The 71,775-nt window shown below is 45.2% G+C and overlaps 1 protein-coding gene across 1 annotated transcript; it reads left to right on the forward strand.

Annotated features, from left to right (window-relative positions):
• Positions 1-8,454: 8,454 nt before the first annotated feature.
• Positions 8,455-39,953, forward strand: IP6K2 (inositol hexakisphosphate kinase 2). Its single transcript, XM_065407466.1, has 6 exons — positions 8,455-8,531; positions 30,476-30,772; positions 32,967-33,186; positions 34,089-34,264; positions 36,432-36,607; positions 39,172-39,953. Exons 2-6 carry the CDS (start codon positions 30,571-30,573, stop codon positions 39,667-39,669), a joined length of 1,272 nt encoding a protein of 423 aa, XP_065263538.1. The 5' UTR covers positions 8,455-8,531; positions 30,476-30,570; the 3' UTR covers positions 39,670-39,953.
• The last annotated feature ends 31,822 nt before the right edge of the window (positions 39,954-71,775 follow it).

A 71,775-nucleotide genomic window follows, 5' to 3' on the forward strand; every position in this document is an offset into this window, starting at 1 on the left:
TGAAAGGTGCTGAACTGACAGCCCTGAAAAATGAAGTCTTCTAGGCCATGGAGCAGACACAGTACAGGCAAGAGAAGGGGAAGGTAAGTTTTCCCCATTCTGCCACCTGCAGATCTCCACGAGTGGGAGCCCCTCCAGGGCAAGAGGGGAGTATAGTCGGCCTGGTTCATTCCAAACTTGACTTCTTGTAAGGAACCTTCACTATGAAAAGTGGGAGAAACTGAAAACCCAAAAATCAGAATCAGGAAACAGACCTAGTGAGCCAGGAAGCACGCTCAGGGGTGTGCTGCAGGGGAGGTGTGGGGAGCGACAACAGGAAGCTCAGTCTGGTTGCTCTTTCCTGCTTCAACAGAGATGGGGACAGCACCACTGTACTGTTAACTCTTTCTCATATTCACTATGTAAGAGCAGCAAGCCCAGAGGAATGAACAAAGCTGTTCCCAAGAGGCAACAGTAAATTTGTAGATTTTCTAGTCTTTTTTTACTATTATGTATTCATTTATTACACTGTGGAGGAGAGTTGTGACTTCCCAGCTCTGTTCAGGCTGCAACAATGGTACCAGCTGGGATGGGAGCATCTGCCCACTAGTAGCTGGACTGACCCCCACATTAACAGGGTGCCAGCCTAACACTCTGTATAGGAAGGTTGAGCTCTTCTGTTCAGTCATCCTAGGCTGGGATGCTAAAACACTGTTAACATTTGGGGTAATTACTGCTGAGCCTTGCCAACAAGTGAGTAGAGTTAGCTACAGCCAGGATACAAGGGGAGCAGGGCCTGTCTCTTTGGATCAGAGGAGGAAGCTTAGGTTTAGATTTTGTTAGTAGTTTTGATTTACCAATAAAGCCAAATCCCAGGAAGAGGGTGAGTTTGAACACTCGACTCAAGGTCTGTTGAAGCTGGGGTAGGGATTCAGACAAAACAGCTAATAGATGGTAACTATTATAGAGGAAGTCGGTAGCCACCCCTCTGTTTAGGTTTAGGAGGTGATTGGTCCTTCAAATCCCACAAAGGGGTCTCTTCTCTGATCACAAGTTCATAACAGCCTCAGCTCAAAACTAGCACACTCAGGAAAAGTTTAGTCAATCCTTTGTACAGGTCAGGAGTCTCTGATCTGAAGTCTTCAGGAGCCAGGTGAGTAGACAAGGGTTTTTTCTCTCTCCAGCGTGTAGTTTCAAGAGGCTTCCCAACTACTTTACTTGTATTGTCCCAAACAGTTCTTTGAAGTTTCTAACATTTCCCCAAGGTTTACATTAGTCACTCTCCTGGAAAAATTACATACAATCCTACAACAGCACACAAACAATAGCATTTTTAATACAGTGGACCCCAATGATATTAAACTTAATTCAATAATGTTTAACTTAATTCAGTAAGTTTTATCCAAGATATTGCAGGAAATTGCCTTCTGTCAACACCTCCATTGTTTGCCATGGGCAAATGGAGAGCCCTGGGCCAGATAAGTGCTTTTTTAAATTTTCTCCTACCAAATTCTCTTTCAATCAAATCTGAATGGAAACTTCTGAAAATCACGATTTCCCTTCTGTTGCTTGTGTTGGCATAACAATATTGGCAGCATGCATTCTAATCTCAGGGCTTGTGTACCTGCGGAACATAAATGGCAGAACTCTGGCAGCATAATTACACCACTAGCTATGCAGTATAACTGCCCGTATGAATATTGTATTTTGGAATAAAAGTGACTTTATTTCACTCTAATTATTTTGCTTTGGAAGTCAGTTTCCCCATGTGGACAAGTCCTAAGACTGAGGCCATGCACTGGCCCAAGCAGCAGCGCACATGGTACTGGGACCCTTAGGAGCAGATAGCTTCCTTTGAGTAGAGAGAACCAGACCAGGCTCTCCTTGCCTACCAGCACGTGGCCCAGCCTCCCCTGTCTCCGGGACACCACATGGGGAAGGAGCTCCCCTCACAATCAGGGGTGGGGAGAGGGAGAGCAAGCACCAGGCTGGGCTCCCCTGACCACCCTTTCCCCCCTGTATAATAGTCTTCTGCTGCTGCCAGCTAATGTAGCTAGTCCTGTTCAAGTTGTGCTGAAGGTTGAGGGTTCACGCCCTACTAGTCGATGCAGGCTGGCGAGTTGCTACAGTTGCACATAACGGAATTTGTTTTCATCTTTTTAGTTTAAGAAAAACGCCCTAGGAAATTCCATAAAACAAACAAAAATCCTATGTTAAAAGAATGTTATTTAATGAGGCAAGGATCCTGGGGCAAAAATAGTATGTGATCATGGAGCCGAAGACTACCCTTCTGTAGAGGGGGGTTGAATTAAGATTGCATGAGACACTTAATTCTGACATTTCCTAACTTTGGTGTGTGCTTGACTTTGCAATCTAAATAATGTTCTTTTAACACTTTTTTTATATGTAATTATGCTTTATATTATAGTAGCACCTTGGGCCTGCACTGTGGTAGGCATTGTATAAACACTTGGTAAGAGACAATCCCTCCCTTAAAAAGCTTACATCATAAATAGACAAAATTGGGAGAAAGGAAGTCGTATTCTCCCCATTTTACAGATGGGGAATTGAGGCACACAAAGACTTTCATGCATCAGCAGGCTGGGTTGGTATCATGGGGTGGCTGGTCCTTCAGGCAAGTTGGGCTCAGCCTTCCCATGCCTTAGCACAGGGGTTCTCAAACTGGGGGTTGGGCCCCCTCAGGGGGTCGCAAGGTTATTACATGGGGGTTCGCAAGCTGTCAACCTCCACCCCAAATCTTGCTTTGCCTCCAGCATTTATAATGGTGTTAAATGTATAAAAAAGTGTTTTTAATTCATAAGGGGGGTCGCACTCAGAGGCTTGCTATGTGAAAGGGATCACGAGTAAAAAAAAAGTTTGAGAGCCACTGCCTGAGCAGCTATCCAATGGAAGCTGGTCCAGTAAAAGATATCACCTCATCCACCTTGTCTCTTTAGAAGCTATCCCTCAGCCTCACTCTTGAGCTGGCAACATAAGGGTTAATTATACCCCATTTTGGCATAAGGGGGCTTAATTAGAAATAGTGATCCCCAGTCTGGTGGTGAAGCAGGGAGTGTGCTACTTAAATCAAGCTGGGAACTCAGCAGATAAAGGAAAACTCTGGCCGGAGGAATAAGGGTCTCTCCCCTCTGGGAAGAGCTTGAGGAGGTCAGGCTGTCATCCACTGAAGCAGGGTAGGCTCCAGTGGAAGGGAAGCCCTGAGATAGGGCCTAAAAGGAACAGGGAGATCCTCCCGCAGAGTCCCTGGTGAAGGGAAGTAGTAGGGGAATCCTGCTGGGGAAGAAGCAAGATAAGAGAAACTCTGCAGGTCCAGGAGAAGAGGCCACGGAGCAAAGAACTTTAGTGGAGTCTGAGAGGAGCAGAAGATCTATTAGTTTGGGCATTTGATTTAGACTTTAAGCTGGATCTTTTGTTACCCTGGAAGGAGAGTGAACTGTTAACCTGATTTGGCTGGAAGGCTGAGCCACAGAAAACCCAGGAAGGGAGTCAGGAGAAGACACCAGCAGGGACTGGCTATCACAGGCAAGGAAGTGGCCAACAGGACAGGGAGGGGTACAAAAGGTGAAGTTCCCTGCAATGCTGCATCCAGGAATGAGGGGGCACCCTAAAAGTAAAGACATTCCCTCTTACAGCTTGATTTTAATTAGTGAGCAAGAGAACCAAGGCTCCATAGTTCAATACTCTGCTCAGTCAGCCAGTCTTTCTATAATTGACTTCAGAAGCAGTGTAGACTTGAGGTCTCCAAGCTTTTCTGGAACATAGCTGACAAAATAAAGTCTTAAATTGCACATTATGGATTTATTAGTGATTCCCTGGATCTGATCGCCACAATTAAAATGAGCTTAGAGTGGAGTACACAGGAGCGCCGCCAGCTTTTCTGCCGCCCTAGGCGGCGGACGGTCCTGCCCTGAAAAGCCGCCCCCCACAGAGGCAGCAGAAGATCCCGCCGCCGAAATACTGCCACGGTCGCCGACCCCCAAATTGTAGCGCCCTAGGCGACCGCTTAAGTTGCCTAATGGGTTGTGCCAGCCCTGGGAGTACATATTATCTATTAATTACAGCTCCTGGCAGAATGATTCACCTGTGATTCCTCCATGCCCTACCTCATTAAAATGGCAGCTGTCTGCCTACCCACTCCTGCAGCTTTAGAGAAATCCCAGAGCAGAACTCGGAGCCCAGATTCTCAGTAAACAAAGGCCTGACATGTGCACCATCCACGACTCATTCATCAGGTTGTCATTGCCCAGGCAGCTGTCTTTGCTTCTGATCTGAAGAGAAATTAGTCTTTCAGTCATTATTCTTTTTCCAGTGGTTTTGTTATAATTATTATTTCATGACTCTGCCAGGGTTGAGAATAGAATTGAGTGCATTTCTACCACACTCTGTTTTAAAGTGCCTCTTTACAGCATATTAGAGAGACAAGGTAGGTGAGGTAATATCTTTTTAGTGACCCAACATCTGTTGGTGAAAGAGACAAGCTTTCGAGCTACACAGAACTCTTCTTGACAGCATGGCACTGTCAATCTGTCCTGGTGACCAAAACATGTGCTGTGTTCCTTTTGTGTATTGAATCAAACACAGCCCAATTAACCCTCTTATCATCTAAGAAGAATTTGTTTGGAAAACAACACAATGTGCAACAATCCAAGCCCCAGAGAGCAAATCACCATGAATGTTGTGCTAGCCACATCCTGTAGCTAGAATAAGGGTTTTTGGGAGATAGGGAGGATCACAGGATTAGGAAAGTGCTATAACGGGTTTGAACAGGGTTGATTTGGTGAGCAGGTCCGTGGATTTATTTATTCTGCCATCTTGTGTTGCAGAATCTCAGATATAATTTTTAAAAAGGCTTTAAAACTAAGGTCTGGTCTACACTTAAAGGTTAGGTTGGCATGGCCAGTACTTAATTTGTAATGAAAGAGCAATTAGGTGCTAGAGATCAAGCAATTTTTTTATTTTCATAACTGATGCGGCAAGCCTAGAGGTGCCGGGACAATGAACTGCCAAGCCCAGAGGTGCCAGGACAATGAACTGCCAAGCCTAGACGTCCTGGCACAAATTAAGCACTGGGCATAGCTACAGTGTTTCAGGGTGAATTCACAGCCCTGAGCACCATAACTATGCCAACCTAATCCCTGCTGTCCATCAACCTAACGACTCTTGCTTGGGGAGGGGGAGCTCCTACAATGATGGAAGAGGTTTTACAACAGCCTAGCTATAGCATTGTAGCTGTGCTGCTGTAACTCCTGTAGTGTAGACATGCCCTGACTATGGCAAAAATAACCTTCAGATAGTGAACTGAAGCTATCCTCATCTGATAGCTCTTCACTGCTGTATATAAAAGGAGTGGGTCCTAGTGCCTCGGTTATATGTGCTCTAAGAGCCCCATTAGCATGATGCTGCCTTTTGTTGACAGTCTCAGCAGAGAAGCCAAACACTGAATGTGCATGAACTTCCTGTTAGAGGGTTTTCCCTTTGGATTATAGATAAGGCCCAGTGGGGGAAGGAGAAGCTTGCTCTGCTGCTCCCCATGCTGTATCAGTTCTGTGGGTGAACCGAAGAGTCTTTAGCTTCCACAACTGTCAACTTGGTACTTTTCACCAGCTCTCAAAGAAAAGGTAGGTGTTTGCAGAAGCAAAATATGGTTTGTTTTGTGAGTGTGCCACTCCGAGAAGCAGACACTTTTGAGATTGTCTGGATCAATAAAATGCCTCAGTGCTAATGCTTTGTACAAGGTGCATCTCCCTTGTTTGGGCGAGAAAATCATTTTCCTGGAGCTCTCGCCTCCGTTCAGAGCTAATTGTCTTTTATACAATGACAAGACAGAGCCCAGGGTGAGGGTTCAAAATAAGAATTATAGGGTCACCTGGAGTGCCAGGCTACCAAAGGCTTGATCCAGTGGGGTCACCTGCAGGGCCAAGCAACTAAGGCATTGATACTGTATCCATGTCTCAAAATGTAACCAAGTCATTAGCTAATGACAGAGCTCAGAGATGCAAGAGGACTTGGAGAAGGATGGCAGCTGTTTAGAAAAGGAACATGAGAGCAATGGAGCAATGAAGGGAAGTGTGGGGACTGAGAGGTGAGACACAATATTGCACCTGCCAAATGAGGCCTGGTGTTAACATCTTATTACAGTCATGAACTGTATCAGGGAAACTGATTATAGGAAAACTAGATGGGTTATAGTATCTGGGGGACCTCCATAACCTGGACTGTGCTCACATGTATCTACATAAGAAGGTCAGAGGGAGGTGCAATCAGGAACAAGGTGTGAGGAAACCTAATACTGCCATTAATAATAATATAATATACTCACCCCTCTGGAAGTATAATAGTCACACATAGGCAATGGGCTCAAAGGGCTGCACTTCTGCATCCACCACCCAGTGACAAGTAAACACAAATCAGACATGCACTTTGGGGCAATTCCATGATTTCTAGCGCATCCATGCCCATGTAAACAGTAACTGCCAATCTAACAAGCTATGGTCATACTCCACAGCCACCCATCCCAGGCAAAGGTCTGAGAGAACAGAATTTAGAATAGAATCTTAAAACATCCAACAAAAGTCACCAGTCTTGGGAAAGCAAATTCCAGAGCCAAAGGCTTCTACTGAGAATAATCTGCAAGGTTCCAAACAGACAAATCTGGAGACTCTTAACAGAAGCCCTTGAGCTAATCTCACTATTGCTGCAACATAAAAAATGGGGAGGGGGGAAGATTTGAGGTTAAAAAACCCAAGGCCTTTAATTATTATTTATATTGTGGTGCATGTGTGTGTGGTGCTTTTAAAACAGATACAGCTGAAAGATCCCTCCCCTGTAAACCTCATTTGTGAAGTGACACTGCATATTTCCAAATAGATAGCCACTAAGGAACATTTGCTCTTTGTTGTATGCTTGAGATAGGAATTCACAGGTCAAATGTGGGAGATGAGATGTGAGATGCATGCCATTCCATAGCATGCTCTGGCTGTTCACAGTAGTGCCACAGCATCTGATATCTAGGGATGCTATGAAACGTCTAAGCATCGCTTTTGGTACAGAGTTCTTTACTGGGTGCTTTGTGTGACAAAATTGCAATGTTTTTTACCACTTTTAGTTTCCTGACCTTTTATGTATTTAAAATTAGCACAAAATGCTAGTAATTTATACCTATGTGGACATGTCTGATCTCATGACTAAATTAGGGCTAACAAAAAAAATCCCAATTAATTATGAGAGTAAAAAAATAGTTGTGATTAATCACAGTTTTAATCACACTATTCAACAATAATAAAATACCCCTTTAAATTTATTAAAACTATTTTTGGATGTTTTCTGCATTTTCAAATATATTGATTTCAATTACAACACAGAATGCAAAACTGGTTTTCTATTATTGTTTAACAGTTTGATTAAAACTGATTGTGACTATTTTTTAAATCTAGTTAATTTGTTTTGCATTAACTGCATGCATTAACTGCGATTAATTGGCAGCTCTAGACTAAATAGATGGCAGAGAGAGTCTGTTGCTTAGTAAACTGAACTGCAATAATCTTATTATTTTTATTTGGTTTTTATATTCTTTCCAGGATGGCAGCTCTATTGTCATAGGTCCATTAATAGGGTTGCAGTTGGGCCCCCATCATTGTGACTTCACAAAGCATTAGGCCTAGTGCATTTTTTACAATAGGGTGATCACTCAGGTTGAGTCACAGTAAGGATCTGGGGAGCGAGAACAGGAATGAATGTTCCCTAAAGGTTTAGGAGGAATGAGATGGGATTTTACCAACATAACAGGAGCAAAAGTAGGACTAAAAAGTAAGATCATCTTTACGTGTTCTGTATGACTCTGTTACAGCTTTTGCTTCAACTGGCTGCAGATGGGCTTTCAGAGGGATGGTGGAGACAGGAACACTTGCACCTGGTGGACCACTAAGGGGATTGTAGCACAAAGGCCCATGGCCCTGTCAGCGTTGTGACATCAGTGTATGCTGGAGTGCTGGGTACTGCACCTCACCCTTGTGTACAACCTGCGAGCTAGAAGTGGAGCAAGCGAGTGGGCAAACCAAAGGAGGGCTGGCTGGCTGGCCACATCCATTGCTAGGCCAAAGCCTAGGAGAACCAGGGCTTACGGGGTCCAAGGAAGAGGAGTTGCTAGGACCCCAACACTATGTGGGCACCGTGGCCCTGCTCTTGCAAGTGGAGGGCAGGGAAGGGGCCCCTATCGAGGGAGGGCAGCCCCCCACGGGGCACGCTCAGGCGGCATCTCTCTGCCAGCCCCGCTCAAAGCCCAGCTTCCACCAGCCCTCCCCTTGGCCTCAGTCAGGTGGCACGCGCTGCCTAGCCGCCAGCTCCGGCGGCCCTAGCAACAATGCCTCTCGCGGGCACCCAATCAGCGGGCAGCTGCCTCCGCAGAGCCAATTGGAAGGGGGGGGGGCAGAGGCGGGGCCAGGCCGCAGGGAGCTGCCCTGCTCGGCGCCGCCATTTTGGCTTCAGAGAAACAAAAGAGCCGAAGCGGCTGGCCGCGGGGATCTGAGACCCAGGTAACTTGTCCCTCCCGCCCCTGTTCGGGCCCCACCGATCCTCTCCACCCCCCTTCCGGCAGCTCCCCTCGGCTCCTGCAGTCCCGAGCCCCCCGGCTCCTGGGCCCGGCCCCTCCCAGTCCCCACAGCGGTTCGGGCGGCCGCGCCCGGACCCGGAGGCGCTGACAGACCGCTCGGTAGCCTGGGTAAGCGGAGCCGGCCTGTGGAGGTTACGCTCCTCTCACGGGGACCCTGCGCCGGGCCAGCTGAGCTAACTGGATCCCTGTCCCCCCGGTCGGGCTGTGCTGGGGTGCGGGTCCGCAGAGCTCTGCGTGTCACTGCTGGGGCAGTCCAGGTCCTGCCTCCCCGTGGGACGCGGAAATCCCCAGCATCCCCCCCATGGGCGTTGTAACCCGCCGCCCTTGCTGCCTAGTTCCCCCGCACCCGCCGATCCGCTCCTGATTTCCCCTCGTGCGGCTGGCGTTGGTGACGTGCCAGGCATACCCAGAAGCATGGGGCGGCCTCGTCCTTGTGTTTGGCTGATGCACACACAGGGGTCCCACTTCCACGCCCCTCAAGGAGATGCTCGTGAGTCCCAGTTTCTTTGCGTGTGGACTGGCTTCATGTTGCACCGGGTTCCATTCAGTGAATGCATTTTCCTTTGTAGGGGTTCGGGAGGAATTCATAACTGTGGGGTGGGAGCACTTTTAGCACCCGAGCATCGTGCTTATGAAGGGGAGCATTCCTCTTCTCTCCCTTTCCTTCGCCCCCAAACAAGTTTCTGGATGTCATTAAATTGTGAGGTAGGCAGAACTTCTGAGGCAACAAAGCTAGGGTTTTACAAAGCGTGGTTTTATAGTAAGAGTAAAGGTGGATAGTTTTTCATTTCTTATTTAGTGTTACTTACCAATATGGAAACAATATTGCTTACCTGCTAAGATAGTCGGGGGAGAAGGGCTGTTTTTGTTGTTGTTGAGTATAGTGGATACAAATTAAATTTAGTATTTGCTCCAAAACCACTGAAAAATTACAGAAATGGAAATAAGGTAATTACATCTTTTGTATAAGGAAACACTTCTTGATTAAATAAATATTTGTTAATCATAATTCCAAAGTATTACACTGCATGCAGTAGAAACCCTGTTCTACAAATGTTTTGTAAAATCAAGGGCTCATAAAATTGAGGGCGCATGTAATAGTGTTCTCAGGCACAGGGACAAAAAGGCATTTTGGATTAAGTGAGGTTTTGTAATTCTGGGGTTTGTAAAATGTGGTTACTGTTGTATTAACATTGCTGCCAAAATAAACTCCTGTTGTAGTTATGTACCAAACCATCCTGTTTTGGGCCTTGCCTTCTCTAGAAAGAAATAACCCATTAGCTAACACATGTTAAAGTACACCTTTCTTTTCTAGTGTAGTCATACACTGAATCGCCATATAGTGATGGGCTTTCTTCTTTTTCTTTGATACAGCAGGCAAATATATTCCACGGTTATTTCAAAACCAATATTTTAATAAATGAATCTTGTGTTCTTATCCTTTGAATATTCCAGAAAAGCTTTGAGGAGAACGGCTCTAAAGATGCAGAGTTGTTTTTGGTCCCTTTTTCTTATGACAAACATTGAACATAAGAGATTGGCTCTGGAAATTAAAACTAATGTGGGCGTAAGATATTTTTTTAAAATAACAGGAGTACTTGTGGCACCTTAGAGACTAACAAATTTATTAGAGCATAAGCTTTCGTGGGCTACAACCCACTTCTTCGGATGCATATATTTTTTAGTTTCAAAAGCTTCAGACACCCTTTGATTTTGAAACTTGATTGATCTTATTCAGCAATTATGTAGCTATAAACCCATTGGAGAGCTGCTGCTAGGAATATGTGGGAGTTGTGCATGGTGAATTTGAAGCTTAAAAAGAGAAACTAAAAAGAGGATCTTTGAACTGAGTCCATTTTGTTTCGTATCATTTAGTTCTCACTCCATTTACAAAGTTATTTAAATTGAATATGTTGCCATTTTAAAGTCAAACTTGTATATATATGTTACTTTTGTGTATCTTGCTTTGTTATATTTTGGAAGTATTAAAGCTTGGAAACTGGTTAGGAATACATATTACGGGTAACACAATTTCTTCCTCCTCTCTTACCCCCCCACCCCCGCAGTGGAGAGGAGAATTTAAAATTTATCAGACACCCATTTGCTAGAGGTTTTGAAAGCCCATTCTGTCTCATGTGTGTGATTCGTAAAGTCAAAAAGTTTGTGAACTTAAAAATTGGATGTAACAGTCCATGAATTTCAGTGATGATTAAACCTGGTGAAAATCTAAACAAAAGGAGTTCTCAACCATGCCTGTAGCTGTTTCCATCACTTCACACTGACTCAACAGATATTCTGAGTTTCAGAGTGACAGCCCTAGAAGTTTATTAGGTAGATGGAGACCCTTGAGCAGGGTTGAGGAGCACCATTCTAGAAAGAATTCCAGCAGCTGGGGTGAGGCCTGAGCTTCCCGCTAGGGCCCTATGCCTAGATCTTGCTGTTGTACCTCCTTATTTTTGTATCTTCCTCTGCCTAGTAAATGTAACTTAGACAAATGTTTTTGCTTCCTTTTTTTGAGATTGTCTTGGTATGTTGGCTGGAGGGGCATGGGCAGCAAATGTCAGAAATGTTACTGTTCTGTGAATACACTGAAGGAAAATATGTAGTCAGTTTAGACCAAAAAAAAAAAAAAAAACTAATTTAACTAGGACATAGGAGCCCCAAAGGGATTTTGTATCTATAAGGGCAAGTTAAGTAATAGTATTGGTTGGTTTTTACTTTTTTTTTTTTAAATATTTTTTACACCATTATATTTGAGAAACAAAGTATGTGTAGAGAATATTAGTGACTAGGATAAGTAAGACAAGGCTTGTACAGAAAGGAGTGAGTTGCAGGAATTTATTGGAAACTAATATTAAACACCCAAATTTAAGTTATGATGGTGATTTCGTATAGGCTAGTAGACCATTCATTTATTTAAATGGGCCAATTTTCTCTAAGGCCACATCTATGTTAGGATTTGTATTACAATAGCATCTAGAGGGTCCAGCCAAGATTGGGGTCCAAATTATGATAGATATTACATGTAACATAGGACGGTCCCCCTGTCTTGAAGAATTACACTTGAAGAATACAAGTGGTGGGAGGGGAAGTGGAGGCACAGAAAGGTGAAATGTTTTGCCCAATGTCACAGACAGGTGGTGGCAGAGCTCGGAATAGTATCCTGAATCACCATCTTGTGGCCTGTCCACTAGACCACACTACCTCCCTTTTGTTACCACTGGTTCATCTACAGCAACAGTGGGAGTATTAATATAGAGGGCTCCAGGTGCTTTCCCGCAAGCATTTTAACCACTGTTTCATCTAACTCTGGTAAGAACAGGTCTAGAATACACAGTGTCCAAAATCAGGGCATCTTAGTTTAGCTTATACCAGTGAAACTGACTTGGTAGCTATAGTGGGAAATTTTAGGAAAAAAATCTTGGTGTAGACAAGGTCTGAAGATACAGTTTTTGTTTAATTGTAGTCCATTGTAATTTGTTGCAATCTTTAACATTAAGCCACGATATAAATTAAATATTTTCAGGAGATTGTGAGATTTGATAGTGAAGTGCATCATCTGCATTTGATTTTTATTGCTTTCTCTAATGTATAACTTGTTCTGTACCTAAGAATATGCTCACAAAATTCAACTATCTGATCAAAAGGCTAAACTATAGCAATATTTAAATGGTAATTCTTATTAATATATTTCTTTCTGGCAGTGCTGTTAAAAGTGCTGCCTTGGTAATTCTACTTTTTTCTTTAACTCTGAGTCAGGAATACAATTTAGGAAATTGGCATTATACTACCTGTCATTCTGTTCATCATGTTAGGGTAGGAGCAAAACACTGTTTCAGAGCCAAGGTCATTTGAGACTAATGAATATTGTGTTCTTGTTGATTATTGTGGCTAGAGCTTATCAGTATTTTTCCATTACATTTGATGAGTTAGCGCTAAATCAATCTTAAACAAACTGGCCCTTTCTACATTAGAATGTGTGATTTGTTGTTGATGTGCAGAGGAACAATGGAATAAAAATCCCACTAGTTTAGTTCATTCACTTGTCCATTGTTTCATTTGATGATGGTTAGTTTGTCTCTATTGGCAAGAAGGTGTGATTGGTATCTAGGCAACGCAAGTCCTGCTAAGCATCTCTGCAACCTGCTTGAAGAGATTAAAATTTTCCATTGCAGGGGAAGAGGATTTTTCCTTTGTACCTAAATTCCTTCCTCTCGTTTTCTGTTTTCTGTTCAAGGTTAATGTATTTTTGTAACTATGCAGGAACCATCTGTAAAATACACTATATAACTGTTTAATTACAATAATTTTTCTGTTAATCGTTTTAAGGTATGTTGAGATGTTATATTACAGATTTTGGTTAGAAACATCTCATCAGAATTTTTTGTCGGGATTTTTGTTAATAGAGGAAAAACACTTCATTTTTGTTTGTTTAAAAATTGGTCCCTCTGTCCTATTCTGTTACAAAAATACAATTACCAAGAGACAGCATGATATGTTTCACACAAGTGGAAATGCATTGTAATATGCTGTAGGAGCTAGATACCACTTTTGTTTGCCAGGCAGTGGTTTAAAATTCACTACACATCTTGAAAGCGGAAGAAAACAAGGTTTGCTAAAATTAAAACCCTATTAAATGCCTGTAGACAGGTGCTGGCTACGTGTCTCTGGAGGCATTGAGTTGATGGCTTACCCACCAAAGTTGTTTTTTAAACTTCCTGCTTCATGCAGCAATGGGTTTTTATGTCATGAATATGTCTAGTTGTGTTAGAAAGATTGGGGTGGATCTAATGTGATAACACTAATCCTTAGAATGGATGTGAGCAGTACTCTTGCTTTGTAAATAGATGTAGATGGATTATTATCCTAGATGTTTACTACATTTATCTTTATTTAATAAGTTAAAAGACCGTAAGGACTGTAGCTTAAGAAGCATCAAAACTGCAAAACCCAGTAAAGCATGTTTGTTCATATTGTTTAATTTTTAATTTAAAAAAGTGCTATTCAAATCAGTAATGGCCTCCAGAGCCAGGGTTGTTTGAATAGAGGAAAGTTTGTCCTTTCACAGAAATTAAACAGTTGTCATTCAAGCTGGAAACGTCAGGTCTGTTCAGTAGACTGACACTGACTTTTCTTCCAGTCTCAATTTCTTCATGTTCAGGATATAACACACATAAGAGTAATTTTGGTTAAAGAGAAAAGACCAGGCAGTTTTAATTTTTTGTAAGACAGCGACACAAGATTTGCTGCTTGTAGTCTGGTAGATGGAAGTAGATACATTGTAATAGTGGTTACATAGATTTTAGGTAGCTTTTTAGCTAATGTGGAGCCTCTCAGTCTCTCCTCTGGCCTCCTTGCCTCTCATCCAGTCTGTCCAAAATTCTGCTTCTTTTCATGCTGCTTATTGGCTTCCTGATTTGCCACTTCAAATACAAGTTCCTTGGCCTCGTCTTCGGGGCATTACATCATCTTCCCTCTCTGCTCTAACTTCCCACTTCCTGCCCTCATCCCAATTCTTTTACATTAGGCCTGGTCTATACTTAACATTTAGCTCAACATACCTGTGGGTGTAAAAATCCACCCCCGAGTGCTGTAGCTATGCTGACCTAACCCCTTGTGTAAATACAATTAAATCAAAGGAAGAATGCTTCTATTGACCTCGCTACCATAACTTGGGGAGGTGGAGTTCCTACAGCAATGGAAAAACTGCTTCCATGACGGTAGGGGCATATCTACACTGTGGGTTATGGCCTGTAGTGTAGATATAGACTATATGATAGTCTTACTTGTCTTCATCTCCTTTGTATGCTCCCTGCTTTGAGCATTGCTGTTGTGATGACCCCTGTAATGAATGGTCTCTCTTGCCAGATACCTTCTCTCTTTTAAATCCTTCCTCTTTAAACAGCCCATTCTCCTCGTTAATAATCCTAGTATACCCTCTCCCCTGATCTTTTTTGTTTAGACTTTAAATTTATCAGAGAACACTTTTTGTCAAGTGCTGTGTACGCTGATTAAATGGATTTTAAGAACTTTTTAAAAATGAGCTATTAGGACTTTCCTTCTTCTTCCTTAGAGCAGTGTCTCCTATTGCAATCTCTTTTATACAGCCCTCAGTCTCATTCTGTGGCCTACATGACTGAGATCCAGCCCAATTTCTTGACTAGTGTATATAATGATTAAAAGCAGACTTTTAAAAAATAAGCTCCCCCCCCCCCCACCACATTTACATTGCTAAAATATCCCAGGATGTTTAACTTTTTAGCTTTATTAAGCCTTCTACCAACTAGAATTTGTCATTTTTCCTATGCTCAATTTTAGTCTGTTTTCATTATACATAGAGGGTCTTGACCAGAATACTCAAGTAGCTATGCAGTAGTATGATGCACAAAGCTTTTACAGCATCTGAGGCTTGTCAGGAAGTGTGGGTGAATCTCTGTTTCATGCTCATTGAAAAAGAGGACTTTCTTTTAGCAATTGCTCCTGTTTTGTGTTTGGATCAGTTCCAAATGTACAGTAAATCATCTGTGCTGTATATGAGATATTTAGACAGTATTGTGGTCGTAGACGTTCATTATGATATCAATCAGATTAACACAGCTCCTGGGTACAAAGGTGAGAAATGCTATTGCTGACAAACTGCTTGCCTACTTGTTGTTTTATGTTTTCTGAGGCCTTATCTATGTGAGAATGTTGCATCAGTTTAACATAAGGTGTGATTTTAAACTGATTTAGTTGAATTGGTGCCAAAGGCTATATTTCTATTTTGGTTTAAACCAGGCTTAGGTCAGTTTAGTTTAAGTTGATTAGGAATCTGTTTAAGCTAAATTGAAATAAAGTACTCTTAAACCTAAACAAGAGTGTCTGTGCAGAGCTTTACACTGGTTTAACATCACATCTTGAAAAGCGCTGCCGTGGCAGCGCTTTAACGTGGCTGTGTAGTCTTGGCACCAGTGCTGGGAGAGAGCTCTCCCAGTGCTGTAAAAAAACCCATCCCCATGAGGGGAGTAGCTCCCAGCGCTGGTGCACTGTCTACACTGCCACTTTACAGCGCTGAAACTTGCATGGTCTAGGACTCAAACCTGTGAAGAAAGCAAAGTAATCAAACCAAGGGTAACCTATATTGTCTGATGCTACTAGCATTAGTAGATACAGGAACTCCTCACTTAAAGTCGTCCTGGTTAACATTGTTTCGATGTTAAGTTGCTGATCAATTAGGGAACATGCTCGTTTAAAGTTGTGAAATGCTCCCTTCTAACTTCGTTTGGCAGCCACCTGTTTTGTCCACTGCTTGCAGGAAGAGCAGCCCATTGCAGCTAGCTGGTGGGTGGTTGGAACCAGGGTGGACCGGCAGCCCCCCATCAGCTCCTCACTCCCCTAAGTTCCCTGTGCAGTAGCTGTCCCTCCCCCCCACTGCCATGTGCTGCTCATGGCCTCTGCCTTGGAGCTGCTCCCAGAGACTCCTGCTTGCTGCACGGGGGGAGGGGGGAAAGGGGGGGCTAATGTCAGGGTGCCTCCCCCTGCTCCCCGCTTACCCCATCTTCCATAGAGCGGGGGAGGGGGAGGAGGGAGCTTCTAGGCAGTAGCTGCTATCTCAGGTCTCAGCAAGCTGATTTAATTAACAAGGCAGTGTACTTAAGCCTGGGGTCAGCTACTTAAAGGGGAAATGCGCATTTTTCCCTCACACACACAGGGTGTGTGTCTCTGTCTCCCCTCCCTCCTTTCCTGCTGCCTTGTAGAGTCTTGTGAGAGTTAACCCTTGAGGGCTCAGTCATTTGCTAGTTAATTTAGCAGTAAGGCATTCCCTGGGAAATATCCCACCCTCTGACTCCTCCACCTCAACCAAGCTTCACAATCATCATCACTGTGTACCAGTATTAAATTGTTTGTTTAAAACTTATACTGTGTGTGTATGTATATGTATATATACATAGTCTTTTGTCTGGTGAAAAAAATGTCCCTGGAACCTAACCCCCTCATTTACATTCGTTCTTATGGGGAAATTGGATTAGCTTAATATCGTTTCGCTTAAAGTCGCATTTTTCAGGAACACAACTACAACGTTAAGTGAGGAGTTCCTGTACTATTGTTGCTTTATTTAAGAAGTGGGGAGCTTTTTAAACAAGTAGTTCCTGTTGTCTGATTCCCTGTTAAAAGTAACTTTCACTACTACTTTGAGAAATCTGCTGACTGGTATGGTTTTGGATTGATATATGTTTATGTATTTAGAGTATCAGTTCAGAGTAAATATGACTTTATACACAGTTGGAATGACTTAGTCTATTCTCAAAGTAAACATCTTCTACTTAGATGTCATTAATATGTACACTGGATTCCAGAGAGCAGATATTAGACCTGTCATCCTCCCCTTGCTGTGAATGTGATCCTGTAGACTTTTACAGACAGATAGGCTGTGCCTGCTGGTTTCAACTTGCACTTGCTAGATTGCTTACCTTGTTTTTGTTTCAATGCATGTAAAACTCATCTTAACAGAATATAGAGGGAATTAAAGCCAGACAGAGTAATTAAGATATAGTCATAGGTCTTCTGAAAATAACCTGTAATCTTGAACATGGAAAATATTTGATCTCTTCTAGCCAACATCATTTCAATAATTTGTTTGTCTGCATGCATGTGAGAATGTAATCCTGCAAATTAAAACAAAAATCGATGATGAAATCCTAATCCCAATTAAATCATTGCCTTCAGTAGAGACAAATTTTTACCCCAGTGCATCAGCATGTACAGGAATAAGAAATATGCAAACCACATTAGTGCTGGACTCTTTCCAAGTTTCAAGCCGTGGGGAATTTAATTTTCATTGATATTCTTGCTCCTATTCCAGGCCATGAATGTCTTACTGGATATGGCTGCCCCCTGGCTGTGGAGAAGGAAGTAGGCTGTCAGCAACCTCCTAGGAATTTTCAGTTCTTGTTTGGGTGGGTGATGGGTCCTGCCAATGGCTTTTTGCCTGTGAAGTCCTATTGGACCCTCAGTTTGAATAAAGTAACCTTCACCACCTTTGCTTGTAGTGCAGAAACACTGACTGCTATTGTGATACACTTCTGGTAAAAAGTAACACATCATACAGGCATAATATTGATGTGGTCATCCCACATCAGATGGGCTAATTATAACAAAATAATTATTTTAAAGTGCATTTTGGAGTTCAGATGATGGGACCTGCCACTGTGGACCATCAGGTTGCTACTCAGGTGGTTTCACATTGCTGTTTGAATCTCATGACCTAGTTTATAGATTGGAATAGGTGAACTTCTTGGCAATGGTGGTTCTGGTGAGTGTTATTAACCGTTTATGGTGCCCGGGAAAGCCAACCTCTCAACACAAAAGGATGAAAAGTGTGGAGTAAGTCAAATATAAATTTTTGTGTGAAATGCATCTGAATAATGCTGTAAAGAAGAAAAAACAAGACCACCTTGATATAATTTGATGGGAAAAGTTCATTGTTGAACAGTATTTAATTAGAGGAAATTTTGTGGTTGTGACAGGGAAAGAATTAGACCCTCACCTGCTTTAATATTTTACTTGAATCACAGCAGAGACAAGTACTGCAGAGAAGTGTTTTTTCCAGTCAGATTGCACAGTATCACTAATTAAGAAATTTTGCTTATGAGACGCCCTTTTCTATTCTGCCTCTGTTTATCCTGATCTGGTGTGGCTGGGAAAGATTTCATAAGAGATTGGTCTCCCTCCCCACTTCAGTGCACTGGCGGCTATGCATAATAAATGCAACTCCTGTTGACTCTGGGCAACTATTTTCCTATGCATTCAACTATATTTTGAAAGGTCTTAAGAGGATCCTTGTTTTTTGAAATACTGATGGCTCACTGTATTGCTTTTGTAACCCTAGAAAGAGGTTCCTAACATAGAGGTCCCAACTAACTGTTGAACTACTGTTGAATTTTCCGATTAAAGTGTAGATGGAGATCTTACTTTTTAAAAATAAGACCTTTGTTTAACTATAGTTGCTAGTGAGCTCTTACTTGGGGCTTGTTTACACTTATCGGAGGTGTGGCGATCGATGCATCGGCGGTTGATTTAGTGGGTCTAGTGAAGGGGGAAAGGAGAAAGGTGAGGGGGAAAACTGAAAAATCAAACCAGAACCTTTTTTCTTCATTTGAAAAAAATGAAATGTCAACAAACAAAAAAAGCTGGCTGAATATTTTTCAAAAATTATAACAAAATCCTATGAGTGCATTATCATAATTGCAGAATCTCACAAAAACGTACACAGTAACAGTTTAAAATGTGTATAGTATATGCTCAAAGGAGAGGATGTTGGTCACAGCCTTGGCAGAAATTTCTGACTTTAGTCAAATAAAGTTGTACCTTTGTGGACAACAATGGTGTGCTGCTGCCAAAAGAGCCTTTGATATGTTGTTGACTTGAAATTGAACTTAGGGCAGGAACAGATACCTGATGTACCCTCTAAATAATTTGCTATTCCCATTAAAAATGTAGGAGTAGGTAGCAGTATTACACTAAGGTGACATGCTTAGCACTGGTTGTTGCCTTAAATGCATTTAATATAGTTTCTAAGGTGCACCCTTGGTACATAGCCATTCATGAACCTTATGGATATATCTTCAGAGTGCAGGCTCACTCTGCCATGATACATCAGAAGTAGGTGTTAGAAGACTAGGAATCTGCTATTGGAAACCTTTATTTTAAATTGTAATTAGTCATTACAAGCCACACATTATTAGGTTATGTGATGATGGCTTTCAGTCACTCGTCTTTCTACAATAAAAGAACACTTGTGGTTTACATGCATTTATAAAAATTTAAACTGGGATTTTCAAAAGAGCCTAAGGAGTTATGCTTCCAAATCACATTGGAAGTGAGTAGGATTTGGGCACCTAATTCCCTTAGTGTCCTTTGAAAACCCTCTCCTAAATTTAAAGTATTTATCTCCTTAAAATATGTGCTGAGACCCAGATGTGGAAGAGCAAGAAAAACATTAGGATTAGGAGGTTGTGAACCGAATATGAGTAAGAAAAAATTCTTAGTCAAAACAATGTAGCTGTTGGACAGAACTTCATAAAAAAATCTTCCTTTGGGGAAATGACTAATTAGTGTAATGAAGCTCTTGATACCAAAACATGTTTTACAGCCCTTAAGTTTGAATTCATGAATTTACAGCACAGCAGGGACAGATGAGTGGGTTTTTTTAGTCCAAAAGTGAAAATTGCAGAGATCGGTGTGGCTTATCATGAGTATTAGATCTAATAGAATTTTATTTATTTTGACTTGGTGGACATGTTTCTATAGCAGCATTTATTTACAAAGTTTAGCAATTTGTATAATGTTAGCCAGGAGTGGTTTATGATAGAATAAAAGATTCACTCAATGCTGCATATTCAGAAATGGTAGCAACCATGCTGTAACTTTTGTTGGGAATAAAAAAAATGAAAAACAAATTAAAAGCTAATTTCAGAGAGAGGCTCCTTGTTTGAGATCCCTGCTGATTGTCCTGGAGACTTCAACACCATGAACTCACATTAACCTCTCAGTCTGTTTTAACCACTGGAAAGTAGCCCACTCCCAAACTTTTCAGAGCTTGAATGTTTTCTTAAGCAATGGATCTGAGTTCTAACTGTTATCTTATATTCTATACTATACTGAAACTGTCTCTAATTAGCCATTCATGTACACCATTAGTTTCAATTCATGAGTCTCCTGCAGAAGTCAGACATTTAAATCATCCTTCTAAAAATAGTTTTCTTGTAGAGATATTTCTATATTTAAATTATGTAACTGTTCAGTATTTTAACCAAACACTTAATTTCTTTGTCAAAGAACACTATTGAAATTTGTCATAGCTTTTGGATGGTATTTTTAGGAACTACTGCCCAAAACAGATTTTTTTTGGTCCATTTCCAAGAAGTTCAAGTAGCTTAGAATAGGTGATTTAGGGTCATTAGTTACTATGGCAGTTATGTCCTTGGAAAAGAAATTTGTTTTTCCAGGTATTATGTAACTTGAGAGCTGCATGGATCAGATGCATGTGTTCTTGTCTGAGCAGGAAAAGCTCTGTAACCTCTCTAACTTGGTTTTGTTTCACTAAAGAGGAAAAATAGATCTAGTAAAAAATAGAACTGTCATTTCTCTTTGGTATTTTATATGTGTAGGAAACAAGGTGTAAAATGATTTAGACCAAGTTGGATGCTTGTATTCTCAATATCTGAAAAGACTACTTGGTGAGGCGATGGGTAAGCTCCAGGCAGCAGCAGCTTACTGTTACACATTGGTGAAATTTGATTTTTTTTGTAGGTTTGTGTTTCATAATCTTCTCACAAACTGAATTAATATACTAGAGTTATTCAGGTTACCTTAGGGAATTTTTTAAAAGTATTTTGGGCATATCTGCAGAAGAAGGCCAGGGAAATTACACTCCTGTTAAATGGAAATAGAACTGGGTTAGAGAAGACTGGAATTGTGGTGTTTCATGGAGGTAGGTAATAAAGCAAATGTTACAACATCAGATTTATCTTATAAGCGGTTTTATATAATTGTGTCCAGCATTATGTACTATGATACCTATATCCGGTAATTCCTAGGAAGCGGTAGCATTTACAGTTGCATTCTTGCCAGTCATTCGAGTGAGGATGGATAAATGCAGCTGTTCTATTACCCATACAGACTTCTGTTTTATCAAAACTGTTGTTAGTGGCAACTGCTTTGGATGGTATATGATTTTTGGTTTTACGTGTTTAAAATGTCTTGATTCTGACACAGAAAGCTACTGATAATCTATTGCTGGATCAGGTTGTATGTAAAGGGGTAATAAAAACTGGAATTTAGGGGTAGGGAAAGGTATTTGTAGAAAAGAGTGACATTCTAATGGGTAATTTTGCTGACTCAGGTAGAAAAAAGATATCCTTTTAGCTGTCACTTGTCTTTAAAATACCTTTCTATCTACCTAATGTACTTACCTGGCCCCAATTACCATAGTATCGGAGTGCCTCATGATCTTTGATGTATTTATCACCACAGCATCCCTGTGAGGTAGAGAAGTGCAGTTATCCACTTTTTACAGATACAGAAAGGCTGAGATTTGCCCAAGGCCACAAAGGAAGTCTATGGCAGAATAGGGACTGAGGGACTGTACATACTACAGACTTAGGAGAGTAAATTTTACCTACCAAGGTATCTTGGATTTGTAGGAGTTTCTCAAGGAAGATCCTTTAGAAGACTTCATGTTAGGTATGCAGGTGCCTTAAGTTGTCAAGACAGTTTTAAAAAAATCAATATGCTGACTGATGTGATGCAGAAATGCATAAACTAAAAATTATGGAGAAGGCTCTACTCTGGCTTACCCTTGTCTTCCTCTTCTTACTTGCTTTACAAGCAACCAAAGGGCACTGTTCAGCACAGCTGTCTGTATTTAGAGTTGCACCTGGCAAACCAGGCAACATTGGGTATAAACTTAGTTTTGATATTTTCTTTTAAATTGAGCTGCATCGGACAGATTTACTGAGTCTGTTTCCAAACTGCTGAAGTGATCAGTATATTTCTTGACACTAAACAAGGTTGTAAAGGGAATGCAGCAAGCAATGCACTACAGTAGATTTTTTTCCCCACTGCAGCATTCTGTCATTTTGCTCTTGCATTACTTGTTCAGTTTCATTTTTCTCAAGCAACAGCATACTTGCAGCAGTGTCAGGGGAAAAACAAGCAAATCATTAATCCTACTGTATTAAACTTGCATTATCAGCTAATTTTGAAAAACCCAAACTTTGTTGCTTACAAGAAGGAACCCAAAATTAGTAAAATAATTGTGTTCTAGTGATCAACGTTAGTACATTTTGATAGTCCTACATCACTAATAAACACTGTTCTTTGCCAAACTGAAATGTCTGTCTGTCTTTCCTATATTAACACAAAAAAGCATTGTTAGCAGATGTTTTAAAGTTTATCTTTTAGGGTACAGTGGTGAGTATATGATTATGTAGTCTCAGCATGTATATCTCAAAAGGGATAACATTTTAGAAACACACAGAAATACCATTTAAATTGTTTTTGATTATTTAAAGGCAAGTCAAAGTTGTATAGGAGGTACAGAAAATGAGTGGTAGAAGGGAGCTTTCCACCCTTTAAAGAGAATAGGTCACTTTTACTTAAGAGCTATAATGGAGAACATGGTTCTCCATTTTAGTTTAGTACAACCATTTTTAATGAATGGATTTTCCATGAGGACTGAGAAATAAAATAGTGGGTAGTTCATCTCTAAAGTTTAAATGATTAGTCGCTTTTGTTACTGCTATTATGTTAGGACAGCTGGACAGATTGTGAGGCTAAATTGAATTAATGATCCAAATTGAATAAATAAAAACTAACATGAAAGATTAAGTAGTTTCTTGTGGGAAGGGATTTATATGTAGCATTAAAATACTGCCAGAAACAAAAAATTTCTTGTAGGTTCTTGTCAAAATGTAAACCTATAATTTATTATGCAAGATCTTGATCACTTAACTCCTGAATACTGCTCAGGTACATCCTATCTATTTCTAGTACTGGGTAAACATTTACCAACTTGGTATATTGACTGAAGTCTCTTTGGAAGAGAAATTACATTGGAAAGTTTAGGCCAGTTTTATAATGCAATTAAAAATGTGGAATCAAAACCTTTTTCCTGCAAACTCCTCCACCTTATTGTCATACATAACTGTTTTCCATGATAGAATTGATTTGAGGGAATTTGATCTTAATATGCTGAATAAATCCTGATGCCTTGAATTACAAGGAAGGGTAAGTTTCATTTTCTACTGCCAAACATCTTGTTTTTATCTTGATGGCTCTATATTTCAGCTGGCGCTATTCCAGTCAACTTTATTTTTTATTACATTATTTTTATTATTATTTCAGCAAGATGATTTCAGACAGAGGACATCTGCAGGTTTAATCCCTTAAATAAATGTAAACATAGTTTTTGTTTTTGTAAGTTTCATACACAGTCCTGGTAGAGCATTCCCTGGCTGAACTCTTACCAGGCTTCTTTGTAGGGCTTGAGACACTGTGTCTTCTTCAGTTTCCCTTGGACTGAGAGAGGCTGCAGCACTTCCTTTCCTTGGTCTCTCTAGCACATTTCCTGGGCATATGCGCTCTGTCCTTTACCCCTCCATGGAAATGGGAGCGTACAACCTAGCTACCCTAGGCATCAGGACCAGTGTTGACAGGCTCCTCAGTAGCTTAAGCAAATTCTGTCCCAGACCTCCAACATTGTGAGTGCTCTGGGTTTACAGTTTATCCCTTCCGGGTTACCTAATAGGTGAAGCAGACAGAAACACAGGTAGGTTCCTTGCCTCAGTTTCCTCACCACTCACCAGTACTCTCTGGACTTAGGACAGAGGCTTGTGGTGTGTCCAGATCCTTCTCCTGAGCTCTTGGCATCTGCTCAGGGTGGACTGATTTAAATCAAAGTGACTTAAACTCCCTTCTTCGGTTCCTCCAATTTTCTCAAACAAAATTAACTTGAATGGAAACTGTCTATTTGTGATCTTAGCTCAAAGGTATCGCATATGTGTGCGTGCACAAAATCTGTTTAGCCAGTTTTGAGTGATGGAAAGGTAGGGGAGAAAAAATGTGTTTCCATATGCCACTAATTTTTACTAAATGCTTGAACATTTTCCCTCCATATATGGCTCATTTCCTAGATGTCACTGAGCTCTAAGAAACATCTTTCATTGAGAAATTTTTGCTCTGTAGGTTGTGTAAAAATGTTTAGTTTCCAACGTATGCAGTTGGTTTAGATTTTTTGTTTACCTTTCCCCATTCATCTTAAGGAGTTAGTACAAATTGCAGTTACTTGTGCTGTTCTCTTGAAAGCACCTAGAGAGAGCCAGCTCCTGCAGCAAAGCACAAGAACATGTAGCCTGTTCAGCTGAATGGCAGCAACAGCTTAAAATAAAAGCTTAAAAGGCTGCAGCTTTCTCAGAAGGCAGAGTCCAGGGAGAGCTTGTCCTCCCTCCCAGCCCCTAGCAACATGAAATATCTTTGGAATATGTTTGCAATGAACTTCTCTCATCTTGGACTCTGTTTCATGCCCATAGCAGCCTATTGACATAAGTAAAAATAATTGGTTCTGAATTAAATCTTTCTGTAATTCATGGGCCCCTGGACTATGAGGGAAAGGATGGAAAAATTGGCAAGTGAGAGGGAAGTGAAGATGTTGCTGTTACACTGAGTCAGAACAGGAAGGAGTAAATATGAAACTTGAAATAAGAGAGGCAAAGGTTAAGTCTTCATGTTGTATGTTTAGGTTGTAAGTTCTTTGGCTTGGGGGCCTTGTCTTACTGTCTATAAAGTACTGTGCACATTTGTGGGACTATAATAATGAAACAGTAAAGGGAGCTCTCACGAGGAGCTTGGTGGAAGTGGGGTATGTTTCTTGTCTTGTACAATACATTCATCACACTCTTAAAGAGTATTGCATTCCTGCTCTTAAGACATCTTGGGATCAGTAGGGCCTGTAGGCATTATCCTTCTGGGTGTATAAGGTGTTTAATGGAATGACTGGACAATAGGGTAGCTCTTCTTCAGCTTTTCTGCTGAACAGATTTTGTTCTAATGAATTTGTTCCATTGATGCTGTTAGTGTCAGTTAGACATAGGTGCAGTGCAAGCAAATCTGGTGAAATTCTCCATGGATTGCTTTGTGTTTAGCGCCTATGATTAATATAAATGATTAGTCACCTTATCAAAACTTAATCCATACTGATGTGCTTTGGATGGTCAGCTGGTCATGTGAATGCCTGTGAGAATAAAATCAATGCATTTAAATGTAGTCTCCACTTAGAGAAATAAGGTACTCTCTTGAGATATTCTTGAGTTTCTTCCGAACAGAGATTTCATGTGTGTACATGTTTTCCTTCTGGTCTTTACAGTTGACTATCCAGAAGTGTTAGTATCTTAATAATGACATTAAATCATTCGTTGGGTTAGTTTTTAATAAAAGCTATATAAAGCAGATCTTACTTCCAGTTTTTTAGAGTTAAATTTCTCTGACTTTCCCCTTTTGAAATGTATGGTATAAGTAAAGAAATATCCTTTAATGCAGTGGTCTCCAAACTTTTTTGATCGCGCACCCGTATCAGTAAAAAATGTTGAGCACGCACCCCCTGCTGCGCCGGCTCTACCATTTTTGCTGAAGTGCGCAAAAAAAAAAAGCGCGCTCCTTCTGCCGCACACCCCCAAGGATCCTCTTGCGCACCCCACTTTGGAGACCACTGCTTTAATGCATCCTCTGTTTATCTTTGTCTCTTTTGCTGACACATCTCTTTACCAAAAGATGTGCTAGAAAAGCAGTCCAAAACATGGCAGAGACAGAATGCTACTGGGAACCGGGAACTCTTCTGAGTCAATTCCATCCCATTAACTCAGTTTAGGGTGACCAGATAGCAAGCGTGAAAAATCAGGACATAGGGTGGGGGGTAATAGGTGCCTATATAAGAAAAAGCCCCCAAAATCGGGACTGTCCCTATAAAATCGGGACATCTGGTCACCCTAACTCAGTTGTGTCACTGACCTTGTGAAAGTCACTTAATCAAACTGTTCTTTCTGTTCTCCTTCTTACCTAAAGAGTACTGAGAATTAATTTATATTAGTACAGCACATCTGGGGGACAGAATCCCAGAATTATCTAACACACTCGCTGGGTGAATCCATTATAGTGTTAGGCAATCAGTCTAAATCTGAGCTTGGGTTGTGAGGAAGTAGAACCAGGATTTCTTACCTCAAAGTCTGTCTTGAGAATAAAGCCAAGTTCCAAACTGAGTTTTGTTATCTAAGTGCTTGTCTGCATAGTAATGTGTCCCAGCATGATTATACTGCTATAGCTATTCTGGCATAACTCTCTGCGTGGCGACTCTTATTCTCGGGGAATGGGTGGCTTTTTCTAGCTTAGTTTATACTGCTTCCGAAGTGAAATACGCTAAACCAGAAAAAGTTACTCTTATTCCAGGTAAGAGTGTTCACGTGGAGAATTAATTATAATTATAGCAGTAAATTTCCCTGTGTATCCCAGCCTCAAGATTTTAACAGCATTAGCTATGGGTACGTCTTCACTACCCGCCGTATCGGCGGGTAGCAATCGATTTATCCGGGATCGATATATCGCGTCTCGTTAAGACGCGATATATCGATCCCCGAACGCGCTCACCGTCGACTCCGGAACTCCACCAGAGCGAGCGGTGGTAGCGCAGTCGACGGGGGAGCCGCGGCCATTGATCCCGCGCCGTCTGGACCCCAGGTAATTCGATCCAAGATACTTCGACTTCAGCTACGCTATTCGCGTAGCTGAAGTTGCGTACCTTAGATCGATCTCCCCCTCCCCCCAGTGTAGACCAGCCCTTTGTTTGATAGTGTAAAATGAAATCTTAAACACACAATCTGGCATGTTCCTAAAGCACATTCCTACATCAATACTTTGAGAACACAGATGCAGAATATACACATTATTTCATTAAATCTGGTAATATGAAAATATAAGGAGAGTTTGCATAACACAACCACAGTGAAAGTCCCCTTCCGTGTTGTTTTTTTCACGTTACTCTGAAGGATTTGTATTTACCTCTCGCGCTTACTCAAAATAGGACCTTTTTGCAGGTATCTGCGTACTGATGACCCCAAATCCGCACACTGAAAACTTTGCCTAAATATGAAATAATGAATTTGATAAAATTTCACATAAAACACAGCAATTATGAGAACATATATATGGCTTAATTCTGATTTAGCGCTTGCATTAGATATGGCATAATATATATGGTGCCTTTATCAAATACAGATTTAATGATCAAAATAGTAGGATTTTTTTCCTGTTGAGCTACATACCGGGTAATGTCATACTCAAGTGACTTTTGTTTTCTAAATACACAGTGTGCAAATACCTTATGGACCATTTGGGTCTATATGAAAGAAAACAAGTTCTGAAGTTACACTGAAGAACTAATGAGCTCACTGGGGATATGAGGGAGGGGCATGGTGTGTTTTTCTCAGGTGAACCTTCCCCTTTTGGCAGATATTTATTTCCTTTCTGTAGTGCTAATAAGCATACTTTTCAATATAAATTCTGCTGTTCTGACACAAGTTTAGGCCTGGTCTCCACACCGATTTTGTATCGGTATAACTAAGTTAAGGAGTGTGATTTTTTTTTTTTAATTATTTTAACAACAAAATAAATTATCCTACTATAACCTCTAGTGTGGACTCAAATATGCTGGTATAAAAGTGCTTATACTGGTGTAGCTTATTCCCCTTTACATACTGAAATAAGCTGTTACTGGTATAATGACATCTGCATGAGGTGGCGACGTACTGCTTTTAAATGTACCTTATAATTAAAGCAGTACAGTTTTTGTTTGTAGACAAGGCTTTGTTATCTAGGATTGAACAAAATTCAGGAGGGCTGGAGTTGTTTGCTCCAGGAAGCCTGATTAAGTCTTTGGGGATTTTAAAATTTGATTGAAAAAATGTATATGAAACAGTTTGTGATGTGTGCAAGCAACCCTCAAAACAAAAATAGTTGTCCATTGAAATGTATCCCTCTCTTAGCACATTGGAATATCTGTTTTTAAATGGACTTGTATGTTATCTTGTATCTCAGAAACTGACAAGTATAGTGGTGCTTGACTGTTGCAATCTGGGTAGAAGGCAGCATAATAGTATATTTTCATAAGGTGGGTAGAAATGCAGTAGAATAAGTTCAGAGGACATACTCCATAATTTTCTGCAACTGAAAAATACTAAGACTGCCATCTTCTGGATAAAACAGTGTTGCTTACATTGGCTGGGTCAGTTAGTATTCATGAGGTCGGATGATGACAAATTTCAGTACCAGCAAGTTCCAGACAAAAAAAAATTATAACATGTTTGTATTTTAAACAAGCTAGTTCCAAATAAATATTGTAAGTCTTCAGTTTGTATTTGTATAGGTCCATTGTTAATGTCAGGCCTCATTCTAGATGAGCCTCCTTGATATGGCTCAGTGGTTTGAGCATTGGCCTGCTAAACCCAGGGTTGTGAGTTCAATCCTTAAGGGGGCCATTTAGGGGTCTGGGGCAAAAATCTATCTGGGGAGTGGTCCTGCTTTGAGCAGCAGGTTGGACTAGATGACCTCCTGAGGTCCCTTCCAACCCTGATATTCTATGAAAAAGTAAATGAATTCTTAGCATTTCTGTTAATGTAGATATAACGTTTTTCTCTTGCCAAGTAGATTTAGTGATTGTATTCTGAAAAATATTGGGAAATCCATTTAGATTGGGAAGGGGGCATGTCTCCCCCAATATAAAATGTAACTGTGCAATATTGTATTTGATATTCTAATTTGTTGAGTGCATTGTTCTAAGTTAGGTGTTAAATACCTTTGCTAGAGAATTGATTACATTGATAGATAAATTTGCTTTTGTTTCTCTAATTCAATCTTGGTATAAAAATCTAGTAGTTAGTTTTATTGCGTAGTGTGTTCTCCATACTTGGGAAATTTGGAATTTTTATACATTGTTAACTTGAGTGTGCCTGGGAATAATTCCACTGACAGGCGTCTTAGTTGAAGGTATATTTTCCAGCAGTCAGGATTTAATTGGTTGACCTGTTTCTGGTAAATTAGGCAGATAAACAGATTAATGTTCTTATGTATGAAAAAGCACTGTAGATATTTTGAGTTGTATTAACATTGTTGCCTGTCAGACCTATCGTCACTGCCATAAGCTTCTAGTTGTTTAGTTTTAAAGGTAAGCTAAAGCCGCTAAATATCTGAGAAGGACAAACAAAAATAGCCCAGTGACCTTGAACACTTTTAGTTTCTTTGAATTAAGTGCCTTATTGTTCATGTAACATTCTTTAAGATGGAATAAAGGTGTCAGTTCATTTTTTAGATACTAAAGTTAATCATTAAAGCTGAGTCTCAAATTATTATTACTCAACCTAAATTTGCTAGTAAGATTTAGTCTGATTTTTCATTCTGTACTGTTTTTAATCTGTAAAATGAAACAGTAAAATAACAGGTAACTGAAACTGTTGAATGGTGGTTGATCTGCAGCCTTCTGGGTGCTATTTGTTATCTGGTGGCTTTCTACTAAAGATCCTCTGCCTTTAGCTATACAGTATATAGTATATTTGAAAATTACTGAATGATACAAAAAGTTAAACTGGTTAAAAGTTTAATTACTGTGATCAATTTTTTTTTATAGGTTCTTTTTTTCAGTTCCTGGAAAAGATGATTTGTCAATTTAGTGGGAGTTTTTAACTAGTCTTTCATTCTTTATAGCTTGTGTTTGTGTTGAAAGTTAGTAAAAATGGAAACTTATGCATGGATTGACAATGATTTGTGTAGTTCTGTAAGTGTACATAATAGCTTATACGTGAACCCTAACTTGGATCTAAACTCTGCTTAGTATCTAATATGAGTATGGAATAAAGTGCTAAAACATGAAGTTTAATCTTCAAATTGCCCCATGGGCCTTTCTGTTGATAAGAAAATGCTGTGAGGGCTAGTAAGGAGAGCAGCTGAGAGAAGCAGTATGTTTATTACCCTTCCCTTCTTTTGTATCGCCTCGTCTCGTTCCCCTCCTTCATTGTGGGTCTGCGTAGCAGCTAAATATAATTCCCATTGGCTGAGGCTTTGGTGGGAGGGGTAAGTGGCTTTGTTTTTCTCTGTCTGTATGATCTCAGTCTTATTTGCCTCTGCACCTAAAGCTGTAAGTTCTTTTCAGTTTCACCTTGCATAGAGGATTGTTTACATTCAGTTTCCTTTGTTGTGCCTTACGAATGTAACTGTTGGCTTTGGTTGCTCAGACCTCAACATACAAAGTTACTAACACAAAGGATTCTATTCTACTTGTTTTAACAGACTTTTTGAACTGGAATAAACGCCTTTGGGGAGACAGATCTACTTCTGAACTGCCTTCACCATTGCCACATTGTTTTATCTAATGTGCTACAAGGATGAGCCCAGCATTTGGAGCTATGGAAGTGGAGCACTATGCCAAGGGAGTCCTGCTCGAGCCTTTTGTCCACCAGGTTGGGGGTCACTCCTGTGTCCTCCGGTTTAATGACAAGACCATCTGTAAACCCCTCATCCAGAGGGAACACCAATTCTATGAGACTCTCCCAACAGAAATGCGTAAATTCACTCCACAGTATGAAGGTATGTTACGAAACCTTAGAAAGGGGTTGGGCTTTTTTCTCTTTTCTAAATCCCAGTGTGCTCTGTTCCCTCTAAAATCTCTTCTGTGCCGAAGAGATTTTAGGGGTTTTCTTTTCATGTATTTTGATGTTGTCTGAGCCAGGCTGTGGAGATGCAGGGTGGAGATGCTTGCCAGTGGGTCTTTGGGCTGACTAACAGCATTAGAGTAGAGCAACTCTGCTCGTGACAGCCCATATATCTCCCTTAGGCACAGACAGGTAAGTAGCTAACAGCTTGTAAATGTTCTCAGTAATACGTTCATTTTTATTTCTGATTTTAATTTTAATTTTTTTATTTTGTTGCCTCTTGTTTAATGTGTGTCTTCAGGGGCTGGGTAAGATTGCCTGAATACATGTTTTGTGGAAGTTTAGCTGTATTGTTTTGTGTTTTGGGTTGTCCTCTAACTCTCATATTAATCACCATATATAACGTCAGTATAGCAAAGAAAGTTGAAAAGTATCTTGTTAAACATTTGCAGTTTGTTTCTGCCCTTAAGGAAACGAAAATTCGTGGCATTTAGGTAGGCAAGGATCAAGTAGCCGTGATGAGGCTGAGTCAGATGGTATGTAGGAGTGGAAATTCCAGTTCTTTTAAGCATTGCACTAGTTAAACGAAATGCTTCTCTCTTTGTGGGGTATTCCATTAACTGCTGTCCAGTGATTAATTGATAAAATAAGTCTGAAGCATTTATTCATTTTTGAATTGCTTTTTAAAGCATTTTAGACTTGAACACTGAATAAGGGTGGCCAAGTTTCTTTTGATATTGATTGTAAAATTGGAGGAGGACTTCAGAGATGTTTCAAAGTTATATTGCCTGAATGTTCACATACTTGCTGAGAGGTTTGAACACATCTTATTAAAAGCTCTTTTGGAATTATTGAATAAAATGTGGTCTATAAATGATACTTTACAAAATGTTGTAGAACAATTGTACTAGTATATGTGGTTTTTCTTTTTTGGGGAGTGTGGGAGGGATTTAGGGGTAAGAGGGCCTCATTTGGTCCATCTCTGTTGTTTTTTCCAGGATAAAGCCAAAGGCCATTTGCTAGCTGGCTCCCCCATTTTTTCCTGTAGTCCTTTCCTATGTGGCAGCAGGACTGTCAGTCAGAGCTTCTGCACTCCCTTCCCCAGCTACTGTAGGTCCCAGAACCGCCTGCCCAGCTCAGAAGTGCCAATCTCTCGCCGAGAACTCTCCCCTTCGGCCGAGTGATGTGCTGCAAGAACTGTGCAGATTGATTGATTTGAGGATAAAGAGAAAGGACTGAGAAAAAAAAATAAAAAAACATTCAGCCAATTGTTACGGCTTCTTCGATAATCATTGAAACTTTCTAATATGGCACTGGGGGCAACCCTGTCAGAACTTTCCTCTAAGACTCTTAATATACAATGCAGTATTCTAGAGACTCTTGAGATGAGGAGGAAAAAATGCTTTCAAGGTTCACCATGTTTCTATGTACTACGATCAGATTTGCTTTGTATTGCTTTTTGTTCTTTCTTTCACAAAACCGCTGCACAACCAACATCAATAAAATATATACCCCAAAAAGGGGGGGAAAGTGTAAAATTAAACGTGGTGATTCTAAGTGGAAGCCTTTGAACTAGTATCTGTTGTAATGTGTGATGTTTTTCTTGTTTTGCTCTGCTTTAAGCCTTTCCTTGCCCTTGGAATCTATTAACCCGCAAAAAAATCTGGATAAATGCTTTTTGCTTTGCTGTCATGCAAAACTTAAAGCTTTTGGTGTTTCTATGCAGGTTATTTTTCACGGCAAGATGTAAATATAAAATGTTTTACATCTCTCCTACGGTCAGACCAGTCAGACATTTTTTTAAATTAATAAAATTTTTCAATAATTGAAATCGTCTCCTGTTATTATTTGATTTCTATTTGACTCTGTGCATCAGAGAGAAAAATCTCTTCTGTCACTATTGTTTTGTCTACATGATAAATTGTCTTCTCTGTGAGGTGTCATTTTGTCTAGGTGTTTTGATATTTGTTAGGTTGACAGATGAGTTTTGGCCTGTGGCAAGATAAAAACTAAGGACCTGGGTAAGAGAAAAACCAAAAGTTGCTATATTTTTCATGTAATCATGTTGCATAAAGTGTTTGCGTGTCATTTAATTGATTACTAACTGGTCATCTCCTTTCTTTCCCCAGGTGTGGTGTCGGTGAGCTTTGAAGAGGATGAAGATGGAAATCTGTGTCTAATAGCCTATCCATTAAATGGGGACCATGATAACTTGGAAAGCATAGATAATTCTGACTGCGAACCCAAAAATAAGTTGTTACGGTGGTCTAACAAAAAGACTGTATTAGAAAATGACAAGATAACTAAGGAATGGGTCCGGCAGCACAGGAAAGAGGAAAAAATGAAAAGGTAGGTCAAAAGGAAGTGAGTGTAAAGCTTTGAAACATAACCTCAATGTGTTTAATTTTATTCTTATCTGGTCTGATGCAGATATGAGTAAAATTAAACACATGGGGGCTACATTTCAATGCTAGAATGGAGGTTTTATCCAGTCTTTTTGTTTCTTCTGCCATATGTCTCTTCCTCCCACTCATTTCTGTTTGTCTCTTCTGCTACTGAAAGTGTTTCACAGTGGAGAGAAGTGGTTTCCTTTCAGGCAAGTTTCATTTGAGCCCCGTCACAATTAAATCTTTGCAGTGGTCAGTTGAGGAAGGTTCTAGGATTCTGATTAGTTTTTAACTGTAGTGTCTGCAAAAGCATAACTCTGCAAGAGAAAATTTCAGCTATGCTGAATGAGTCTACTGGAATCTTTTTTGCATGGGTGAATAAGGAAAAATGCAGTTAGAGGTAAAGCAGGATTCCTGCAAACCTGTTCCCAATTCAAACCCCCGATCTGCGATATATTGTAGTGGCAGTTACCAGAGAGCTGTAACAAAATGGAAATCTGGAAAACTTCTAGCAAGCGGGTGAGGGATTCTGTAGATCTCATTACTGTTTGTTTCCTAGGGTCTGTTGAAATCTGCAAATATAAATTAGCATATAGTCAGATTGTGGAAGCAGATTTACAAAGACTGAAATATCAACAATGGGAAACGTGATCAGACCCATGTATAATGAAATAATGGATGTTGTCAGCTGTTGGTAGAAGTATTTTGAGGTACATATGAATAGGCTAATTGAAAGCATTGAGTGGTTGAGGGTCAGCAGTGTATAATATGTAAAGCTTGAACAAATTATATCTTTTCCTTTTAAAAGTAGGGTACTTACTTTCTCCATTTGGCTTCTGACTTTTTTATTTTTTTGTTTTCTAGTCACAAATTAGAGGAAGAATTTGAGTGGCTGAAGAAATCTGAAGTCTTGTATTACAGTGTAGAGAAAAAGGGGAATGTCAGTTCACAGTTTAAGCATCATAACCCTTGGAGTATGAAATGTCACCAGCAGCAGTTACGGCGGATGAAGGAAAATGCAAAACATCGCAACCAATATAGTATCCTTTCCCAGAAGTCTCTCTCTCAACAGCAGAACAAGGAAGGATTCTGCTTTTTTTCTTAGCAAATGCCCCCCCCCCCTCCCCCCAAAACCCAACCCAGACTGTGTAGCTATAACACAGAATAGGATTATCTGAAACCATGGTTTGTTAGATAGAAGGTGACTGTGAAGGGGGATTGTTACTCTTTGCCAGAATTTGGGCTTTCCCAACACTTAAACACATCTGTGCAGGGCAACTCAAGGAATCTATTTTAGTATGAATCTCTGTTAGTGGAAAAGTTTCCAGCATCCTAGGTGAAGTGATCACTGACTAGACAAGTTTACTAATGCATGAGTTTAGAGGAGTGGAGTTCTGCTGCTGCTTTCCTTGGCATGAGCAGTTATATTTGTTGCATATATTAGGATGATGTCAAAGGATTTAACCTTCACTCCTCCACCCTCACAATTCCAAAAATGTATCTTCTCAGATACTATTTTTTTTTAAAGTACGCGGGGATTGTTGGCTTTTAATTAGTCAAAGGTGGAACGTTTTGATTCCTTGAGTGAGAAAATAGCAGTACTTTTGAAGACTTTTTTTGTACAGGCTAGTCCTCTGCTGCCAGCAGCTTGCTAATTTCAGCTAATTTTTTGGTGAAAGCAAACTGAACCTAAAATTTAATCTGGGTTTATAACTGAGAAAAGATGAAAATCCTTAGTAAATGCAAGCTCCTAAAAGCAGAAGCAGATTATACTTCTCAGCTCTGAGAGTGTAGGATTGTTCATGTGATGGAAAATGAGATTTCCTTGTTCCGTTAGTGCCAGTGCAGCTGTCAGAGCACGCACTCTTAACTCCAGTAAAGACAAAAGGAGTCTATATGCCTGTGAACCTTTAGAGAAGTGGTGAGCAACCTGTGGCCCACGGGCCTCATGCAGCCTGTCAGGATAACCCGCTGTCAGGCCGCGAGACAGTTTGTTTATATTGACCATCTGCAAGCACGGCCGCCCGCAGCTCCCAGTGACCGTGGTTCGCTGTTCCTGGCCAATGGGAGCTGCGGGAAGTGATGGCCAGCATGTCCCTACAGCCCGCACCACTTCCCACAGCTCCCATTGGCCAGGAACGGTGAACCTCGGTCACTGGGAGCTGCGGGCAGCCGTGCTTGCAGACGGTCAATGTAAACAAACTGTCTCATGGCCCACCAGTGGATTACCCTGATGGGTCGCAGGTTGCCCACCACAGCTTTAGAGTGATGTTGGTTCTCTTCCATAATAAGGCACAAAGAGCCTTGAATACATTCTGCTTGCAACTGGCACAGATGCTGTAAACATCTTAAGACCTACATGCTTAGGGAAGGAAATCTTGTATGTGAGGAGTTTTGGTGATTGGATCACTAAAAATGTGTATGCATAAACATAATTAACCCATTAGAACCATGGAGAATGATTAATGCAAATAGAATTCTCCCAGGGGCTAGCCTCACAAACCTAGTGATAAGTTCCTAGCTAGATAATTTAATGGGCCCCCATTACTATAGTATCTCAGGTCTTCCCAAATATTTATGAACTTATCCTCATAACACTTTTGTGACAGAAGGAAGTGTTATCCCCTCCTTTTAGAGATGAGGAACCAAGGCACAAAGAGAATTTTAGTGACTTTCCCAAGGTCATGCGGGAAGTGTCTGTGGCAGAGCAGGAAATTGAATCCAGATCTCGTGAATCCCAGTCCAGTGCCTTCATCACTGAAACGTTTTTCCTCCCTTTATGGAAATAGTGTCTGCTAGGTTTACTCACTCCATGGAGAACTTAAAATTAGATTGTGGATTGCCAGATGGTGGCCAGCCTAGTAAATAATGCAGCCCCTAGTGATTTTCATCTCAAATTTGGAGGTGCTTGTAGAGTGAGAGAGCAGTGCAAGCTGGAACCTATAGTCTCTTTGGACTTCACATCCAAATGAAAGACTAGGTCACGTGCCATCTACTTTGTTTAATGCAAAGTAGGTGTATCCTTTTGGTTCTTACTAAGTTGCTAGTGGAGTCATGATTGGGCAAAGTTTGGATGCCCCTGTTTTTTAGCCTTTTTCTCAGTTTAACTTTTTTAACTTCACCACTACCTTCACTTGGAGTGGGGCTGTCAGAATGCATTTTAAAACCTGTGTTTCTTATTGTAAGGCTTTTTCCTTAACCAGTCAGAATTTATCTTGCTGGAAAATCTAACCTCTCGATACGAAGTGCCATGTGTGTTGGACCTTAAAATGGGAACCCGGCAGCATGGAGATGATGCATCAGAAGAGAAGAAAGCTAACCAGATCCGGAAGTGTCAGCAGAGTACTTCAGCGGTTATTGGGGTCCGAGTGTGTGGCATGCAGGTGAGTCTGAAATGGATTGCGGGTAGGGCTGGGAATAAAACAGGCTATATTTGAAGAGACATTTTTTAAACACTTTCTACTTGTACCTTTGTGGTTTGGTACTATTAGCAAAGACTATAACTTTCTTCTGAAACAAGCCTTCAGCTGCTCAGAATTGAGGAAAATATCTGTCTCCCAGAGTTACAAGTATGATTGACTGGTAATAGCAGGAAAGTGAGCTCAGTAAATTTCCAGCCAATCACAAACAAACTGCATTATCTTATTAAGGTGACAATAGGAAAATGAATTTTGTTGCTTTCTTAATCCATTATATTCTTTGTATTTGTAGTTTTAGACATCTCCTTATTATCCAATCATCCCACTTCATCATACCCCTACCTTTGAGAGTATGTTATGTTCTTATGAGAGGTCCTACCTTTCATTCACCTTTCTAACTGAAGGAAATTTGATGGCTTTCTTCAGAGCAAACCAATGTCACTAATCAATCAGAGGAGTGACCGCATAGCAACCTGCAGCTCTCCCTCTGCATCACAGTGAGTGTGTCCTGTGAGCTGTAGATCAGAAAACAAACCTGTCTGTCTTCTCTCACTGTGCATGGATCTTACCATTTGGCTATCAGAACAGCAGCAACAACTCTTACAGTTAGTACTATCCTGGGGACTTGGAACGTCTGGATTCTTTTCACTGCCGAAAGTAAACTTTGTGTAATGTGCAAACAAGAAGTTGATCATTAAATATGCGTGATAAGATTACAGTGCAGATACAATGAGGGAACACAGCTTAGGCTTTCATTTAAAGTAATACCCTGCAGCTTTCATATCTCTGGCGACTGAGTGACTTGATTGGGTCCTATGAAATGCCTCAACTGCTTCACTGCAGCTCCAGTGGTGTTGAAGAGCTACCACTCTGCCCCTCTGCTGCTATGAAGTGGAGTGAGGACTGTCTGTTCTTCTCCTTCCAGCTTCTGTGTGGGAAAGTTAAGCCTCTTCTCTTTCATCCGTAGATGTTGGTAGGGAGAGGGCATGTTTTTTCTCCCAGTGGCCTTAGTAGGTGGAGAAAATGACTTCTCTACCCACTTCCATTCACAAACGTTCTGTGGGGTACTTCCTTTTCCATCCAGTAAACTTCCCCCGATGCCTGATGTGTTCACTCAGCACTCCCTGCTCTGTTCGGGAAAGTGAGTATTCCTGTGGCTGGCACTCAGCTCACTGCCGCCCTAAACTCATGTATTGAGAACAGAGAACCGGTCAGCAGAGATGGCTGGGGAGGGGTACCACATTTGTTCACCACCATATTGGTGCTCAACTGAGAGAATGGTTCTGGTTTCCTGTTCCAGCCCATTTAGTGTGTGTGCCCTTCAGACATAGAGGTCTCTGCTGGAGAAACATACAGAGCTGTAGAGGGTGGTTGTTCCATTTAAATATAGACTCCACCTGATCTGTGGGTTTGAGGTAAATGACGTTCTCAGTTTGTAGGAAAAAGCAATGATTACGGATTGCTAAAATTACCCTTTTCTTATAGATTCATAGACTTTAAGGCCAGAAGGGGCCATCAGGATCATCTAGTCTGACCTGCACATTGCAGGCCACAGAATCTCACCCATCCACTCCTGTAAGAGACCCCTAACTGCTGGCTGAGTTACTGAAGTCCTCAAATCACAGTTTAAAGACTTCAAGTTATTGAGAATTCACCATTTACACTAGTTGCAACTTACAAGTGACCCGTGCCCTATGCTGCAGAGGAAGGCAAAAATCTCTCTGGGTCTCTGGCAAAATTCCTTCCCTACCCCAAATATGGCAATCAGTTAGACCCTGAGCATGTGGGCAAAACCCACATTGCTGAACCATACTAGACTAATAAATCACTTTGGCTCCAATTTTGCAAGGATTTAGATGCTTAAAGTTAAAACCTGGATAGAGAGGAAGGTGCTTTGAATTAACAGTTGCCACGATCTCATTTGCAAACTGGTGTGGTTTCTTTCTACTCCATTTAGACAGCTCAATGCAAACACAACTGGCTGCTCTTCCTGCACATTTAGTTGTCCCAATGTATTCTGAAGAACATGGTTGGGCACTTGACCAAACAATTCAGAACTGGAGAATTTCTTCTGTATGGGGGCTTGCTTCCATGTTTCATATGGGCAATTGCTGTCATTCAGACTTCCAGCAGTTCTGGGAATAGGTTTGGTAAGGCTGCCAGCAGAGGCATGCAGTAGTTGCTAATGGAGTGAGTGATATGGAGTGGCTGCCCTACATGTTGTAACTTGACTTCAGAAATCTTGGCCTCAGCCTTCCTAATCTTACTTAAATTCTTCATCCCTTTTTTCAAAATGGAAAAGCTCAAGTCTAAGCCTGAGGAATTTTCAGTTTCCTTTGTGACTAGCAATACCTCAGATATTGGTGGGCTGTGATTGCTAGGATGCTTTCCCCTCCAACTGCATAAGAGCTATTTTAAGAGACAAACCTTTTCTCTCTACTGGGATATTGTTAATTTTTCTGGAGTATGATTCAGAGTTACCATTGCTGGCAATCCAACCATTCCTTTTGTTCTTCTCTCCTATACAGGTCTACCAGACGGGCACTGGCCAGTTAATGTTCATGAATAAATACCATGGGCGAAAGCTTTCAGTCCAAGGATTTAAAGAAGCACTTTACCAATTCTTTCATAATGGCAAATACCTGCGCAGGGAACTCTTTGAACCAGTTATAAAGAAATTGACTGAACTCAAATCTGTCTTAGAAAAACAGGAGTCTTATCGTTTCTATTCCAGCTCCTTGCTTATCATTTATGATGGCAAGGAGTTGCAGGAAGTGACTGTGGACTCAGACCCAGAGGACTTGGAGGATCTCTCAGAGGAGTCTTCAGATGAATCAGCTGGAGCATATGCATACAAGCCCACTGCTAGTACTGTTGATGTCCGTATGATAGACTTTGCCCACACGACCTGCAAGTACTATGGGGAAGATAGTGTGGTGCATGAGGGCCAAGACACAGGTTATGTTTTTGGACTTCAGAACTTAATAGGTATTATTAAAGAAATAAGAGACGAAAACAGCGAATAAACAGTTTGAATGCACATCAGTAGAAAGCACTATAGTGACTCTTTGTATTCCAAAATTATTGGCCACTTTCTAGTGGTAGGAATATTTACAGACTCTGTTGGGTTGGTCCCATCAGAGTCAGACTTGTTCAGAGGAGGGCATTTACTTACAATGGTGCTGGACCTAGCACTGGCAAATCTTGGTATCCTTATTTATTTTAACTCTTTCTTAAACATTCCATATTTGATTATTCAGATACCTCTGTTATCCCGGTGTGTATATATTCCAATAAAATTCTTTTTGTTCATTGTAAATGATGATGGTGTCCTTGCTGGTGATTAGGCAAAAGAATCAGAGTTCCCAGATCTTCCCAGTCATATAGTACAGAAACTGGGTTTGATCACTGGATATTGAGGGGCAAATAATAAATTATCGTCTTAAAAATATCCAATAAATTGGTTTTTATAGTAATTCAGGATCTCATTACTATAAATCTCAAGGGGGTAAATACCCCATTTGGATAGTTTGTACAATATTACCATAAAGATAAATTGAACCAAAGCATTAATAACTCCTCAAAGCATTAACCTTCAGCTTAGTTTGAGTTCAGTCACAGCTATTGGTGGATTGCTGCACAATATGAAAACCCATCCCCTAAAGGGCTTAAAATCTAATTTGCGACAAGATGCAATAACAAGTGTGACCCAGTGAGGGAAGACGAGGGTAACAAAGATCACCCAGTTTCAGATTAGCTATTGCACGACCTGATGATGCCAAATCATCTTCAGTTTTTAAAAATACATAGCAGCTCTTCCCAGTTATGTACAATCAAACAATCGCTGATTGGCTGATCTATCGTACGTCACAGTAAAGGTGGGTCTTAAGGAGGGATTTGAGGAAAGAGAGGGTAATGGCCTTTTTGGATCAATTCATGGACAGAGTCCCATGCACAAGGGGCAGCATGGAAGAAAAGGCTAAGGTGGTTGTGTGGAAGCATTTGACATCCGTGCAGGTGAAGCTGGCATTGCTGGCAGAGTAGATGAGGTGATGTGACGAGAGACAGAGTAGACAAGTTATGAATGACCCAGTGAAGAGATTAAACAAAGGGAGTGATGTTGGCAGAATGGGCCAGGAAGATGATCTTAGCAGTTGTATTCAAATGCATCCGAGGGGAGTGGGATGTATGTATTGGGAGAGGCCAGAGAGGAGGATGTTGCAGTAGTCAAGATAGAAGATTGGCTCTGCTGTTCTTTGGTCTCTTACTGGCAGACATTGATTTCCAGGCAACACATTGAATCCCTGGGTGATGTTATGGTCCCCTATTCAAAGCCCACCAGTTGCTGATTTTCTTCTGACCATACCTGTTTAAGGCCTGAGGCTGCTTAATATTCTGACAACGCTATTCTAAATTTATTAGAGAGGTTTACTAAGTCTTTCCTGTCAGCTCTTCTCATAGTTTTGGTTTCTTATAGTGGCCATCAGTTTTTTGGCAGTAGTTACACATCAGTTCATGTTTAATTCCAACATGCAATTAACTTGTGGAACTCACTGCTACACAATATTATAAAAGCCAAAAGCTTTAACGCGGTTCAAAAAAATTAGCATTTTATACGTACAATGAGAATTCACACTTGATAGGATAAAAATGTGATGGGTTTTAGGGCAAACTCCTAACTACTAACTGCCTATGATTCAGGAGCAACTTCCCCTATGGGCACGTTAGTCCATCATTGTTCACTAATGCATTTCTTGCATTTCCCTTTGAAGCACCTGGTACTGGCCACAGCCAGAAAAGATGCTGGATGTGATGGAGCACTGCTGGGCTGGTATAGGACTAGCTGTTTCTGTGTGTAACTACCCACAACAGCATGAATACCAGAGAAATGAACCCTAAATAACCTCTGCATTTTTCAGTTTCAAAATGCTTTATAAGAATTAACCAATTAAATCCTCCTCCACCTCTGTGAGGGATGTGAGAAAATGATGCAATGAGTTGAAATACCGAAGTGGGAGAGGATGGGTCACTCACTGCAAAGTGTTTCTGGCTTTTCAGCTTCATTTTCAATAATGTTCTCATGTCTGTTAACAAACCAATGAAAAAGCTCTCTGCATGAGGTGCAGTCACCTGTCCTTGTGCATAATCATGAACCTTCTGCAAATGTCGTATTCCACAGCCCAAGTTGACCTTGTCTATGCTCTTTCTAAAGTGTGCAAGGTGAAAAGGAATTGGTAATGAGTGACCTTTCAGTCTGCTTTATTACACATGGACCTTACTGTGAACAAATGTAATAGGTTCCGTCTCAAAGGAGTTTGGTCTAATATAAAGCAAGCATTTAGTGACTCCAGAATGAGCCATTCTCTTCTGTGCTTCACTTCAAGCCAATTGAGGATCCCAGGTACTGGCTGGAGACAAAAATGGTAGTGCACTAGTTGGCAATTTGGGTTCAGCTTTACTTGGATTGCAATGGTCTCATTTGACCACCACGTGGTCAATAGTCTCTGATGAAGGGAGGCTTTGGACCTAATATAATAGAAAAGGTGCTGGTCAGAACCGGAGTACTTTAGTGGTGGGGAAGTGGAAAGGATCTCACGTAGCACCTGCCAATAAGGTAATAGTCAGTGCTATTAATCCATCACTTTTATCAATGTCACCTGTCTTACGGTTATATAGATAACATACCAGGATTGCAATGCAGACAAAACATAATTGGATGGGGGAAATGCAGATCAAAGGAACTTCCTGGACATGAAGGAATTGTGGGTGGGTGTGGGGAAGGAGAATGGAATAACTAACGCCTGTGTCATTTTAAAAGGCAAAACCAGAATGTCCTGAGGGGAAAATGTATTCTACAGGTTTTATTTAAAAATATATACACCATATATTGAGCTGGGCATCTCCCCTTGGGATGGCTGGAAGGGGAAGACTGAATTACACTCACTTTTAATCCTAAATCATGTTGCTCAAGGGTTAAAAGATCTGAATGACAGTATTATCTAGCCTAGCGCAAGAACGCCTGTATTTTCACCCCTACCGCCTTGTTCAGAAATTCATCTAGCAGCCTCTTATGTTTGAAGAGTTCCAGTTACATAACTGCCTCCTCAGAGCTTCCTATTGTTAAGCACTATCTATAGGTGGGAGCACAGAGTGTGATTTCAAATAATGCCACAGCCCAGAAATTGTCACTAACTGACCCCATTGTTGGGAGTCCCAGAAGAGAGGCTAAGGCTGGTACAGGTCATGGAAAGTGGGTACCCACTTCCACTCAGAGCCCCTCTGCATGAGGGCTGGGGCAGTGTGGGTGGAGCTGCCCTGTTGTACCTGTTCTGTGAATACAGAGCACTTCATCCTCCAGGCTGTCAGCACAGGACCCCCATGCAGTATGCACGTTTTTGCTGGGAAGATGTGAATGAAGGTGGGGAGTGCCACCAACATGAGTAATCGATGGTTCCAGCGGATGCAGCACCCTGAGCTGACAAATAGGCCACGGCTTTTTTGTTCCTATTTTTCTCTTCCCTTGGTTATATAAGGGAATGTCCGTCACCTTAATCCCAGCAGACAGGCTGAAGTCACAGGGCCTCTTGTGCAGACACTCCAGTGATATTCCTGTCAGTGCTGCACATCTCGTTTTTTGACAGCAGCTGGGGGTGATGTTCAGCGCATGAGACAGCAGGATTTTCGTAGCCCATAGCTTGTGCCAAAGTGCCAGCAGCAGCAAGTGCCGGGGAGCACGTGCAACAAACACATGGTGGGACACGCTCACCATAGACATCAGTGTTTCCTGTTCCGTTGCTGTGGGCTGCCATCTCCCCCATTGATAACTGCTCCCTAGACACTCCATGAGCAGTTTCCAAGGACATCAGAAGACGGGTTAAAATTGCTCTAATCCTTTCCCTAATGCGTGAGTCACTGCAAGCATTAGCAGGGAGGCATGTGACTCAGGAAAGATTTTTTTAAAAGGTCATTTGAATGAAAAATTCCCATCAACATGGCTGCCAAAGACACCAGAAAGGGCAGGCCTAGGGAGAGGCTCCAACTGTGCATGGTGAGGGGAGGGGGTCTAGATGTGGGGAGATACTCGCTGTCCTGGCTAATTGGGTGTCCCACACTTCAGGTCTGGATGCACAGACCCATAGGCCAAAGGGTTGCCCCCTTAGTATCCACAGACTTCCTCTGTGGGGCCAGGTGTACTGCTGTGGGGCGGGGGGGGGGGGCATGCAAAGCTGCACAGGCGTAGACTAGCTGAAAAGGGAGTGTGTTAAGACCGCAGCTGGTCCAGATGTGCAGAGCAGGAGATTGCCTGTTCCACAGCAGAGAGAACTGCATGCCCTGATGAGGCTTCTGGTATGACCTGTGGGTCTGGGAAGGTGGCATGAGGACTTTGAGATGTGACAATTGTGAGGGTCTCTGACTCTGCTCCAGCAGCTGTTGTGCGGGCTAGGGGTGCCTCTCGCCTCACACTCAGAAACGTGTAGCCCACTGAGGAGTTGGGAGGTTCTGTACAATCTCTGAGCAGTAGGGCACAAAGGAATGATGGGTATTAGTTGCTGATGCAGGAAATCCCGTTGCTCAGTAATTTTATAGTGTAAATCTCTCTCTCTCTCTCTTTGTTGGAATAGATCTCAAACACCTGAGCTAGCATGAGGGACGTCTGCTCTGGGGACAGCAACTGCTTCGTGCCACCAGTTGCAACCCTGGCAGTTAGGCCGGTTTGCTGCATGGCCTCCTTGGATGGCATGCACTGCCTGGCAGATCATGTGCTGGCGTTGGATGCATTTGTACCAGGCATTTTCCATTCCTGTGCTGCACTGAGAAATCCTACCAATGAGTAAACACATTTACCCAGTTAGAGCGCTCTCCCTCTCTCCAGATAATTAGCAGCCAAACAGCTGCTTTATGGTACTTTGTACAGTTCAATTCTGTATTTCCCTTGGCCATTTCTTGCCCAGGTTGCATAAAAGGGAAGAGTCAGCAAATACCTGGCCCTACATGTTCAGGATCCAGCCAAGGGAGGTGACGTGGCCACAGAAAAGCCGATTCATGTCTCCAGAAATCTGCCTGAGCAGCAGGGACACCGGTGATAGCGCTGATGAGAGACTTACGGATAGTCACTGATACGAGTAAGTCCTCTCACACACCTGGAGGTGGGTAAAGATAGCGAGACCGTGGCAGAGAGCTTCGATGACTTGACCAAGACTACAGTGGGAATTGGTGGATGGAGCTCAGCAGCTTTTGGCTTCCAGCCCTGAGTTCAGACCAGGCGGCCACTCTTCTGACTCCCGTTTAAGCTGATAATTTCTTGGGTTTGTTTTACATTTGGTGACACAGGGTAGGATTTTCAAAGCACGTGGGTGACTTAGAAGCGCAAGTCCCAGTGGAGGTCCTGGGGATGTGTGCTCCTAAGTCACTTAGGGTATGTCCGCACTGCAATGTAAGCCCAGGGTTCCAACTCAGGTTCAAGCCTACCCCCCGCTCCCATTCTGTCTACACATGAGTCACACTAACCCAGGGCTCACATCCAGGGTCCCACAGAAGGGGGAGGGTCCAAGCCCGAGTCAAGCCAGGACCCAGTGTCCAAGCCCTATTGCTTTGCAGTGTAGACTCAGTCCCACTGGATTTGTGCTCTGGGAGTCTGTCAAAAATATCCCATAATCCCACAGGCCAACCTTCTTTGTCCTCTGGACAATCAGGTTTGATGGACAGTTGAGTTTTCCCAAACTGCACCACAAAAGGCTAGAGCAGCCTCATTTGGGGAGGTCGCTAGGAAGTCTGGGTTACAGGCGGTTGGACTTGGGCCCGCTTAACACAGTGTTCAGCAATTCCTAACGTGGGGATACAAATGAGTGTAGACACTCAAGCCCCAGGTCCACAAACCCAGGGTCTGCCAACTTGAATTCTACTAACGCTGACCTTATGTTGCAGTGCAGACTTTCCCTTAGACCCCTTTGAAGCCCCCACCCAGACTGGGTTATTAAATAAAAACAGGGAGGGCCAGTGCCTGCCCAGAGCAAACCAAGGCTGAGGCAGAAACCGCTAAAATCGAAACTGCAACTCATCCTAAGGGGAACCCTGCAAATTCACCCCCTGGAGAGGGAACGCCCCTCAGTAATAGACCCCCTACAAGGACCTGCGCTTACCTCTCTGAGTCAGAGGCTTCATTTATGAGTATTCTACAAACCACGTGTGAGTGTGGAGAGAACAGTAAGGAAACTGCCTGAATGACTAAGCCAAATGTTTCTACCCCTACCCTGGCCTAGAGCAAAGTGTGGAGCTTTCTGATGACACTGGCTGGAGTCCTCGGGGGCCAGCTTTTCAAAAGAACCAGCACCCACAATCACAGCCAGGCTTTCCAAACGGCGCTGCTTGTGTCAGTGAGAGCGGCAGGTACTCAACAAGTTTGAAAATCTCGCCCTAACTTTGGGGGCTCAGCTCTCGAGTCAGAGATTTCCACCAGCTCAGCCCTGCGCCTCCCCCCATCCTCCTGCCAGGCTCAGCCCTCGGACCAGCGCCCCCCGGGGGCTCAGCTCTTGGTTTGGAGCCTCCCACAGGCTCAGTTGGATTTGGCTCTCGGAGCGTGGTCGTTTGGGATGTTTCTGTCTCAGCATAGTGGAGGTGGTTTGGCTGGCGATGAGCTAGAGGAGACCCCCCAGATCCTGTCACTGACTTCAGGACAGTTCTGAGCACCTGGCTGGTTGGTGGGGTTCTGACACCCCAGGGACTGCAGCTGGGTCATGTGCTCTCCACCTTTCCAAGTTGTTTTTTCTCATGCTTCTAAGTTTTGTGGCTATAATATCAGCCATGAAATCAGAGCTGGGAAAGCCCCCTTGGTCCTATTCTTTCCCCTGGTGACACCTCCCAAGGGCCAGTACACTGTGTTCTTCAGGGCTCTGTTTTATCTGACCCCAGCAATGGAACTTCCCTTAGGGAGCCTGGTAGATTCTCCCCTCTGATGCCCTTGATCGCCACTGAATTAGACTTTTTCTTGCCTGCGGAGTGTGTGTCTGGGCAGGCGTGGAAGGGCTGTAATATTTGTGCACACTGCTGTGAGCTAAACTTAGATCCCGCTTGGCAACTGCTGGTGGTGCTAAGCCCTTGGGCGCATAGCTGATCCTGGCTTGGAGCCCTGAGCTCCCTGACTGACTGGTATTTAACCTTTTGCAGAGGCAGGAAGAGTGGGAAATCCCCCTCCTCGCATAACTTCCTCCTCACCCCCCAGCACACAGCTTGCTGGAGGCAGGAGCTGAAGCCAGAACCCCCAGCCGGCTGCTGCAGTTTCTGGGGCTGGATTGAATTCCCAGAGGGAGAGCAGGCTCCTGACAGCAGCCAAGCAAGCACAGGGCAATGTGTCGTCAGCTAATTAGCTGGGGCTTGGATGTGAAACCCAGCTGAGGCCTGCTGCGCCTCAGACACATGGAACCCTCACTGCTGCTGGGCAAGTCACGTCCCCTGCCGCAGCATCTGTGTCCTATGTTAGAAGACTGAGGCAAGGGCAGGCAAATGGGGGCTCTGAGGCCCTCCAGCCCCAAGGGGAGTGCTGTGCTCTGCCTCTCTGGGGCGACGGGGCAGGCCGTGCATGGGAACCAAAGGCTGCACTGCACTTGTCGGTCAGGGGAAATGTCTGCCAGACATCAATTAATCTGAGCAATGCAGGCCCAGGCAGCGAGGACCCGGCTTCCCCAGGGGGGAGAATGCAGGCAGCTCTAGCTCAGGAGCAGAAAAAACAGGGAGAAAATGGCTCACTAAGGTCAGTGAAGCCAGGGCTGGCTGTGAGCACAGCCACTCTCCTGGGCTGGGCAAGGGGGACAGCGGGAGAAGCGCTCGCAGCCACATCTCCCACTGCTGGAGCTTGGAAGCCTGCTCGAGCTGGAGGCCCCAGTGTGTCAGGCCACAGTGAGGGCTTGGCTTTCCCTGGGGTGCGGGAGGGGAATGGAGGCAGCGCAGGCAGCAGAGATGGGGGAGTGCAAGGGGCTGGGCGTGGTCATGCCCCTTGTCCAGGTTAAGCTGTACTGAAGGGGTGCGGGTCGCACGGGACAGCCTGGGGAGGGTGTCTGAACACTGAGTATCCAGTGGCTGAGGAAAGATGTTAAAGAGCAGTTCTCCTCTGACTGGGTCCCCCTTACTCAGGCCCCGTGCTGCTGGTGCTGTTGGGCTCAGAGCCTTTCTCCTCCCCCCTCCTTCCCAGTGCTATCAGGGTCAGAGCCATTCCCTCCGCCCTGGCAGCTACCGCGCTCAGAGCCACTGCCCCCCACTTCCAGGCACTGTTGGACTCAGAGCTGGTGCCTGGGGTGCTGCTGGGCTCAGAGCCACTGCCCCATGGCACTATGGAGTCCCGTTTGTGACTGTACAGATTAACGTGAGTTTTCAGTCCCTCTAGCTCTGCAGAGCCAGCTGAGCTCCAGGGAAGGGAGCTGGAATCAATTCCTCCTTGTGCCTTGTCAGCAGAATCCCAAAGCCAGTCCCTTACAGTGGTGCAAACCCGCTGGCTGAAATGTCCCGCACAGGGACAGCTGAAGGTGGGAGCAGCTCTGAACCCAGTAACTAGGCCTGCAGGATCTTTACTGCTGTGCTGGTGCTCAGGTAGGGGCTTATACTTTGCTGTGAATGTGGGCAAGATCCAAGCTCCTCCTGATCCCTGGAGATTAGTGGACATGGCTGTGGATTGGGGGAGACAATGCTGCCCTGGAACTGCCTATTCTTATGCTCCGTGCAGCCCCCAATCAGCTTTAGATACTGCTGGGCTACAAGCCATCCAGCTCTAGTCTGTTCAAGTGCATAAGGACATTTTAATTAATAAAAAAAGGATCAAGACTTTCCAGCCAAAGGGACTTAATTAACCTCCTCTGGTGAAATGATGGCTACATGAAAGCACCAGCCTGCTGCGGGTCTTGGAAAATTCCTTTCAGTTCATCTAGTCTGTTCCATGCCTTGGCCAATGCAGGATCCCAAAGCTCTGCATCCACTAGGTCAGGGGCAGTGCAGTGCTGGCCTGGGCTACCATGTTGGGCTTTTCAGCCAGCAGCTAAGATCCTAGCTTGTTGTTCCAGTCGAACGGTGCTGGACAGGTTTCTGGGCCCTCCCTCAGGCTAGGAGGTGAGAGTCCAGAAGCCCTGCTTTATTGGTTGGATTGTGAACCACTAGGTACCATGTCAGGGGCTGCATTTGGCTGCTGTAACAGATTGGGTGTGTAAAGGGGCTAAGGGACGACTTAGCTGTCAAAGCCATCCCAGTTATATAAACTAAAGCAATGCCTGTGCTGACAGGTGAGTGCCGTCAAAACAAACACTGGCAGCTGGTTGCCTTTCCCTGTGATCAGAGACAAGAGATGCTGGAACACTGGGACTGGGTGTCGCAGCGCTTGGCGGCAGAGAGATAGCTTGGATCCTCTTTCCAGTTTCACCAGTAAGCAATAGCAGTGACGGGAATAAGAATGTCTCTGGGATAGCTCAAGGCCTGGCCGAGAAAGAGGCAGAGGAGGAGGAGACTATGCTGGCAGGGTAGGAGTCACCTATGGTCCTGAAATTGGTACCTCACTGAATGCAGCTCCATAGATAGAATGTCCATCCACGCAAGCACTCCAACTGCCTTCAACGTATGTAGCCTAATTCATTGTCATCATCCAGATCCACCTTCCTAGCGCCGTGTGAGCCAGCCTTCTGCTTCATTCCTGTTCTTGGCATCACAATCAAATATCCTTCACCCTCCTCTCCATCAAGCCCCCTCTCCTCCTCTCTATCCTCTTTCCCATTGCTCCCCACATATCAACCTCCCTTCTCATTTGCCTCCTATTCTGCACCTCATCCCTGTTCCTACACCACATCCTCCCTCAATGTTCTGACCTTTCCCCATCCTCCTCCTTTCACATTGCACAGCATCATAGAAGGTATATAGAAAAGATACCTGGTCAGTTTGTCCCCCAGACCACCCCTCTGCAAGTTCAGGACATGGTCGTTCCTCCCTCCCCTCATCCCCCCCCCAAGACCATATCAGGCGAGGAGCACCGCCAGCTTTTCTGCCGCCCTAGGCGGTGGAGGGTCCCGCCCCGAAATGCTGCCCCCCACAGAGGCGGCGGAAGGTCCCGCCGCTGAAATACCGCCGTGGTCGCCGCCCCCCAAATTGTAGCGCCCTAGGTGACCGCCTAGGTTGCCTAATGGGTTGCGCCGGCCCTGTATCAGGCACAGAAATGACGCTGTGTGATATCCAGGAAGGTCCATAGTAGGGATATGTTACGTGTACCATTGTCCCCATTACCCTTCTCCTGCCATGACTAACCCAATGAAGCATGTCCAGTCCTTGGAATTTCACAGATTATGTGTTAGCTGATTGCTCCAGTACCATTTTCCTCCTTGTCTCTGCTGTAGTTTTGTTGCATGTCCCCTGAGGGTCTGTTTGCTGGCTGGAGTAATAATAATAAATAATATATGGAGATATACCTATCTCATAGAGCTGGAAGGGATCTTGAAAGGTCATCAAGTCCAGTCCCCTGCCTTCACTAGCAGGACCAATTTTTTTGCCCCAGATCCCTAAATGGCCCCCTCAAGGATTGAGCTCACAACCCTGGGTTTAATGGGCCAATGCTCAAACTACTGAGCTATCCCTCCCCCCCGTGAGTAGCTGTGTCAGGTGGGAACATTGCTAACTCTCCCACAAGCATCCTGGATTGTGGTACAGTAAGTACTTTCCTAGCAGCTTCCCTGGCTTCATGTCTGGCTATTCAGGGAGTTTTACTGAGTTCCTCTTTGCTGTGCTCTCTACAGTGGTCTGTGCTGGTGACACTATGGCCCATAGGAACTGGAACCCACTCAGAGTTGCTATTTTGGGTGGTGGCTTGCTCAGAAGTGTCACATCAGGAAGTATTAACACTTCCTGTTTACTGGCTTCCCTCAGCTCTTCAACAAAGTGTGTACAGGGCCGGAGGGGACTCAGGTGTGTGAACCCCTCTGTCATTTCTCAGTATCATCATCTGAGCTGGTTGAATAAACCATCCACCTCTGCTTTGCTATGAGCAATCATTTGTGCTGCTCTAACCTGGATGGGTCCAGCATGCAATGGGTGATGCCACAGGGCACATTCAGCGCAGCAGTACCAGGAGAGCCTGTGTAACTCAGCAGCCTAGCCAAGGTTAAAGAGATTCAGAACAGCTCAGGCCTGGATCTCTTTGCCTGCTGGTTGCTTTCTCCTCCTCACCCTGCCCTTTCGCTTCCTGGTGGCTCTCCTGGAGAGGGACTAGGCTCCTGGCCTGCATGCTGGCTGCCTCTTTCAATTGTCCCCCACTGCTTCCTGGCTGCACATGCAACACTCTCTGTCCCTCTCTCGTTTAGAGGCCTTAGTATGTAAGCGGGTCAGCCTGAAGCCAAAACTGGGCCAGGAGGAGGCTTCTGTGAATTGCCACAGACTGTCTGGACAGACAGGAAACACAGTCACTTTTCCCAGAAATTTAGTTCCATTTTGATCATGAGTCACAGGCCGATTGCAAGGCGGTGCATGCACAGTGTGAAGGTGCTTGCCTGGGACGGGTTCTGGAGCTGCTGTTCTGTTTGTAGGGGCGTGGGGCATCTGTGATTGGACCCTGTTATTTCATCCATCATGTAGCGTTTGCATGAGCTGTAAAGATAACCGCCCTGATTCTTGCTTACTGAGTGCAGGAACCAGGGGGCAAAGAGTGGTGGGAAAGGTGACTTGAAGCTCCTCCTGCTCTCTGGGATGGAGCCAAGAGCTAAGAGGAGACTAAACAGAGAAAGGCATGAAACAAGGACTCAGGCAGTTCAAGTCTTTGTCATCTTCCTGCCTCCCACCTGGGCATCATGCCTGATGCCTCCAGCCTGTCGGCTGCCATGGAAAGGTCTGGTGGCTGCAGGGGGCTGTTCATTCCTGCCTGCAGTTTCAGCTGCTGGGTGAAGCATAAGGCAGCAGACTCAGCCTCTGTCTCTCCTTCCTCTTCCGGGGGACTGTGGCCCCAGGGAGATCGACCCATTAGTGGGGATGTCTGTGTCTGACGTGTTCTCACAGCCCAACCTGGCTTCCCTAGATTTATTCTCTGCCCAGATTTGGCAGCCACAGCGTGGCAACCGCCTCATTAATGATGTCATCAGCCAGAAGAGTGAGGGAGGCTAACTGAGCTGCAGCGTGGTCTAGTGGTTAGGGCAGGGGAGTGGGACCCAGAAACTTGTTGGTTCTAGCCCAGTCTGTGCTGAACAATACAGTGTTGAATGCCATAGAAAACCCTATACATAAATCAGTTGACCTGGGGCAAGTCACTCAGCTTCTCAGTGTCCCCAGCTCTAAAGTGGGGGCAAGGATACTTACCTGCCCCCCTGTGTGGAGAACATATTCATTAATGGCTGTACAGTGCTCTATAGGAGCTTAACTTTGCTGTTGACCTATACCCAGCTCCCCTCCCCCCAACGTGGACAGAGGAAATTGTTTATAGCCCTGTGATATGTATTTGATCCATGGGAAATGACTGATCATCCTCATCCCTGGGCCTAATGACAGCAGCTGGTGTCTCTGGCAGAATCGAACAGAGTTCCCTTTGCCCATCACTGAAATGCAGCGGTGTCTGGGGTGGAATAAGATACCTGGTCCATAGCGAACAGGACCACAGTACAGCCATGTGGGACAGGAAGTAAAGGAACCTGCAGGGGCATTCTAGGTTGGCTGATTGTTATTTCCTGAGGTGGTTTGATTTGCCCAGGTCACTGAAGCTAGCACCTGATTGTCACAAACAGTGCAAGGGGATCTTTAATGCCCACAAAGGGTCAGGGCGCAGAAGTACAGCACGTCCTGCCTCCACACTGGGGTCAGGAATGACTCAATGGGAAGAGCACCCACTACTGAATCACTAACATCATTCCCTGACATGATTGGCTGCTCCCTGGGGGACTTCATTCCGAGGGCTGACCAGGCCTTGTCCTGCTTAGTGGGTGGGTTAGCAACACAAGGTGGGGTGGCTGCAGCAGGCAGGAATGGGCTGATGTGCTGCAAAGGATGGGCGTGAAGAAGAGGCAGCTGCAATCCTTTGCACTACCCGAGCTGCTTGGGGTGGCTCCCGCCGGACCCTGCTGCATTGTGCTCCCAGGGGAAGGAAAGGAGCTGGCCTTAGATGAGTCCTGGCTCTGTGATGTTATTCAAACATCCACTGGGGTTATTTTGAACAGCTGGCGTCACAACCAGACAGGAAAAACAGACAATTAGGTCTCATACAATGAGAACAATGTATTTCCTCCTGCGCTGAGCGGGAGCAGCCATGAGGTCCTCAGTCGACCAGGAGCTCTGGGTGTCTCTGCGCTCTGTGGGAAAATGTACAGGAACCTGCTGAGTCGGCCTAGGTGAAGCCCCAGAGTGGGCCAGCTGGGGTGGGGACGGCTGGGGGCTGCCATCCACAGCTCCTGACTCTCCCACTCCAGAGAGCCAGCTCCTTCCCCTGCCCCCCTCACTTCCCACCAGGGCCTGAGGTGAGAGCCTTGGCCTGCTGCCATGGTCTCTGTCCCACAGGCCGGGGTGTGGTGTGTTTGCGATGCACAGCAACGTGCCTGCCAGAGCTATTGAATAGCAGGCACGGCGGCTGCTTGCGTGTTAGTCTCTGAGGGGCAGGTTTCACTCTCTGTCATCCTGACACAAACTCCTCCTGCCACTCGCTACAGGACGTGGATTTCAGGCAGGGCTGGGAGAGTTTGCATGAGGAGATGGCGGTGCTGTGTGCTTTGGTAATCGGCAAGCTGGAGCCACCAGATCACGCGGCTTCCTCTGGCACCTGCCTCTGCTCTGCCGGGAGAGCAGGCTCCTCAGTACAGCCAGTTTAGGAGGACTCGCCTATTAATTAGTATTACCTATGATTTATGGGATACTTTACAGCCATTAGGGCCTCGACTTTTAGACCATATAGTGGAATTTGCACGTGCAGTGACCACGTGGCCATATGCAGCCATGGTATGTTAGAGTGGATTTTTTTGGTTGCACTAATGTGCAGTGGAGCCTAACTTCTGTCTTCTCAAAACATTAGCGTTCCAGTGGCGGGGTCCCCATGAGCCGGGCCCCCTGATGCTCCTTGGGCACCTGGGTACAAGCCCCCATAGTTTGAAGGCAGATGTGTGGCCCACTGCAGCGATGTGCCGTACAGGGAGCAGCTGATGGGGAAGGTGGCATCCCTGGAGCTGGAATGGTGCTGGGAGCAGGTGCATTTTTAGCAGGAGTTTGAAGGGGGAAAGGACCTGGTGCGTGGGCAGTTCTTTGCAGAATGGGGGCAGCACTGAAGAAGGTGTAAAGCTGGGTATGAGGAAGGCAGATAGAGAGTCATGGGGAGGTGTTAAATTGATTTAACCTTTCAAATGCTACCCAATTTCCTGGACACTGGAGCAGAGTCTGCCGGGGGGGTTCCTGCAGTGGACTGGCGAGGGCTCTTTCCCAGACTTGAGATACAGGGAAACCAGCAGCTACTAGGGAGAGTCTGGCCACTTGCTTGGGAATGCAGGGCTGGTGCACTGGGAAGAGAATGGGGCTTGTCCCTGGGGCTAGAAAGGTACCAGGAGGGGTTGGCAACTGCATCCATCTGTGGAGGCATTTATCCATCTATGGCACCCCAAGGGTTTATGGACCTTGCCAGAGTGCTTTCTGCACAGGTAGTTGCTGTGGTACGTCTCCTCCTGCTCCCCCATTAGTCCTGGGGTGTCTGACTCCCCCACATTAGTCCTGAGGCAGGATTTACTGGGTTGGTTGGCTCCATTCTCTGCTCAATTTGGGCTCCTCTGATGTAGGGTCAGCCGAGAGCCCATGTCTGTGCTATGTCTCCTCGCCTCCCCTGGCTGGATGCCAACCTCTCTGTCTCAGTGGAGGGAGCAATGCCCCTCACTGGCTCAGCAGAGCAGCCCAATAGGTCCCTCCCCTGCAGGCCTGAGAGCTGGCAGCTCAAAGGGTCCTTTCAGGAGAGGGCAAAGATCTCCTGGCCCAGATGGTACCGGCTTCCACACCCCCACCCTGTGCCCACAGCGGTGACGCAGGCCGAGCAGAGCCACAATGCAGGGGTTTGTATGGCACACAATGGGGAGGGACAGAGCCAAAGGACTCGCTGAGCAGAACAGGCTAGGACTGAGCCACTGGGGAGGGGCCCAGAGAGATGCTACGGAGAACATTTTGGCCTTTCATATGCTTCCCTTCCCTCTCCCACCATTCAGTGCAGTATCAACCTCCCCCGCCCCATGCAGCAGCCCTCTGCCTACACATGTGAATAACCCCCACCTCAGTGCACTGAGGACACAAATACCCTGTCACCAACCCCCCTCCACCCACTGAAGGCAGCCCCCTGTCCCTGACAGACCCTTTCCATCGGGCTCCCCCCGGCCCACGCAGTGCCTTGTCTGGCTCAGGCAGCTCCCGGGCACACAGTCCCTGTTTGGCTGTGCTCTGCAGGTTTAGTATGGACAGGCCTGAGAGTGGCCGCTTGGTGACAAGCTGCACCCAGGAAAGGACTGTGGCAGCCGGGGCTGCCCTGCTTATCTGCTAAGCTGGCTCCAGCTGGATGCCCTGAGAGAAGCCAACCATAAACTTCACACTGCAGAGAGACCCAAAAGGTTAAACCTCTAGAGCATGACTAGCCTGGAGACACCTGCTGCCCCGCATTGGACCCCCACATGCCCCTGCTTCAGGGTGCCCTAGGGCCCCCGCCTATGCCTCAGTGCTCCCCAGAGAACCCACAGGCTCCCACCTCACTCCCCCACCGGGGACCTGATCCTCTCAGACCCTGCATCTGGGGACCCCGCAGCCCGTGACTCCTCCACATGAAAAGTGGGTATTTCCTGGCCCTGCCCTAAAGGTGTTTTGTTTAGGGAGGTGCTGTTGGGGTGTTTGCCAGTCCCAGGCAAATGCCCATGCTCAGAGCTGGGTCGGCTTGTTCCCCTGAGGCTGGCATCCCCGCAGTGCTCAGAGGCACACAAGAGCTGGGCATGGTGACCCTTCCAGCTCTAGCATCCTTCTGGGCATATGGACACAGTGAGGCTGCTGCGGGGAGCTTATAGATTAGAACAGAGAGGACAAGTAAACATCTTGCGTCCTGGGATCTGGGCTAAGAATAGGCAGCTGGGTGAAGCCACCTTCCTTGGATTGTATGGTAATGAGCGTTATGTAACCCTTCTGCCCTAAGCTGCGTCTTTGTCAGGTCTCAGCGGGATTCCAGCGCAGGCAATGACATGCAGGGAGCAACAGCTGAGATCTGTAGGTGTCTTATGATCATATTCTATTCCCAGCATGGCCTAGCCAGGTGACTGGCCAGCTCAGGGGTCCTGCCCCAGGGTGGCGAATGGGTTTTATTTACCAGCATGCGTCTGTCTTACCTAAACACATTAGGCTGTAACCGCACCGACTCCTACGGACTAGTCAAGGTCAAGTGTGGTCAGCGTTTGGCTGAGAGACCCTAGGGAAGCACAATGAGGAGTCAGTTGTTAGCTGACGTTGGTTCCGCCTAGACTCAGAGGGGAGCTCCCCTGCTGGCTGTCCCAGCTGTTGGGATTTTTACAGTCCCACATTGCATTATGACAGCATAAATGCCACCTGCAGTTTCACTTGGTTATGGGTGGGCTACTACTTCATCTCTTGTCCAGAACTACTGAGAATGTTGGGAGGTTAAACAGCTGCAGTACTTCACCCCAGAGGTGGCTGCATTTCAATGGTGGGTAAAGCGATAGAGCTAAGGCCAGAGTCTGATCTAATTTCCTTCAGTGTAAAACCAGAGAAGCACTACTGACGTTTGTGGTGAAGCGGGGCTCAGGCACTGGCCCTCTGGGAAGGTTGTAGCGTGCTTTGGGAAGTTGGCTTGATGGGGGCCTTGTACATGTCGGCCAGTCAATATGATTTTCTTTTCCTTTGTATTGCCTGGTTGTGCTGCTGCAGGGGATGCACAGGGGGCAGGGGGCTCTGGGGCACACTGTAAGTGTCTATTTAGCCCAGTACTTACATGGCCCCAGCACTGTAGTAGCTGTGCACCTCACAGACAGTAATGCCTCTCTCCTCACAGCACCCTGTGCAGCAGGGAAGTGCTGTTAGCTTTGTTTTACAGATGGAGAAAGCAAGGCACAGATGGCCCATATTGTTGGTGCCCTGCTGTTTTTTTATACTAGCTCTGTAGGCATAAAAGACCTATCAATCTGCTATACGGGCCCTGCTGGGATGCCCTGACATAGAGAGAGCCTCCAATAGGTGCAGAGCCAGCATAGTCAGCTCTGGGCCCCCCCTTGCATGAGCCCTCAGCAGAGTGGGTGGGCTGAGGACAGGGAGGAGGAGTGGCAGGCCATTCCTATGACCCTGCTTTCCCCAGCTGCTGGAACAGCCCATAGGGGCTCTGTGGGCAGCTGGGTGCAGGTTAGGACAAGCCCTCAGGCTGCGCTAACTTACCCTGGGGGCAAAGGGGCCTTCAGCAGCCCCTGACTAGGGAAGGCACAAAAGTGGGATAAAAACCACCTTTACTCCCCTTCTCCACATCCTGTGCTGAGCAGGGAGGACTTCAACTCAGAGATTATGTGACTTGCCCAGGGTCACATGGAATTCCCACCCAGGTCTCCTGAGCCCCAGGCCCAGACCATTCGGGGCACCATCCCTCCTGCCACTGAGGAGTTGATGCTGTCCGAGGGGAGGTGGCTGTGGTGACTGGTGCTGTCCGAGAGGTGAAGCAGTTTGCGTCAGGTAGGAATGCAATGGAGCCTGAAACACAACATCTCTGCTGATGCCACGCAGGAACCCAGCTTACAAATCACGAGAAGATTTTTCTGTCTGCCGAAGCCATGAATTTCTCTGGGACTGAAAACTCCAGCTCGGTTCTTTCTGCTTCTGATGTCTCCCCTTTGTGGGATGAGCTGCTAACTGGGGTACAGATGTGCAAGGCAGAGGGGATTCCAGCTTGCTGTCCCCTCATGGGATCAACTGCTGCAGGGCTAAGGGGGCTGAGAATTATGTGTTAGTAGGGTCAGTGGATCTAATGGGGTAGGGCTGGGCTGGGGGGTCGCTCACAAGAGGCACACAAACTGAGTAAGGAGCCATTTTTCCAACCTAGTCACCTCTCTGAACAATAACTCCACTGGAAGGTGGCATAGCCCACAGTGTCGAAGTTTGGTTCTTCCACTGACCCATCATGTGACTGACAGAGGGTGTCAGGAGCTAGGACCTGTTAGCTCCAACCCAGGAGTACTAAAGTGTTGGAGCCTGTCTCTGAGTGGGAGGGAACTGGGTGTGGGCACACCCTGGGCCTGAAGGGAGCAATCTGAATCTCATGTGTGCCTGCTGTTCTGAGGGTGCAGAGGGGAGGGGATGCTGCACATTCCCAGGAATCTTTGGTCAAAGTATTTTCCCTTTCTGTCTCAGTTTTCCTACCTGTAAAATGGGGCTAATGCTACCCCACTTCTGTAAAGTGCTTTGAAACCTAGGGAGAAAAAATACTATGCTAAGTATTATCATTACCAACCCATCAACTGAAGCAGGGGGTGCTTGTTGTGGGTGGGGGGGAGGTGCAGAGGGGTTATTTGGGATTGAAGCAGAACTGGGGGTATTTGTGTAGTAAGCAGAGCAGGGGCATGGCTTGGGGGGCAGTGGGGACAGCTGGGTTGGGGAGGGGGTCTTGAGATGGGGCAGCAGTGGATAGGGGTAGTGGGAATAGGTTGCAGAGAGTCTCAGATCTGGGCAGACCTGGAGGGGGGATTGGAGTTTCCTCCCAGAGCTGACAGCAGCAAAACCATAAAGCCAAAGCACTCAGCTGCATTAACTCGTGTCCTGGATGCATGAGGCAAGAGCAGCTCCAGCTGCTGAGGGCACAGACATTGTCTGCAGCTGCTGCTTTGTTACCAAGTCACTGTCTCAGGAGCAGAAGAATCTGCCCAGAGCAGCTCAGCAGAAATTCAAAGACCCCTTTCTCCTGGGACACACAAGGCTGGGAGAACCTGGCTGCTTGTTTCCCATCCATTCACTCTGGCTGGGGTGGGAGACACTGACTGGAGCTGCAGAAATTGGATCCCTAGGTTGTTATTAAAAAGAGCAAAAGGCCCAGGGTCTCTGGAGCTCTGTAAGTCCTTCCCTCAGCCCCGGAAAGCTTCAGTGGTTCTGATTTTCTGACCATGGTGCTGGAACCACAGATTCTCTCTCTCTCTCTCTCTCTCTCTCTCTGTGTGTTAGGCTGTGTGCAAGATACTGGGGCAGATTCTCTGCTGGTGTAATACCCCTGCAGTTAATGGGGCTGCTCCTGGGATGAATTTGGCTCATTTCTGTGTGTGGGCTGAGGAGAGGGAATCTCCTTTTCATTCACCCCACTGGACCATCTGTGTGGGAATTGGAATCATTGTATAACCTCTGGCCATTTGAAGGCTGTTCATGCCCCTGAATCTCCCAGGCACCCTTAGCTGAGCTCTCCCCTCAAGCAAGTAGCTGTGCCGAGGTACCACACCCTTTATTGGATGTTAATGGCTAGGGAGCCCTAATGTCCCATGTCTCAGAACAGCTGAGACCAAGCCTGGTTGTTTTCATTTTGCAACGTGACTGTGGGAGAGGTTCTGTTCAAGCAGCGAGCCCAGCCCAGTGCAGATGTATTGCAGAGATTGGAGCACATGGATCCAGGGAGGGATGCAGAGAAGGAATCTCTCGGGCCAGAGGCAGCCTGGCTGGCTCATCAGTCTGTCTCTCATGGCAAGCCTTGTGCTTCACTAGCACTTTCCTCTGCCCTGCATGGCTGGCCTGTTCGCCATTCGAATAACCGCATGTACAGTAGAGTGCAGTGTCACTGGTGCCCACGTACCAGGCCGGTTATTCAGCTTTGGGCATCCAGACTGGCCCATCAGCAGCCTGTTTCCTTCGGCATAGGGGGCTTGGCCGTGTACACCCTGGTCAGTGAGGGTTTTGGGTAGAAGGTCCAGCTGGAAGAATTCCTCTGGGTTTCTTTTTCCCTTGCTGGTGGCCGGGGGGATGTGACAGGTTGTGGCAGGGCCAACGGGAGCCAGTGCTGACCTGACTGACCTGTCATGGACTCAATTGCTTGATGGCACTTGCTCTGTGCCTACGGGGTGGAACAGCTCCCTCTCTGGAGCGCTCTCTGAGCTGTGGCTGAGACGGGCTTGCAGCTGAGGCTCAGGGCTGGTAGTCAGGATTCCTGATTCTGGTCCCAGCTCTGTCACTGACTGGGTACAAGTAACTTTAGCAGCAGTTGTCACTGGTGCTGCTAACTACAGAAGGTGCAGGGCAATGGTGAATTTCATGCTCTGTGCTCGAGCTCCTCTGTTGCTGAAATGAGGGTAAAGCTGACCTGCTATCACAGATCCTCAGGATCTATCCTACGCCCCCAGCTCTTACACAGCCCCTTGGAGGAGCCCCTTCTTGGAGGGTCCCACCCTTTCTTCAGGGTAGGTGCTGCTGCTTCATCACCTCCAAGACTGAGCTCCAGGGCTCTAGCACTCCCGTTTCACACCATGAGCTCTGTCCAGCTGGGCCAGACTCCTAGTAGAGACTTGTCCACTCTTCAGGGAGCAGGGCGCCTCAGCAAGTATTTGAGTGACACCAGGCAGTGTTTTCAAAACAGAGTAGGGTTTGGTAGTCAACTGGAACTTAGCAGAGAAGAAAATAAAGCACAGAGAAACACAGGTTAAGACATAGTCCATCTGGCCAAGCCCGTGCAATTAGCCAGCCAAGCTGCTATGGACTCCATTCGGGCTCTGTCTCCCTGTCTTTTTATTAGACCCAGCTGAGAGCAGTTGAGCCTTCCCAGAAGCCAGCTCTTTACCCTTACTGTCACCTCTCAGGCCTTTGTCTTCTGGCAGAGCCATGCTGAGTTCACATCCCCTGCCTGCCGCAGCTTCCCTCTGTTAAGTGTCCGTTGTACACTACCTGGGGCTTCTATTGTCTCTGTGGGTCCTCTGTTGATTTGGGTCTGTTTCAGCCATTCATTCCACCCAGACAGCTAGGTGACACACACACACACACACCTCATGTCTCCTGCACTGCCCCAAGAGCAGTCTTAACCCTTTCCCCTCACTGGGTAGCCAGGTAAAATACAGAGGGAAACTGAGGCGCTCATAGGCTTGATGATAATATTACAGAACATTCCTGCTTTGTGTCACTGCATCGCAGGGAACTGTGAGGATTGATTAATGTATGGTTGTAAAGTATTTTGAGATCCTTGTTTGGAAGGGGCTGTGGGAACCCTTCAGATGATGTGTGTGAAATGGGGGGCTGGATGCTTTGAACTCGATTTTGTGGTGCAGCATGTCTTGTCCCTGTATCACAGACTTTGCAGGAGCCCTAGGCTTTGCTGTGCAGAGTGGGGTGCAGGAAGCTAGAGTCACCACAGGTTACATGGGTGCAGGGCTGGCAGCATTAGGAAGTCTCCTGCAGAGCAACCTCCCCTGCACCATGGAGGCCGTGCAGCATGAAACATGGTCAGTGCAGGCTGAGGAGTGGGCACGTCTACTGATTCAGTTTATTCCTTGAGCTTCTGTGGAGCTCCAGCCTCCGACCAAAGCTGCTTTAATTAAGGAGGTGGGAGGGTGATGGTGGATCACCCCAGAGCAAGAGGCCTGGGATCGCAATATTGGGGTCTGTCTATCATGGGCAGGGCAGAGGGGTGGCTCAGTTTCAGAGTTCTGGACGAGGAACCTTGTGCAGCATGTGACACCCTGGGCTGCCTGACTCGAATGCCTAGGACAGAGAGACCTCCCTCCACTGACACAAACCAAGGTTGGTAATGTTGGGTCTGCCAGCAGTGGCCCAATGTGTCCCATGCTGACCCAGACTCACTGCAGTCCTGAGAAGCAGAGAGGGCAGCTTGGCTCTTGGGTCCCCTGCCTTGGCTCAGCCCAGGCCCCAGCCCTGGCGCTGCTAAGTGTTAAATATTTCCTGCGTTAATGTGTTACAGTTTATAACCCCCTGGTGTCCCCAGGACCTGGGGCTATTTACCTGTGCAGGAGTCATTCCCTGGCTGAGCAGCTCAAGGAAACCCTGAGTGCTCACTCCCTGGCATATATGACAGGGAGGGAGGTGTGACCCAGCGGAAGTGCCCACATCCCAGGGTAAACAGGACGCAGTCGTGACATGCAGCTCGCTTTGCGTTTCAGTCTAGGCAGCCGAGAGCCTTAACCTCGGGAGCCCCCGGAGCACTGCAAGGAAGGGGACAGCTCCCCAGGGTGGGTCAAAGGGCCCTGCACGTGTGACTCTTCCCAGCAAAGGAGGAGGGAACCCAGCCATAGAATCCGGAACAGGAAGCGCCACAGCACCAGCAAGTAAAGGATCTAGATGTGTCTGGTTTGTGCTGGTGATGGGCATGAACCAGCAGGAGAAAACAATACATGCCGTAATTCAACGGGAACCAGCTGGGGCCCAAGGCAATGGCCCAACCCCAGCCAGACAGAGGAGAGGGACTGGCCCATTCAGCTCCTTAGGTAGCAGCGCCGGCACAATGGACCACAGAGCAGGAACTGGCAGTGCATGGGGCTGAATGGAGACCAGCACAGCAGCTGCACCGTGATGCCAAGCAGCACTACGCTCCCTGGGGCTGTGTTAACTTACACACCCTCAGCACCATTCCACGCTGGGCACCGTGCAGGGCAGTGTAACAGGCCACATTTGCTCTCTGACTTGCCTGGGATCTCAGTGTCTTTGCCTTTCCAGCCACTTGCAGCAGCACAACTCACAAGCTGATTAGGCCCAAAATGTGTGTTTCAAACATAAAAACAATTGTATAATCTGCCCTATGGTCCCCCTGCCAGGGAAAAGACACTGTTTCCAGACCCTTTTATTCCCTTCCACACGCTCTCACTCCCCCTGCTTCCCAGCCCAACTCTGCCAGAACCCTTGGACTAGTTTCTTCTTCTCCCCTCCTCGATGTTCCTGTAACTCGTACTCCAGAACCGGCACTAATCGTCCTATTTGTATGCCTGGCTGGAGGGGAATTCCCATACTCCCATGTAGTTGCACTTGGATGCTAGGTAATTCTGTTCTCCGCTACACCAGTGCATGGGTGTAAAATGAGAGTAGAATTTGGCTCTTTGATCTCGCAGTTTCTCCTGCCTGCTAATCCACATGGGCATGCTCTGTACGGCCTGCAGGTCTAGACCAGCTCCCAGATCTCTCCCCCAGGATGCGGGGGTTGGGAGGGGCAAGCTTCTAACCTCAGTCCCTGCTGTGGCTCTTTCTAAGAAAATCATTGACTGCATCTTGGCTGGGTCATTTGTTCCAACAGCATCTGGGGCTCATTAGGCCCTTTTGGCTTCGTATGGTGCCTTTGGACGCTGTACGTGCCTCTGTTTTGTTGAGACAAGGTGGGTGAGGGAATATCTTTTATTGGCCCAACTTCTGCTGGTGAAAGAGACAAGCTTTCGAGGTCCATAGAGCGATTCTTCAGGTCTGTTGTGGTGCGCTCACTCAGTATCTGCTGCAGTTAAGGGACACCAGCAGAACGAAGGGGTTGAATGCTGAGCCCCCTACCCAGCCTTTACTCACACTCATTGATTTCCATAGAAGCATCTCTGTTTGAGGATAGAGTGAAGCACTGTATGCAGGGGATCTGGGAGTAACCACAGCCACAAACGCTAGAAGCTGCCCTTTGGTTGTTATGTGGCTGGTCTTCTTTAATTTATGCCAAAGGTGCCTCAAGTTTTGTATAGATGTATTATGTGTGTTGTGAATACATAGATAAGATCTATCATGGTAGGTCCCATAGTCCATCCTTACCCACCCACCCCACCTCCACCCCAAGGGCCAGAATTATTTCCTCCATCCTATTCTCCAGGAATTGCTCCAGTCTAGTTTTAAATGCCCCAAGCATTGGGGCTCCCAGCACCATGCCCCGTGGGTGATGATTGCAGTAACTCTTAGGATGTGGTTCTGATATTTACATCCTAAATTGTCCTTGACTGAGTTTCATCCCATATTCTACTTGTGCCCATTTGTCCTGCCTTCAACCAGTCCTCTCCCTGCTTGGTGTTTCCCGATGCTTGTGGATGGTTCTATCACTTCACAGTCAGGGGTGGAGGATATGTCTCTGTCACAGGGAGGACATTAGCTGCTGGTTACTTCTGGCAGCAGGCAGTGCTCCACCCCTACTCCCAACCCACCCAGCATGGTGATGGAAAACCGATATGCTGCCCTGGCAACGAGCAATGAGGAATCACCCCCAAAGGTGGAGGAGGAGAAGCCATGTATCCCCAAGGCTGTGAGGATTGCAGCCACACTCCCAGGAGATGTAGGGTAGTGCTGGTTGGTGACTCTCTTCTGAGGGGGACAGATGCGCCCATCTGTCACCCTGACATGGCATCCCAAGAGGTATGCTGCCTGCCAGGGGCCCGTATCTGAGACATTACAGAGGGATTTTTGAGGATCATCTGGCCCTCTGACTACTACCCCATGCTACTCATCCATGTGGGCACTAATGATATTGTGAGGTATCACCCTGAGCAGATCAGAAGTGACTTCAGGGCTCTAGGAGTAAGGGTGAAGGAGCTTGGGACTCAGGTAGTGTTCTCTTTGATCTTTCCAGTCAAGGGTAGAGACCCAGGCAGAGACAGATGTATCCTGGAGGTGAATGCCTGGCTGTGAGGATGGTGTTGCCAGGAGGGCTTCAGCTTTCTTGATCACGGGATGGTGTTCTGGGAAGAAGGACTGCTAAGCAGAGATGGAGTCCACCTATTGAGGAAGGGGAAGAGCATAGTTGGATACAGACTGGCTAATCTATATTCGATGAGGGCAGGAGACAAAGCCCATAGGTAAGTCAAAAACATGGAGACCTGGGAGAAGTTTCAGAATCTGGGGGTAGCATGGGCCATTATAGCATGGATAAGGGAGAGACAAGAGAGAACATAGGGGGGAAATCAAATCAGTATCTTAGCTGTCTGTATACTAATGTGAGAGGTATGGGGAATAAGCAGGAAGAACTAGAAATGCTAGTTAATAAACAGAACTATGACATAGTTGGAATCACAGAGATTTGGTGGGATAATACACATGACTGGAATATTGGCATAGAAATGTACAGCTTGCTCAGGAAGGCCAGGCAGGGAAAAAAGGGAGGTGGTGTATATCAAAAATATATACTCTTGGACTGAGGTTGAGATGGAATAGGAGACAGACTTGTTGAAAGTCTCTGAGTAAGGATAAAAGTAGTAAAAACCAAGGGTGATATTATGGTAGGGGTCTAATACAGACCACCTAACCAGGAAGAGGAGGTGGATGAGGCCTTTTATAAATAACTAACCTACCAAATCATCCTAAGCACAGGACTTGTCTGGGCAGCTGAAGTCTGTCCCCCACCCCCCATTGTTGGGAAAATTACACATCAGGGCACCGGTTATCCAACAAGTTCTTGAAATGTATTGGAATCGATTTTTTATTTCAGAAGGTGGAGAAAGCCACTAGGGGAGAGGCTGTTCTAGATTTGATTTTGACAAATAGGGAAGAACTGATTGAGAATTTGAAAGTGGAAGGCAGCTTGGGTGAAAGTGAGCATGACATGATAGAGTTCATGATTCTATGGAATGGTAGGAGGGAAAACAGCACAATAAAGATAATGGATTTCAAGAAGGCAGACTTTAGCAAATTCAGGGAGTTGGTAGGTAAGATCCCTTGGGAAGCAAGTCTAAAGGAAAAAACAGTTCAATAGAGTTGGCAGTTTTTCAGAGACATTTAAGGCACAAGAGCAAACTATCCCACTGCATAGGAAAGATAGGAAGTATGGCAAGAGACCACCCTGGCTTAACCAGGAGATCATCAATTATCTGAAACTCAAAAAAGAGTCCTACAAAAAGTGGAAACTAGGTCAAATTACAAAGGATGACTATAAACAAATAACACAAGCATGTAGGGACAAAATTAGAAAAACCAAGACACAAAACTAGATTAAACTAGCTAGAGACATAAAGGGTAACAAGAAAACATTCTATAAATACATTAGAAGCAAGAGGAAGACCAATGACAGGGTAGGCCCGTTACTTAATGAAGGGGAGAAAACAATAACAGAAAATGTGGAAATGGCAGAAGTGCTAAATGACTTTTTTGTTTCAGTTTTCACCAAAAAGGTTAGTAGCGATTGGATGTTTAACATAGTGAATGCCAGTGAAAATGAGGTAGGATCAGAGACTAAAATAGGGAAAGAACAAGTTAAAAATTACTTAGACAAGTTAGATGTTTTCAAGTCACCAGGACCTGATGAAATATATCCAAGAATACTCAAGGAGCTGACTGAGGAGATATCTGAGCCATTAGTGATTATCTTCAAAAAGTCATGGAAAATGGGAGAGAATCCAGTGGACTGGAAAAGGGAAAATATAATACCAATCTATAAAAAGGGGAATAAGGATAACCCGGGGAATTACAGTCATTTTAACTTCAGTACCCGGAAAGATAATGGAATAAATAATTAAGCAATCAATTTGCAGACACCTAGAAGATAATAAGGTGATGAGTAACAGCATGGAATTGTCAAAAACAAATCACGTCAAACCAACCTAATAGCTTTCTTTGACAGGGTAACAAGCTTTGCAGATGGGGGAAGCAGTAGATGTGGTATATCTTGACTTTAGTAAGGCTTTTGATACTGTCTCGCCTGACCTTCTTATAAACAAACTAGAAAAATGCAACCTAGATGGAGCTACTATAAGGTGGGTGCATAACTGATTGGAAAACCATTCCCAGAAAATAGTTATCAGTGGTTCACAGTCAAGCTGGAAGGGCATATCAAGTGGGGTCCCGTAGGGATAGGTTCTGGGTCTGGTTCTGTTCAATATCTTCATCAATGATTGTGATAATGGCATAGAGAGTACACTTATAAAGTGTGCGGATGTTACCAAGTTGGGAGGGATTACAAGTGCTTTGGAGGATAGGATTAAAATTCAAAATGATCTGGACAAACTGGAGATATGGTCTGAAATAAATAGGATGAAATTCAATAAGGACAAATGCAAAGTACTCCATTTAGGAAGGAACAATCAGTTGCACACATACAAAATGGGAAATGACTGCCTAGGAAGGAGTACTGTGGAAAGGGGTGTGGGGGTCTCAGTGGATCACAAGCTAAATATGAGTCAACAGTGTAACACTGTTGCAAAAAAAGATAACATAATTCTGGGATGTATAAGCAGGAGTGTTGTGAGCAAGACACGAGAAGTAATTCTTCCGCTCTACTTCATGCTGATTAGGTCTCAGCTGGAGTATTGTGTCCAGTTCTGAGCACCACATTTCAGGAAAGATGTGGACAAATGGGAGAAAGTCCAGAGAAGAGCAACAAAAATGATTAAAGGTCTAGAAAACATGACCTATGAGGAAAGATTGAAAAAATTGTGTTTGTTTAGTCTGGAGAAGAGAAGACTGAGGGCGGACATGGTAACAGTTTTCAAGTACATAAAAGGTTGTTACAAGGAGGAGGGAGAAAAGTTGTTCTCTTTAACCTCTGAGGACAGGACAAGAAGCAATGGGCTCAAATTACAGCAAGGCCAGTTTAGGTTGAACATTAGGAAAAACTTCCTGTCAGGGTGGTTAAGCACTGAAATAAATTGCCTAGAATGGTTGTGGAATCGTCATCATTGGAGATGTTTAAGAGCAGGTTAGATAAACACCTGTCAGGGATGGTCTAGATAAGACTTAGTCCTGCCATGGGTGCAGGGGACTGGACTAGATGACTTCTTGAGGTCCCTTCCAGTCCTATGATTCTATGATTATTTGGACAAGTTAGATGTATTTAACTCTTTTAAACTTTCCTGGGAAATCAGGCCTTTAATTGCATGCATTGTTCTTCCCTGAATTCTCTTAGTCTTCTCCATCTCTTTCTGGTACTGAGGGGCCCAGAACTGAACCCAATATCCTTCGGAATGGGGCTTAGATCACCCATTTTACTAGATTATTGCCACACTTTGGCTATATAACATGATGATGGATAAGTCAGAAGGTGGCAGGAGCATGGATCTCATCTCCTGTTTTTGTGAATGGAACACAAGAGATGCCTGGGGGAGGGCAGAGATTTGCTTGCTTCAATCCCAAGGAAGGCAGTTGTTGCTGAAATGTTGACTGAAAGGTTGTTTACTCCCAAATTAAAATTGCTGGAGAATATTGGAGAAGCTGAGAGGCACGTGGTGTGATACGTATGCCAGCTGGCTACTGTCACAGAGTGGTGCCTGGGGAAAAGCCCGTGCCAAGGGGGAGAAAGCCCAGTGTTGAGCCTGTCTTTGAAGCCAAGGCCAATAATGTGAAGAATACTTCAGAAGTGGTGCCACCCTCCAAAGGCCTGAGAGGGAATATATGGAGATGGTTCAGGGAGGCTGTAGGCCAGAGAGCTGGGGACTTGCTATGGGGAGGCCTGCATAGGATGCTGCAGCTGCAGGGGTGATAGAGGCTGGCTGTAAGGGCCACAAGGGGTGTGGATGGGACTGTGGGACAGAAGGAGAGGCTGTGGGTTTCAGAAGGTACCATGGGGAAGTTGTGGGGAAGTGGCAGGGAGTGTTGCAGTCGGGGGAGCAGTTAAAGGCTGCGTGGGGAGGGGAATAGGAGGCACCAGAACTCTTTTAAACTCCTTTCGTCTCTGGCATTTTAAAAATAAAATCGATCTATTTTAAAGGGTAAAAATATAATCTCGGCAGCCCAGTGTTTATACAGCTCTGCTGCTCCAGCCTCCAATTATCTCCCTCATGCCGCTGTATAATTTATTTTCCTGAGGCAAAGCTGTTGTGATGTGGGAGGTAAGATCTCGTGAGTGGTGACCACGGTACCTTAAAATTACCCCCGGCGCCCCATTGGGTGTCATTATCTGGCTGCCTCAGAATAGGCTGTGAGCTGTTGGCTGCTTGTTTGTGTTTTTGCCCAGGAGCCCCACGTTTGATAGAGCCATCCTACCTGCTAAGCAATGCAGCCAGCCCCCTCCCCCCCCCAAGGGACCTGTGGCCAGGGTGGGTGAGCTGGGGTGATGAGCCTTCTGCCCAGGACACAATGTTGCTCTGGGAGGTGGCAAAAGAAGTCAGGATCCAGTTGGACCCATGGATGCGCAGGGTGTAATTTCCATTCAGTTTTATTTTCACTCCCTCCTAGGTAACTCGCCATCTTTGAGCTCTCCACCCGCACTGTGGGTTCGGGGTTTCGATTTCAGGTGTCTGCTGCAATTCGGTAAAGCGCCCAGGAGCCAGCTGGACCCGCCCCGCTGCATGGAGCTGTCATGGGGGCTCAGAAGTGAATTTCTGCAGTGAGTGAGATGCCAGCTGGGCAGTACTGGAGGCGAATCCTCCATTTGTCTATCCTCAGCACAGGTTCAGCCTGGGCAATGGCCAGGGGAGCTCCCCACCACAGAGGCACTCACTCCACTTTGCCCATCAGCTTCACCATGACCTAGAGCAGGGGTCGGCAACCTTTCAGAAGTGGTGTGCTGAGTCTTCATTTATTCACTCTAATGTAAGTGTTCGTGTGCCAGTAATACATTTTAAGGTTTGTAGAAGGTCTCTTTCTATAAGTCTATAATATATAACTAAACTATTGTTGTATGTAAAGCAAATAAGGTTTTTAAAATGTTTAAGAAGCTTCATTTAAAATTAAAATAAAATGCAGAGCCCCCCGGACCGGTGGCCAGGACCCGGGCAGTGTGAGTGCCACTGAAAATCAGCTCGTGTGCCACCTTCGGCACGCGTGCCATAGGTTGCCTACCCTTGACCTAGAGACTTCCCCTCTAAATGCGAGAGGAGAGCGCAGTCTCCATGGCCCATCCCATCCTTGGTGTCTCTTCTGAGGCAGCCAACAAGGGGCCACACAGGGGCCATTTTTGTGATGCCCCCTGGGACTGGAGTGAGAGCCCCCATTCATGTCACAGAGGGATTCAGATGGTAATAACTTCCTGTCACTCCAGACCTGCTCTAGAATAGAACCAGTGTCCTGGAGTGGAAGGCTCTGTATCCTATTGCCCTGGCTCCTAAGCCAGCCAGCCAGTCCCCTTTGACCCAGGGTCTTACTGAGTGCAGTGCCATAGAGATGAAAGGCCCTGCGGCCCATTCACAAGCCTCCCTGAGCTGTCTTTTGAAAAGTGCTCTGGGATGAACAACCTTTTCTTATTTCATGGGCCTGGCACACAGGAAGGATGAATGACTTCGCAGCTGAAGCACAGGACTGGGAGTTAGGACTTCTGGGTTCTAGTTCCCAAAACTGCCACATACTTGCCACTGGATGGTGGGCAACTTATAACACCCCTTGGTGCTTCAGTTTCTGGGAGGATACATTTGTGAAGTGCACTGCGCTCCCCCAGTGAAAGGAGCCAGAGAATGGCAGTGGATGGTCATTATTAAGGTATAATCACTGACAGAATCAGAGCTACGGGGGCTCATTTCTCTCTAGACCTTGCCTGCATGGCGCAGTGCAGGCAAGATGTCACTGACGTCGCCGCGGTGTGAGAGGGAGGAAGTGGAGCACAGGAAAGCTGCTCTGAGTTTCCTTCTACACCTTTCTGCACTCTCTGCATTTTGTTAAGTGTGTTGGGGTAGCTGGAGGAGGAAAGGGGCAAATCCCAGCTCTGCGCCTGTCTGTTTTCTGCCTTCCCCAGGCAAAGGCATTTGATTCTCTCTGGGGTTTTATACCTATAGCTACAGAAGGCAGAGAGACCTAATCCAGGCCAGCCACTGGACATGGGCTAAGGAAATCCAGCAGAGAGCTGACCCCATGGCATGTGACATTACCTTTACAGATGGGGCATACCTGCCTTTCCTTAAACCCTGTGATCAAAGTCCCAAGCAACAAACTACTGTACATGGTGGGTCACTTCAGTTCTGTAATTACACCTCCACTTTAAACATGCTGATGGGGGTGACATACAGGATCCTCAGGGCTTGGGAAGGAATAAATGTTAAGAGGCAAATGGAATGTGTAATCAGCAACAGAGAGCAGCTGGGTGAAGGCAAAGAGCTTGTTTTTGTTGAGCAGAACTAGCTGGGGCAAGCCAGGCGAAAGGCTGTGGTAGTTTGTCTTGGGACGTGCAGTGTGTGAGTCCGCATAGAAGATCCCTTTGACAGCCCTCTCCCACACACCACTCTTGGGGAACTGGCTCCTTTCCCCTGCCGTGCTCCCTGGACCCACACAACCTTTTGTCGTCTTCGTTTCTAAGAATTCCAGCTGTTGACAGCAGCTGAATGTTCCTTCTTTGCAGTCTGGAGGGAGGGGCCTGGGGCTTGGGAGTCTATAGATTCTGAGCACAACAGATTATGCAGGAGAGCTCCTGAAAGAGGAGAAGAAGGAAAGGAAACAAAACAAAACAGCCTTCTCTCTTCAAAGAGGAGAAATTCCAGCCAGTCACCCAGAGACAGCCAGCACTCTGACTTCGGTTTCTGTTTACTTCTTGCTCTCTCACTGTGAGTCAGGATTGGAAGCAGTGGCTGGCTTGGTGTTTTCAATTAGGGCTCCTCGGATACTCCCTTTCCCTCACCCCTTCCTGACAGCCTGCTGGCCTTGTTTACACAATACTGCTGGTGGATCCCCATGTCCTCTGCTGGAGGCTGTTGAGATGATTTATTCTCCCTGTGAGGTGAGCGCCTTTCCCCGATGCTGGCAGGAGACCTTCATTTTGGTGCTTGTCATCAGGGGAAGCTGCATGAATGAGATTTTAACAGTTAAATTCGCAGGGGTTAAGCACTGACCATCCTAAGGAACATGATGGTCCTGTGGAAGTGAGTTCAAAGCAGTGCTCCCTGCCTGGAACCACGTAGCACTTAAAGGCCCTACATATAAACAAAGTCGTAAATATATAGGACAACGACTGACACCCCACCACCTTCTTTCCTTCCTTGTTTATTTCCATACAATGTGCACCTCTGCATGGCACTGTAATGCCACATATTACATTATGGGAAGTAAAGATCACACACGAAGGATTCAGCCCTGGCAAAAACCGATGCATCTATGTAGCATGTGTGTCAGCCATCAGTTCTGTGCAGCTGCCCACATATACAGATGATGTCCTCAGAAAATAAGAGCTTATGCAGAGTGGGCTGCACACATCCAGCCACTTGTAGTTATGCAGCACCTATATGGTCACCTGCAGGCAATGCATGGATAGCTGGCCATGGGCATGCATGCCTTTGGAAACAGAGAGCATGTGTGTGAGCATGGAAAGGCTGCCCACCTATTTGTATTGTTTGAAGACAGAAAGGCTCGTAGCACAGGTA

Source organism: Emys orbicularis, chromosome 7 (genome assembly GCF_028017835.1).
Source record: "Emys orbicularis isolate rEmyOrb1 chromosome 7, rEmyOrb1.hap1, whole genome shotgun sequence".
Taxonomy (NCBI): domain Eukaryota; kingdom Metazoa; phylum Chordata; order Testudines; family Emydidae; genus Emys; species Emys orbicularis.

Bases quoted from the DNA above. Each gene is read 5' to 3' on its own strand.
- IP6K2 (XM_065407466.1), top strand. From the start codon at position 30,571: ATGAGCCCAGCATTTGGAGCTATGGAAGTGGAGCACTATGCCAAGGGA. The intron at 34,265-36,431 runs GTATCCTTTCCC...TTAACCAGTCAG, and splicing joins AAAACATCGCAACCAATATA to AATTTATCTTGCTGGAAAAT. The intron at 36,608-39,171 runs GTGAGTCTGAAA...TCTCCTATACAG, and splicing joins TCCGAGTGTGTGGCATGCAG to GTCTACCAGACGGGCACTGG.